Genomic DNA, 72,089 nt, shown 5'->3' with positions numbered 1-72,089 from the left:
AGTGATCTCAGCTGTGCCACCTTTTTGCTGCCACCACAGGGTCTCTGAGAGGCAATGAACTGCCCAGAAGCCCACCCAGGGCTTCTCTACCTCATTTAGTTGGGTCTTCTGCTTAGCAATGTTCTCCCTCTCCTGATGGGGAGGGTAAATAGCTAAAACTATTCATTATTTAGGGTAAATAGCTAGAACTATTCATCAGGCTTCTGTCTGGAGTTTCGAGGATTTAGGTTCAATGCTGAGGACAAGTCTCATTGCAGATATAAAGCTTGGGGCTTTAGGGCCCTCACGGCAGGCAGCTATGATGCAGATCTAAGTTACTACTCTGGTCGAGTCATTAAAGATTTTGAAATAGAAGCGATTTGTACCCCTGCCAAGCACAGCTCTCTGGTCTGGAAGTATCTCATCTATGTCTTGAACAAACGAGTAATTCTCTGCCCACGCTGCGCTTCATCTGTAGGCAGGGTCCAACTACCTGTGTAAATAGCCTGATGGGACAGAGATTTGGCAAGTCATCCTGCATATTTATGTGGCCCCCAGGCCTCGACCTGCGTACTTGTTAGTCTAATATCCCAGAAGCTGCTCCTAAGTTGAATTAACCTAGCATAAAAGGATATTACTCCAGGCTGGATCTTGGTTATTGTCTGGAAGATTCTGGTGATCTTCGATGTCTGAGGTATCTACCGTCTGTATTCATCATTTTCCTGGGCATGGGCACACTGCCAAAAGTCACACTTGATCCTTGCCCTATTGATGCTCACAGTTTGGAGGTGCAAGTGGATCTGTAGCCAGCTAATCATTCTATAAGGAAATTAGTAATAAGTTTTCTGAGCTACAAATTACTACAGCAGCCAAATAACCAACAGGATTGCAATCCAACAAAGTATCTTGGAGGAAGCAGCATTTGAGCTGAGTCTTTTAAGATGCAATTCTTTAGACATGTAGAGATTAGATGCAAGGCATTCCACTTTGAGAGAACTGTATAAGCAAGAGAAAGAAGTGATACAGTACAAAATCTGCTTAGGTCATGGAAGAACTCTAAGGTGTTTGAGGGTGAAGAGGTAGGAAGGGAGGAGATGCAACAGCTAAGGACAACATACCAAGAACCGTGCAGCCACACAATCAACTGTTATTTAGTATGTGCCCCAGTGCAAAGGAAGGTGTCTGAGTTACATGGAGGTGGGCAGTGACAGGATAGTCACAAATATCTGTGTTTTGGAAAAGTCAATCTGGAGAGCAGATTGTGTGGAGGGAAAATAGAGAGTTCCATTTGAAGATGATAGCAGGATTTCAGCGAGAGTTGAGGAGAGGCTAAAGTACTGGAAGTGGGGTTGGAGAAGAATTTGTCTTCCAAGTACAAAGAGGGAGAGGAAGGATAAAGGCAGTTCCCAGGATGCCTTCAGGAATCTTCCAGGAAGATGAGAGCACCACCCCTAAAATGGGGAATTCTGGAGGAGCAGTAGAGTGAGGAGGCTGATTTGGTCAGGTTTGGCCACGTTGAAGTGCAACATGCATATTGAGCAGCCAGGTGCATTGCAGGCAAATGATAATGTGGGCCTTTCCACACAAGAAAGGGCCCATGTGAAATCTTGAGATTCTTTAGAATCTGACCAGCTGTATTGCACCACTAGTGCAGAGCCCAAATGGGGATATGGTTGCTTTTTACCCAGTGGGCAGAATTAGTGCATTACCACAGATACAGCCACACCTAGTTCCAAAAGACTTGTCAGATGTCAAACCTCATGAGACTCTCAGCCTGATCTTAGTCTTGATTCTGGCTCTGCTAGGGTGTAACTTCAGTTAAACAGCCTGAAGAGCAAAAGAACAACAATTCTGTTTGTATTCTTGTTGGCAAAACACCCCAAACTAATAGCATGATTTTAGCAGATTTGAGAGGCCTTTGGGGGCAATTACTAGGACTCATAAAGGAAAGACCAAACACCTGTTGCTGGGATTAAATGCTTTCCTTTAGCCCTGTGTAGAGCTGTTGATGGGTTGATGGAGACCCAATAAGGGGAAGCTTTCTGTAGAAGAGCTGGGGGCCAGCACATCTGAGCCTTCTTGAAGTGGGACTGCGGGGTGGCAGGTGTGGCAAAAAAGATAAGGGAGTCCCCAACTGCTGGCATCCCAGCATCCTATACGCAGAATGGGAAGGCCCTCAGATTCTACCTCATCTGCCTCCCCATTGTTCTAGTAATGACGCTAAAGCTTGGATATGGATCAAAGATTGGTCGGAAGCCAAATATCCCATCAGGGATGAAATCAGGTTGGGCTCCAGTTTAGATTCCTGGCTTGATGTTTGTGATGATTAGTTTTGTGTGTCAACTTGACCGGGCCACAAAATGCCCAAATATTGGGTTAAACTTTTTTTTTCCTTTTTCTGGGCATGTGTGTGAGGGTGTTTCTGAAAGAGATTAACATTTAAATTAGTGCATTAAGTAAAGCAGATTGCCATCCCCAGTGAGGGTGGGCATGATCTAATCCATTTATGATCCAAATAGAGCGAGAAGGCAGAGGAAGGTTTAATTTGCTCTCTGCCTGACTGCTTGAGTGGGAACATCCATTTCTACTGCCCTCAGTGCTCCTGATTCTCAGGCCTTCAGATCCGGGCTGGAATTCACACCTTCAGCTTTCCAGCTATCAGGTTTTTCAGCCAAACCACCAGCGTTCCTGAGTCTATAGCTTGCAGACAGATTGTGGGACTTCTCAGCTTCTGTAATGGTGTAAGCCAATTCTTCATGATAAATCTCTCTCTCTCTCTCCTCATTCCTCTCTTCTATCTCTCCTCTTTCTCTTTCTCTGTCTCCTCTCTTCTCTCTCTCTGTCTCCTCTCTTCTCTCTCTCTCTCTATATATATGTGTGTGTGTCCACGCGCACGCGCGTACGCGTGCATGTGTGCACACACACGCGCGCACTTGTGCGTCTGGGTTGAATCTTCCACTATATCCATTCTGTTGGGACTGGTTCAAAAGTAACAGCCATGGGCCCACAAGCTTAATTTTGAGATGTCAGGCTTTCTCATTACTGGCCCTGGGCCTATAGAGAGTGGAGACAGGGGAAGAAGCCTATGTAGTATTTTGTTGAGAACGATTCTACAAGGAATTCGGGCTGCTGGGCCTCAGCAGATGGGACCATTTTCCCCAAGAGACTGTTCAGAGCCACCTCTTCCCCATGGGTGAGACATTACCAGCACAGGGGTTTGCATGCAGTTCAGTGTTCTACTTTATTAACCACCAGTGACAGTCAACAGAAAACCTATTTCAACCAGTTTTCTCTATGCTTTTCAGCCTCTGAAATCATCATCTACACGTTTTTTCTTTGCTCTAGTTCTTTTTGTCACAGAAACTTTCACTGTTAAAGTGCTCTTTCCCCAAAGTGGGGAGCCTGGCAGGAAGGCTTCTTTCAGTCTGCAGGGTGTAATTACAGTGAGAGGAGCAGTGCCATAGGCAGCTCTGCCTCCCATTTGCAGACAGATGGATGCTGCTTTCCCCTTTCCTTTTGGTCCCCTCTAGTTAATCCAGACCTCAGGACTTGTGTTACTTTTCAGGAATCCTCCCACAAGCACTAGCACAGAGCTAAATGCTCAGAAGAAACTGAAACATGAACCCTCCATACATGCCCAAAAAAGAAACTGGAGAGCTAGGGTAGCATTAGTGAGAAAGGGAAGGGGACACCTGTAACTTTGGCAATGCCTTGCTGAGTACCTTTAGTAAGTCCTTCTCATTCATTTTAGGAGAGCAGAGACATGTGGGGAGGTGGCCAGTGGATAGAAACCTTCGGGAGAGACTAAGGTTGGTTCAATGTCAGGGCAGTGGCTCAGATGTTCAGTGACTGGCAGCAAGCACAGTCAAAGTAACAACCCAAATAACTTTCCTCCAATATGCCTGGTCTGTACTTCTGAAACTTTCCATTGAAGGTTGGACCACAGAGATGGCATCTAAGATGGCTGGCCCAGAGTAGGCTCTGTGGAAATGATTGGTGAATTAATGATTCAAGATGGATAGGACATGGAATATGGATGATCATTTTCATTTAATTTTCTCTAGTTTGCTTTTCCAGATATTTCTACTGCATTTCATTTTCTGTATTAATTATGTTATGGAATCCTGGTTTATGAGCATTTAACAATGTCCAGGGCATAATAAGCAATCAAACTATCAGCTGATGTTATTATTAAATCAGCATTTTAAGTCTTGTTAATACCCTGCAAGTGTCTTTAGTCTCCAAATAGGTCTTCTTTGTGGAAGGAGGAGTTAAATGAAGACCGGGTGCTCCAGACTGCTAAGCCTCTGGGGTGGCCTCAGTCCTATCAGTATCCAGATCCTAGCAGCACCTTGCTTGCCCAAGAACAGCAGCCCAATCCTTAGTAGGCCTACAGAGGTAGAGGGAGAAGAAACAGGGAGCTCAGTATCCAGTGGCAGCAGGGACATAGCACAAGGGCACTGCCCTGCCAAGTGCAAAACTCATCCTGGCTGCAGGCACTCTGTGGCACCCAGCCCACAACCTGGGCAAGGATGAGAAATCATGTCTTCAGAGGGGCAGGAACTTGTCCAGGGTGCCACAGCAAGAGATGGCAGAGTCCAGGGTGCCACAGCAAGAGATGGCAGAGTAGAAGTAAAAGCCAAGACTGCAGCCTTGACCATGTCAGGTGACCTCTTCTTTCTAGCTTCACATTCTTGGGAGTCATATTTAAGACTTTTCTGGGAAAGGATAAAAATCTTTTCCCCATTCTGTCTCACTCCTAGGCAAATAAGAGAACTTGCGAAAGAGAAGAGCATCAGGAAAAAAGCATAAAGGTATCTCTTTTTACTGATAGCATCTCTCCCAGCCTGCTCAGCCACTCACGTGACTTAGCAGGGCTCAGGTTTGAGCATGTCCTGTTCACCTCTCACTGAGAAGCACAGAGCAGAGAGAGGACTTTTCACCTCAGCTGCCTGCCTCCACTCTGGCCTCCTACAGTCTAATCGCCACACAGCTGCTAAAGTGATTTTTTAGAAAGCACAAGTCAGATCATGTTACTTTTGTGTTTACAGTCCTCAGTGATCCCCATCTCATCCAGAGCAGGCACCCAAACCTTTATGGTGGTCCCAAAGACCCTCCATGCTATGGACCTTACTGTCTTGCTGGCCTCCCCTCTCCTGTCACCGTCCCTTCTGGACACACTCCTCTACCATGACCCCAGACTTCTTGCTGTCCCTCAATCTCAGGAAGAACAAGGACCTCACACTTAAAGTTCACTCCACCTGAGACATTCTCCCTGCAGAAGTCAGCATAGGACACTCCCTCACTTTCCTTGAGCTCTGTTCAAGTGGCACCTTCTTAACGAGACCTCTCTCAAATGCCAAATTGAAAGTAACTTCCTTGGGATGCAGTGAAAAGGAAACCCTTATACGCTGTTGGTGGAAGTGTAAATTAGTACAACCATTAAGGAAAACAGTATGGAGATTGCCCAAAAAATTTAAAATAGAACTGCCATATGATCAAGCAATCGACTACTGGATGTATACCTGTGAAAGGAAAATATCTTGGGCCCCCAAAATCACTAAGCTAAAGGGAAAAGTCAAGCTGGGAACTGCATAAGGCAAACATGCCTCCCATCCTGTTCAAAGTCACTCCTCTACTCACTGAGATAAATGCATATCTGACTCTCCTTTGGAGAGGTTAATCAGAAACTCAAAATAATGCAACCATTTGTTTCTTATCTACCTGTATTAGTCCATTTTTGTGCTGCTGATAAAGACAAATCCAAGACTGGGCCATTTACAAAAGAGATTTATAATGGACTTACAATTCCACATGACTGGGGAGGCCTCACAATCATGGCAGAAGACAAGGAGGAGCAAGTCACATCTTATGTGGATGGATGGCGGCAGGAAAAAAGAAAGCTTGTGCAGAGAAGCTTCCATTTTTAAAACCATCAGATCTCATCAGACCCATCCACTATCAGGAGGACAGCACTGGAAAGACCCATCCCCATGATTCAATCATCTCCCACTGGGTCCCTCCCACAACACATGGGAATTATGGGAGCTACAAGATGATGTTTGGATGGGGACACAGAAACAAACCATATCATTCCATCCCTGGCCCTTCCCAAATCTCATATGTTCACATTTCAAAACCAATCATGCCTTCACACAGTCCCCCAAAGTCTCAACTCATTTCAGCATTAACTCAAAAGTTCACAGTCCAAAGTCCTTTCTGAGATAAGGCAAGTCCCTTTCACCTATGAGCTCATAAAATCAAAAGCAATTTAGTTACTTCTTAGATACAATGGGGGTACAGGCATTAGGTAAACACAGTCATTCCAAATGGGAGAAATTGGCCAACATATAGGGGCTACAGGCCACAATGCAAGTCTGAAATCCAGCAGAGCAGTCAAATCTTAAAACTCCAAAACAATCTCCTTTGACTCCATGTCTCACATCCAGGTCACGCTGATGGAAGAGGTGGGTTCCCATGTCTTGGGCGACTCCCCCCTTGTGGCTTTTCAGGGTATAGCCTCCCTCGTTGCTGCCTTCATGAAATGGTGTTGAGTGTCTGAGGCTTTCCCAGTCTCATGCTACAAGCTGTTGGTGGATCTACCATTCTGGGGTCTGGAACAATTGCCCTCTTCTCACGGCTTCACTAGGCCGTACCCCAGTAAGGACTCTGTGTGGGTGATCCAACTCCACATTTCCCTCCTGCACTGCTCTAGCAGAGGTTCTCCATGAGGGCCCTGCCCCTGAAGTAAACTTCTGCCTAGGTATCCAGGCATTTCCGTACATCTTCTGACATCTAGGTGGAGGTTCCCAAACCCTAATTCTTGACTTCTGTGCACCGCAAGCTCAACACCACATGGAAGCTGCCAAGGCTCGGGGCTTGCACCCTCTAAAGCCATGGTCTGAGCTTTACATCGGCTCCTTTCAGACATGGCTGGGACACAGGGAACCAAGTCCCTAGGATGCACACAGCACAGGGACAGTGGGTCCGGCCCATGAAACCACTTTTTCCTTCTAGGCCTCCAAACCTGTGATGGAAGGGGCTGCTGTGAAGACCTCTGACATGCCGTGGAGACGTTTTCCCCATTGTCTTGGGGATTAACATTCAGTTCCTCATTATGTATGCAAATTTCTGCAGCCAGGTTGAATTTCTCCTCAGAAAATGGGATTTTCTTTTCTATCACATTGTCAGGCTGCAAAATTTCCAAATTTTTTATGCTCTGCTTCCCTTATAAAACTGAATGCCTTTAACAGCACCAAGTCACATCTTCAATGCTTTCCTGCTTAGAAATTTCTTCCTCCAGATACCCTAGAACATGTGTCTCAAGTTCAAAGCTCCACACATCTCCAGGGCAGGGGCAAAATGCTACCAGTCTCTTTGCTAAAACATAACAAGAGTCACCTTTGCTCCAGATCCCAACAAGTTCCTCATCTCCATCACAGACCACTTCAGCCTGGATTTTATTGTCCATATTGCTATCAGCATTTTGTGTAAAGCCATTCAATAAGTCTCTAGGAAGTTCCAAACTTTCCCACATTTTCCTGTCTTCTTCTGAGCCCTCCAAACTCTTCCAACCTCTGCCCATCACCCAGTTCCAAAGTCACTTCCACATTTTCGGGACTCATTTCAGCAGCACCCCACTCCACTAGTACCAATTTACTGTGTTAGTCCATTTTCACACTGCTGATAAAGACATACCCGAGACTGGGAAGAAAAAGATGTTTAATTGGACTTACAGTTCCACATGGCTGGAGACACCTCAGAATAATGGCAAGAGTTGAAAGGCACTTATTACATGGAGGCAGCAAGAGAAAATGAGGAAGGAGCAACAGTGGAAACCCCTGATAAACTCATCATAGCTCATCAGACTTACTCACTATTATGAGAATAGTGTGTGAAAGACCAGCCCCCATGATTCAATTACCTCCCCCTTGTCCCTCCCACAACAAGGGGGAATTCTGGGAGATAAAATTCAAGTTGACATTTGGGTGGGGTCACAGCCAAACAATATCACACCCCCTCCAGAGACTCTGATCTCCCAAAATTTGATCGAGATCTGAAGTTTATTTTGCTGTACAACTCCTTTTCTTTGGAGTTGTTCTTGCGTCAAACACAAGGAAGGCAAACTTTTCCTGCTATCATGATGATGGAAGGCAGGAAACTCCTTAATGCAGTTTGAGCTCACTTCCAACAGGGAAGATGAGGGTGTTTTTTGTTTTTGTTTTTGTTTTTGTTTTCTATTCCTGCTTCTAGGATGGTAGAGAGCAGTCTTCAGCCTGAGACCCGTCCCTAGGTAAGTAACTGAATTGGGGTTTGTCTTGGCTGAAGTTAAGATTAACAACCAGCTGGTCTTAGTTTCTCCTTACCATTAGAGTGCTCAATAATCATATAACTTGTGCAATTGTTTGTTTTGCTTAACTGTTTTTGTTGTTGTTGTTGTTGGTTTGTTTCTGTTTTTGTTGTTGTTTCAGTCTTTTTCCCACTGGGTTTCATCAACTCTATCTGGCTTGACCAAATCCGAAGGAAGTTCCAAATTATGGGGAACAAGACCTCTGAAATGGCTAAATTCCTACACACAAAAAAAGGTGGTGCTGTGGGAGGAGAAAAATGGTCAGCAAAAGGACAAATAAAAGGAGAAAGGTTTTTTTTGTTTGTTCGTTTTCTTTTGTTTGTTTGCTTGTTTTATGACTAAGGGGCTTTATTTACATAAAAAGGCCACCTTTTTGCTAGCCAGGCCAAACTGAAAGAGCAATGGCTATACTTCTGAAATTGTAGCAATTTGTCCTAGATGAAATATGGTAATGAGATTTAAAAGGATTTTTTTAAAAGAGCTCAATAGTTAAAAGTCTAATTAAAAGCTAACATCCAAGGTGTGTGTGTGTGTGTGTGTGTGTGTTTGTATTTAAAAGGCCTTCATGCTTTTGTTTTTGTTTTTATCCTAGGACCTTGTCTTTTTTTTGAGTATAAGTTTTTTCTTCTCAGTTAACTGAATTGTGTTTTCTCCATTTACTTCTGTTGTCTCTCCTTTCTCTTGCACCCTCTGCCGCACGGTGTACCTAAAATAATTTATAACAGTCTGGGGTTCCTTAAAGAAAATGGAGAAGACACCACACCCCCTTTGGGGGAGAAACCAGTTTTGCCTTAGGGAACTCCAAGAATGTAAACAGACAAGTTCGTCTTTGTTTAAAAAAAAATAAGTGCATTGTAAAAGCATCACATGGTCTAAGCTAGTAATAATTCTCCCTTTTTGGAGACCCAGGATTCAGTGTGGAATCTGCCCAAAGCCGAGAGATCCAGTTAACATATAGGTATTCCCTATCTAAATAAAGTTGGTTTCCTTATTAAATCCTATGATAGATTTCTATAATTTTATGTTTGATTTGGCATCCATCTTTAATCTCCCTCTATCACCACTAGACATTTCTATCTCTGCGCCTTAAGGTATAAATTTGCTATTTGATTTTCACCTGAGTTGTTTGCTTTAATATGCATTTTTTTTTTTTTTTGAGACGGCGTCTTGCTGTGTCACCCAGGCTAGAGTGCAGTGGTGCAATCTTGGCTCACTACAACCTCTGCCTCCCAGTTCAAGCAATTCTCCTGCCTCAAACTCTTGAGTAGCTGGAATTACAGGCACCCACCACTGCACCAAGCTAATTTTTGTATTTTTAGTAGAGACGGGGTTTCACCATCTTGGCTAGGCTGGTCTCAAACCCCTGACCTCGTGATCCACCCACCTCGGCCTCCCAAAGTACTGGTATTACAAGTGTTAGCCACCACACCCGGCCTAATATGCAAATTTAAGGCTATTTAGCTCAAAACTACCTGGGGTTCTGAAATAGGTTATCCAGAATCTGAAAGTCTAAGATAGGAAAAAAAAAGATTTTTATAAATCTGTAAGTAGTACTTCTATTGACATGCCTAATATGTCTATGTATTTACATGCTGTGTGTGCAAAGTTTCACTACTGAAAATACATAAAAGAGTTCTAATTAATGGGCTTAGGAAAATAAAAGTGCTTGAATCAAATATTTTATCAGAAAAAAAAAAAAGAAAAGACTGGTCAAATGCTTTTTCAAGTTTAAGTAGCTTAAGTAAAATCTTTAGCAAATAAGCTAGCTTTAAAATTATTGGCAAAGTAATATCAGAAATGTCTTAAGAATTGTCAGTATGTATTTTTGTTTGCATTTATTTATCAAGCAATTTCATACTTATCACTGCCAAATACTATAAGCTGACAAAATTTGGCACAGGGGTTACAAAATTATAAACCAAGCCCAAGATGGAATGATCTTTGCTTGTGTAAGCTTTGGTAAATAAGACATTAATATTGGTTCAATAAAAATAGGTACATCTTAAATTTAGTAAGATTACCATAATTTCTAATTTTGTGGTTTTAGGCCGTCTAGTCCACAGGGAGTAAGGATTTTTTGGGGAAAGAACTGTTCTTGTCTTTGCTTCAAATCTAAACTATAAACTAAGTTACTCCCAAAGTTAGGTCAGCCTATATCCAGGAATGAACAAGGACAGCTTGGAGGCTAGAAGCAAGATGGAGTCAGTTAGGTCAAATCTTTTTCACTGTCTGAGTTACAATTTTGCAATGGAGGTTCCATAACTTTAAATAATGACAATTGCAGTTTTTATAAATAAGCTAGGTAAATGATTAAAATAAAATAATTAAGTAAATGTCACTGGATAAATATTGTAGACACACGTGTCATAGTTTAGAATATAAGATAATATTAAATTAAATAATACATTTCATTATTTGGGCATTTTCCAATAAAAATGTATTTGTAGGAAAACATTCATTCTGAAAAAACGTTTTTCCTTTTAAAAATGATGAACAAGTTTTGTCTAAATCAAAGCTTATTTAAAGGTCATGTATAAAACAAGGTAACAGGAACTAGGAAATAAAAGAGATGTAAACAAAGTTATACCTTATACAAAAATTAATTCAAGATGGATTAAAGACTTGAATGTTAGACCTAAAACCATAAAAACCCTAGAAGAAAACCTAGGCAATACCATTCAAGGAATAGGCATGGACAAGGACTTCATGACTAAGACACCAAAAGCAATGGCAACAAAAGCTAAAATAGACAAATGGGATCTAATTAAACTAAAGAGCTTCTGCACAGCAAAAGAAACTACCATCAGAGTGAATAGGCAACCTACAGAATGGGAGAAAATCTTTGCAATCTACCCATCTGAAAAAGGGCTAAGATCCAGAAGGTACAAAGAACTTAAACAAATTTACAAGAAAAAAAACAACCCTATCAAAAAGTGGGCAAAGGATATGAACAGACACTTCTTAAAAGAAGACATTTATGCAGCCAACAGACACATGAAAAAAATGCTCATCATCACTGGTCATCAGAGATATGCAAATCAAAACCACAATTAGATACCATCTCACACCAGTTAGAATAGCGATCATTAAAAAGTGAGGAAACAACAGATGCTGGAGAGGATGTGGAGAAATAGGAATGCTTTTACACTGTTGGTGGGAGTGTAAATAAGTTCAACCATTTTGGAAGACAGTGTGGCAATTCCTCAAGGATCTAGAACTAAAAATACCATTTGACCCAGAGACCCCATTACTGGGTATATACCCGAAGGATTATAAATCATGCTAGTATAAAAGCACATGCACACATATGTTTATTGCAGCACTATTCACAATAGCAAAGACTTGGAACCAATCCAAATGTCCATCAATGATAGACTGGATTAAGAAAATGTGGCACATATACACCATGGAATACTATGCAGTCACAAAAAAGGATGAGTTCATGTCCTTTGCAGGAACATGGATGAAACTGGAAGCCATAATTCTCAGCAAACTATCACAAGGAAAGAAAACCAAACATCCCATGTTCCCACTCATAGGTGGGAAGTGAACAATGAGAACACTTGGACACAAGGTGGGGAACATCACACACCAGGGCTTTTCAGGGAATAGGGGTTGGGGGAGGTATAGCATTAGGATAAATACCTAATGTATATGAAGAGTTGATGGGTGCAGCAAACAAACATGGCACCTGTATACCTATGTAACAAACCTACACATTGTGCACATGTACCCTAGAACTTAAAGTATAATTTTAAAAAATAAATAAAGAGGTTTTCTTTTGGTAAGAAAGCTTAAATAGAAATAATTTCATATGAGAAAGAATCTTGTATGGTAAATTTAGTCCTATAGTGAAATGAATGGTTCTTTAAGAAAGAGGGATGCTCAGGACCAAGCAGAAAGTCCAAGCATATCATGAAAGGTCTGCATAAGCCACAATAGGATGATTTATTAAAGAAACAAACAAAAAAAACAACTTGTATATGAAGTATACAAGTAAAGGGAAATTAGAATAGCCTTTCTAGAGATTGGGTTTGATGTTAAAAAACACTTATACACTAAAGAATTAGTCAGAATAATGAGATTTTTAAGGGGTTGATTTTATTCTTAATAAATTATAAGAGATGTTAAGTTTTTTTTAATTTTAGCCCCAAGTTTAAATTTTATTGCATCTCACTAGCGTTGGTTTTCTCTCCCCTTTTAAAGTTGCAAAACACTAACACTCCCCATCAACTCATTTTCAGCTCATACAAGTTTTTTATTTTTTCTTCCTCCTCAGATTCTGATTTTGTGTGTGTGTGCGTGTGTGGCCTGATGCTACCAATGTTTTCTTAAAGGTCTACGGGAAATATTTTCTTCTAACATTATATTCTGTGCACTGCAGAATGCACATTTTCTTTTGCCTTTTGGTAACTGGCCTAACAGATTTTACATTTTATTGAAACAATTTGTATGACATCATTAAGTTTGGTTTGCTTAGGAAAAACTAATATTAAAAAAAATTTTAATTAAAGTTATTACATTCTTGTATCTTCCTGTTTGTGCTTTTAAAGTGCTTGTGACATTGAGTTACAGGGCTTGGACTCCTGGGTGTAAAAAACACCAAGAGCTGCTAAATGTTAAACACTGACAGCAATTGAAGTCTCATCTTCAGGTCTGGTAGAAGGAAAATAAGCTGCCTTCCTAAGACACAGGGCAACAAATTAAAGCTATCTTACTCTTCAAGGCCCATGGACTATCATGGAAGAGGTGGGCATGTGAGATAGTAAGGGCTGATTTTGGGAGATAAAATAAGTTCAGTTTCTCTATAAATTAAACATTAATGTCAAGGGCACACAGATGCAAGACCAACATATGGGCCCTGTGTCAGATTGACAAGGTTTTCTTGAAGCTTTAACTGACCCCTTAATGAAGGTTATAAAGGCTGGCTGGGCGCGGTGGTTCATGCCTGTAATCCCAGCACTTTGGGAGGCTGAGGCAGGCAGATCATGAGGTCAGGAGATCAAGATCATCCTGGCTAACACAGTGAAACCCCGTCTCTACTACAAATATAAAAAATTAGCTGGGTTTGGTAGTGGGCACCTGTAGTCCCAGCTACTCTGGAGGCTGAGGCAGGAGAATGGTGTGAACCGGGGAGGCAGAGGTTGCAGTGGGCTGAGATCGCACCACTGTACTCCAGGCTGGGCGACAGAGTGAGACTCCATCTTAAAGGAAAAAAAAGAAGGTTATAAAGGCTTATATCTTATGATTAAGATTAAATTTTATACATTGTTTTATACATTTATACATTGTTTATACATTGTTTATAAAATTTTGGAAAACAAATTTAATTGGCTTTGTGCTGTTTTTATTAGGGCTTATTGTTTGCTAAATTAACTCTCCTCTCACAAAAAATGAAGGGTTTTACCTTTTTAAAAAAAATCCTTGAGTTACAACTTTGATTAAATGAATGACTTATTTCACAATGACCTGTAATCCTATTTTGTAATATCAAGTGCTTTAAACTTGTTGATATTTGACAAGCTTTCCAAAATCAAATTATAAATTATGTCTTCTTCTGACCTAATTAATCCTTTAAGATATTATTCATAGGTTCCCTAAAGTCCAAATAATAACATGTTGGCTTATTTGGTATGAAAATTTTACAGGAAGCATTGTCAAATATAATATGGTGTTTGGTTTTCTTTGGGCTGTATTTGTATAAATGTGTTATTGGTATGTGTTCCAAAATTATGAGAAACTCCTATAATTCTGCTATGACTCACTGTAAATTATCAGTAATAATTATAATTGTTATGTTAAATTACTGTGTGCCACAGAGGTAACAAATTTCCTCGTTAATTGTGTCTTTGACTATGGCTTCCCTAAAACTTTTTGTCATCCAAGGACAATTGTTGTCTTGTTTCAGTCCTCTTTAGAAGATGGTTTTATAATCAGCTATAAAATTATAACAGGTGTTCTTGAATGCAGGCTTCTGATAACTTTGGAGATTGTGACATCGAACTAGAGGAAAAACTTTCAGGACTGATGGAGAGTGGAAATGTTTATGAATATCAAGCAGAATAGGAACTAACTGCATGTACTGAACTAACAGAACTCTGTTTTATCTTTTTGCTTAAAACGTTGCAGATCCTTTGTTTTGTTTTACAGAGTCAAGGAAACTTTTCTTTTAAGCTATTTACAACTTTTAACAATTGAGTAAAGTATACTCCTATGAACAAAATTTGGAGCATATTTGTTTCTATCTAATTTCTACAGAATTTGGAAACTATTTGTGAGGATTTATAACTTATGACAATATAGTTATTTGCAAAAGTGCAATAAGAATCTGTTTTCATTTGTAACAGGACACAGTTGGAGAAACTGGTTATTTTACCAATGCTTTGACTGAAATGGAGTGCTTTCCTTTAAGGAATCTAACTTGACTTATGCAGCCAATAAAATCCCCTTGGAAAAACTGGCCTCATACCTTTGTCTACACAGTCCTTGTACAGGTTTTCTGGCCTACAGCAAGTAAAGAAGGTCACTTTCTGACAGGCCCAGAAGCCCCAAGTTTATCTTGGAACCTCAAGAGAAGAGGAATTCATTAAACTCATAGGTATTTCATGGTATGAATTCATGACTGGGTATGGCTTTAAAAAGGTTTTATCTGAGATTCCTTCTGTGGAACACAGTTCAATCAAAGCCAATTTAAAAACCTATGTAAAAAATAATAATTCTTGCTGCACTGTGTACAAATAATTAGGCCAAGTATAATAAAGCAAACAAGTCCTATCAAAATTTATATTTAGTAAAAATGGGAAACTGGAGAAAGAAAAATTATGTTTCAAAAACTATAGTACACCTGTTGTTAGATTCTTGTCTTGTCTAATGTTTTTTGATTTTTATTATTTCCTACAGTTTGGACCAAACTCTAATTTTTCTTGGCTATGAGTCTTCAAAATAATGTTTTCAATTTTTTTCTTTCTTTTTTTCCCCCATTTTTCCTAATTTGGAGTAACTGGAAACTAAGCTGTGCATTCTTAAAGCCCTGTGAACTGAAGCCAGATAACTTAAACTATAGTAGAAAATAACAGCAACCCATTTACATACACAAGTCACTTTCGTACTGGCCTACTGATGTATGGACTTCAGAAGAGTATGGCCTATATTGACGTTCCAGTATTGTTCTTTGGTTTGCTGTTGTTTTTCTCACTTCTTCCACCTGTTTCCTCTTCATAGGACATAAGACTTCACAACCTTCTAAAAATGAGTGTTACTAATAACTCAGGACCTACCTGTCTTGGCTGGAGAGGAGACCCAAGGGGAAGGGTGAAAGGGTACCTGCAGGAGCTAGGATACAGAGAAGAAATTTATAGAGTGAACAAACTACTGCAGTTTGGCCCCAAAAGCATTAGTCTAGGCCCTGTTCTGCCACCAATTTGCTGTGTGATTGAGCTCAGGCCAACCTTTTTCCCTGTTATGCACTGAGAATCCCTCTCAGTTTTTACCATCCATGGTTTAAGAATTCTTGCCCAAATCAAAGCAGTAACATCTGGCAAGGTTCAAGGCAAGCAAAGAGCAGACAGCCAAGAAGAGAAATAGAGAGCTCAGAGGCATAATACTCAAACATGCTAGGGCAGGTGTAGCTGCAGATCAGGTTTGTTTCCTTTTCAACATCTGTTTTAATAATGAAAACAATAGCAATAGGTGACATTTATTGTACATTAAGAGTTAGTCTGTATTCTAAGTTCTTTACAGATATTATCTCATTTGATCTTTACAAACCCATGAGGAAGGGTGCTATTATGATTCCCATTTTAGAGATGAAAAAAAAAAGAAAACTGAGGCTCAGAAAGGTTAGTTCAAAGTCACCCTGCTAAGAGACAGTAAGGACCCTTGGAGATCTAGCTCCAGAAAACATTCATCTTAACCAGACACTTGAGGTTAGACTATGATGAAAAATTGTTAGAATAAACAGCATGAATGTGCAGTCCAAGTGTAGAATAGGTATATCAGGTGACCAAAAAGTGAAACTTTTTAATGTGCTTATAATCCCACAATCAATAACAGGAAGATGTGGAGAAGTTTGGAACTTCCTAGAGATTTGTTGAGTGGCTTTGACCAAAATGCTGACAGTGATATGGACAATAAAGTCTTGGCTGAGGTGGTCCCACATGGAGATGAGGTACTTGTTCAGAACTGGAGCCAGATGACTCTTGCTATGTTTTAGCAAGACAACATGAAACATAGCAAGGTGACCCTTGCTATGTTTTAGCAAAGAAACTGGTGACATTTTGCCCCTGCCCTAGAGATTTGTGGAACTTTGAACTTGAGAGAGATGATGTAGGGTATCTGGTAAAATAAATTTCCAAGCAGTAAAGCATTCAAGAGGAAGCAGAGCATAGAACTTTGGAAAATTTGCAGCCTGGCAATGCAATATAAAAGAAAAATCCATTTTCTGGAGAGAAATAAAAAATTTTTGCAGAAATTTCCATAAGTAACAAGGAGTCAAATGTTAATTGCCAAGGCAATAAAGAAAATGTCTCCAGGGCATGTCAGAGACCTTCCCTGCAGCTGCTCTCATGACAGGACTGTAGGCCTAGGAGGAAAAAATGGTTTCCTGGGCCGGGTCTGGGAGCCCCCTCCTGTGTGTGGCCTAGGGACCTGGTGCTCTGCATCTCAGCCACTCCAGCTGTAGCTAAAAGGGGCCAGGGCACATCTTGGGCAGTGGCTTTGGAGGGTACAAGCTCCAAGCCTTGGCAGCTTCCAAGTGGTGTTAAGCCTGTGGGCACACAGAAGTCAAGAATCAAGGTTTGGGAGCCTCTGCCTAGATTTCAGAGGATATATGGAAACACCTGGATGTCCAGGCAAAAGTTTGCCACAGGGATGGAGCCCTCATGGAGAACCTCTGCTAGGGCACTGCAGAAGGAAAATGTGGGGTTGGATCTCCCAAAAAGAGTCCCCACTGGGACACTGCCTAGTGGAGCTGTGAGAAGAGGGCCACCATCCTCCAGACCCTAGAATGGTAGATCTATGTACAGCTTGCACCGTGTACCTGGTACCTGGAAAAGCTGCAGACACTCAATGCCAGCCCATGAAAGCAGCCAGGAGGGAGGCTGCACCTTGTAAAGTCACAGAGACAGAGCTTCTGGAGTTTGTGGGAGCCCACCTCTTGCATCAGCATGACCTGGGTGTGAGACAAGGAGTTAGAGCTCATTTTGGAGCTTTAAGATTTGACTGCCCCACTGGATTTTGGACTTGTGTGGGTCCTGTAGCCCCATTGTTTTCATCAATTTCTCCCATTTGGAACGGGTTTATTTACCCAATGACTGTATCCCCATTGTATCTAGGAAGTAACTAACTTGCTTTTGATTTTATAGGCTCATAGGTGGAAGGGAATTGCCTTATCTCAGATGAGACTTTGGACTGTGGACTTTTGAGTTAATGCTGAAATGAGTTAAGACTTTGGGGGACTGTTGCAAAGGCATAATTGGTTTCAAAATGTAAGAATATGATATTTGGGAGGGGCTATGGGTGGAATTATATGGTTTGGCTGTGTCCCCACCCAAATCTCATCTTGAATTGTAGCTCCCAGAATTCCCATGTGTCATGGGAGGGACCTGGTGGGAGGTAATTGAATAATGAGGCATTGGTCCTTCCCATGCTATTCTCGTGATAGTGAATAAGTAAGTCCCATTAAATCTGATGGTTTTATAAAGAGGAGTTCCCCTAAACAAGCTCTCTCTTACCTGCCACCATGTAAGATGTGATTTTGTTCCTCATTTGCCTTTCACCATGATTGTGAGACCTCCCCAGCCACGTGGAACTGTGAGTCCATTAAACCTATTTACTTTATAAATTACCCAGTCTTCAGTTTGTCTTTATTAGCAGCATGAGAACAGGCTAATACAATCAGTAAGTAAGATTTTTGAGACGGGAAAGGATTTCTGTAGATACCTCAGACTCTCACCTCAGTCTACTTTCAGATGGGATCAACAAGGGAAAGTTCATGCACTCTATACCGGTATTTTTTTGTCTTCTGGTATTCTGAAAAGAGCATCCTGGGGTCAAAGGGTAATAGCCAATTAGACAGTAGCAAAATCCAAAACCAGAAAAAGTATCTACATCAGTTAGGGAGAAGTGAAAGGCTGCTGCTGGCTTTTGGCATAAAATAGAATGTGCCAGGCAGTGAGATCAAGATAAAAAGGAACTTGCCTGAATTTTCAAAACTCTGATGAGTGAAGATTTTCATTTAACAGAGATGAGCAGCAACCATTCGCTGTAGGTAACATTCTTCGCATCATTGTGTTTCCAAGGCAACTGTATTACCAGGCAGACCTGGGGAGTGTGTATTGCTCAGAAACTGTGCTATCAGGAGTGACTCTGGCCCTTGCATGGCCTTTGAAACCATAAAGAATATGGAATGGGTTTGTAATTTCCTGAAGGCCTTGCTTGAACCAAGGTCTGTATTCTCCAGTGCTCTGACTCAAATGGTTGGTCAGAAATAAATCTGCCTGGATAACGTTGTCCCCTTACTTAGAGCTACAACTTGCATTGGCACAATAAGTTACTATTTTGGCTCAGGCTAATCTCGAGCACTGACACTGGATAGATAAATAAAGACTAGATGAGAAGAGATCAAATGCTCCCAGATAGACCAGGATGTCATCATTCATTGTCGGACCATCTTTTTCTTCCCCTTCTCTCCTCACCCAACTTCAGGTCAAGAATTTCTGCTGTTGGATGCTAGACTGACTGCAGTGGGGATAGAGGCTGAGAAATTCTGCTTATCTCATGCTTTGGACCTGTCTCTTCCAAAACTAGTATCCCCTCCTAAGCAGGAGAGGAAGTAGGGAGACACAGCAGGACATTAGACAGAGTGAACCAAGTATGTGAAAACAAAGATTTCAGAAAAATATTCTGAAATAACAGTGTGGCAGGAGAATACAGTAGAAGCAAAGAGACAGGTGTGAAATGAAGCTGGAAAGGTAGGCATTGGAACTAGCCATTGGAGGGCTTTATGTATGGGAAGGAAATGATCTAATTTCTTTAAAAAAAAGTCTTTGCTAGATGGAGAATGGATTGCATTAGGTAGAAGAGTGGAAGCTGAGAGACCAATTAGAAGTCATTTGCAGAAGTCTAGGCAGCAGATAACAGTGGCCTGGAAAGGGGTGGTGTCAGCTGGCATGGTAAGAAGTGGGTGGATCACAGAGATGTTTAAGGGGTACAGTTGATAGGACTTGGTGATATATTAGACGTAGTAAGCAAAAGAGGGGGAATAGTCTAGAATAACTGCTATCTTTCTGGCCTGAGGAACTTGGTGGAAGACAGTGTAGCTTACTGAGATGGCCAAAACTTGGTAAGGGGTTTGCTGAATTGTTTGGTATATTGGGAATGAACTTACAACTAATCCAAATCTTTCATGTTTGTATTATCATCAACAAGAAACATGTGGTCAATGTCCATGCAAAATGACTTTCTAAAAATCCCTTTGAAACATTTCTTCTGAGTCAATTATTACTAAAAACAGCAAACCAGCCACATGTGGTGGCTCATACCCGTAATCCCAGCACTTTGGGAGGCCAAGGCAGGTGGATCATGAGGTCAGAAGATCGAGACCATCCTGGCAAACACGGTGAAACCCCATCTCTACTAAAAAATACAAAAACATTAGCTGGGCGTGGTGGTGGGTGCCTGTAGTCCCAGCTACTTGGGAGGCTGAGGCAGGAGAATGGTGTGAACCCAGGAGGCGGAGCTTGCAGTGAGTGGAGATTGAGCCACTGCACTCCAGCCTGGGCGAGAGAGTGAGACTCCATCAAAAAAAAACAAAAAAAAAAACAAACCTATTTTCTTCAAGTGAGGCACACCTTGCCTACATATTCTTCCCAAGTCCTTGTTCTGCAATTTTCTCTAACCCAAAGTTTATAACTCTTTCACCACTAAAACAACAAGACTCAGTATTTCTCATTCTGGAGATAAACTGACTTTGACTTATCAGCACAATCCTTCATCCATTCAGTCAATATTTGAAAACCTGCTTTGCGTCAGGATCTCTCCTGGGCATTAGGGATATATAAAGATGATATGGGCCATCATAACCATCCATCTAGCTATCCATCAGTCCATCCATTTCTTCCTTCAGTAACTCTTACTCCTCCATTCTATCATGTTCTATTGCCCAGACCCACCAAAGCAGAGAAGCTGTGGCTCAAAGACAGAAGTGGTTAATGAATGTGGTGAGGGAAAATTGGAGAATGGGGCAGGAGAATGGAAGATTATCAAAACAAAATTAATTGCTTAGTAAAAAGCCGTAACCTAAGGGGTTCATTCAATGCCAGTGAACTAATAACATCTTGTGTTTAGACCATTGTGACAGCCACCCCATGTGTACTCTCAGTCCTTCCAATCCGTTATCCCCACAGCAGCCAGAAGGATCTTTTAAATAGCTAAACCAACTTATCTTTCTCTCATGCTTAAAAGCTTCCAGTGATTTCCCATCACAGCACAAATAAAATCCACATACCTTTTCATGGTCTTTCCAGGTCCTTATTACCTCTATGGTTTCACCTATCACCAAAATTCCCCTGGGTCACTCTGCTGAAGCCATTAGGACTTTTTTCTACTCTAAGAAGCCAAGCTTTTCCATAGTGATGATCATGCTGTTTTTTTTTGTTTTGTTTTGTTTTTTTTCTGCTTCAAATCTGTTCCTCCTGATTTTTGCAGGTCTGTCTCTTTCTCATCACTTAGGTTTCAACACAGATGCCACTTCCCTAGGGAGACCTTCTGTGATGACATTATGCATTTGTTCATTGTCTCCTCTAACAGAAAGTCCAGCATGATATCTGTTCTTTTCACTACTGTAGTCCACATTCCTCCACAGGACCTGACCCAGAGGAGGTACTCAATACGTACTTGTCAAATGAATGAAGACATGAATGAATGGATGCCACCCATTCCCACACCTCCATAGTTCCATCTAAGAGGTAGTTGTTAGTACTACACCTCCACTTCACTGATGTAAAGCCTAAAGAAGTGAAACAACTTGCCCATAATTGGAACCTAGGCATAAAAGTAATGGCAGGCAGAAGGTCTGCTTCCCCAGTCCTTCATGTCTGAGAGAAAGGTTTTTAGTCAGGCTCCACCAAGCTCCCTTCTTTTCCCTTTCTCCAGCCAGTTCTGCCATTCCCCATGAGGCACAGAGGTTAGTAGCCAAATTTCATAGGACACTATGGAAAAATTACCCAGACCCAGTAATGAATCCAGAGGGTGTTAGCTAGCATCTTCCCTGTCATTTAGAATGAGAGGTTGGAATAAGCAGCTCATCACTTGCCTGCTCACTTCTGGTTATGTAGGATGGCTGCATTATGCCCAGAGAAATTGGACAATCATGGAAAACTTAATCAAGTGAGTTATTTAGCCTCATGCAGCCAGTGGAAGAAAGGATATTTGACCAAACACAACTAAATTCAATAAAGTTAGTTTGTAAGTAAGGTTGAAATATCTCATCTTGGTGGATAATTTTATTGTTGGGGTGAAACTGAATGGGAGTGACCAAATATTCAGTGCTGATGATGGCTGGACCATTCAGACCAGCTCAGTCTCACACCCATACCTCATACACTCATGATCCAGATGGTTAAATTCCCCAGAACAGGGCCTGATTATAAGCTTAAAAGGGCCTAAACTAGAAAAAGATTATGCCACTCTCCCATATGCAATTAAAATTAATGGTTTTGCTATTGTATAAATCATAAATTGAGCGTAATAATGTCGACACAGTTCTGGTTTTGCCCATGGTGATTGCTACCTACGTGCTTTGTCTTTTAAATGTCTTTTTTTTAAATTTTATTTTTTAAATGTCATTTTTCTGTTTGTTTCCTTTCTTCTTCCCTCCCTTCCTTCTTGCCTCCATTTCTCCCTCTGTCTCTGTATCTCTCTATCTCTGTCTCTATGTATCTGTCTCTGTCTCTCTCTCTCTCTCTTTCCCCTTGCTGTCCTTACCCAGCTAAACTAGAGAAGCCTAACAGGTTTCAGTCCCCTCATGGTACTGATGGAACTTGGCTGTGCTATGACGGCAGTCAGTGGGAGACAGAGCCTGTATAAATCCTGTATAAATTTGTTAAAGACCCAATTATATACAGTCTTTAAAGAAAAGTAGACAATTTATTTTCATTACATAAAGCACATGGATTCTCACAGCAAATTAGACACAAAGTAGTAGCCTAGAGCCCTGATGCTGACTCTGATGCACAAATGAGCCCCGTTAGTAATTAGCACATTAATTTGGTTCCAATGATGGCTGTCAAAAGACTTTGCCCTTTTGCAGGCTCTGTCAACGCTTTCCTCCCAGGGGAGGCCTCGCCCAGTCTAGGAGGCAGGAGCATTTGTGCAGGTTTCATAGGAAGTTACTGTTATTCTGAGATATTTGTCTGCCCAGTCTACCTGCCTGACCTTTTGTTTAGCTAGTAAGTGTAAACAGGCAACGAAGTTTGCTGACCAATTTCTTAGCTGGGTAAACAAGGTCTTTGTGACCCTTTCTCTCACTTAAAGCTTAGCTGGTGAGCCTCATCTACAGCCACTCTTCACCACTGGTCACCTGGGACTCTGGTGACATTAGTCTTATTGCTATTGCTCAAACATGCTTCACATTTCTAGGCCTTTGTACAAGCTTCTCCCTTTGCTGGAAAAGTCTCTGCATCTCTTTGCCTGGTGCCCTCCAACTCAGATTTCAAAACCCATCTCAATGTCACTTCCTCTGTGAATTCTTCTGAAAAATCTCAGGAGATTAATTTATTCCCTGTGTTCCCCCAATCCCCTGTCTATCTTTCTTTTTCTCTTTTTCTTTTTGAGGTGGAGTCTTACTCTGTTGCCCAGGCTGGAGTGCAGTGGCATGATATCTGCTCACCACAATCTCCTTCTCCAGTGTTCAAGCTATTCTCCTGCCTCAGCCTCCTGAGTAGCTGGGATTACAGGCATGCGCCACCATGCCCAGCTAATTTTTGTATTTTTAGTAGAGACAAGGTTTCACCATGTTGGCCAGGCTCGTCTTGAACGTGATCCACCCACCTCGGCTTCCCAAAGTGCTGGGATTACAGGCGTGAGTGCAATATCATCACCTGTTCTGTTCTGGGCAGGAACTGTGTCTCATTCCTTATGCATTCTTTTTATCTTCTTTTTATCCCCCCACACCCGACCCCAGTGCCTAGCACAGTGATTGGTGCATGGGAGATTTTCTGTAAATGCCCACTGACAAGGTGAGTGAGGGAATACTCTCTTGGGGAAAGTCCTGGTTGAGAGCCTTGCTTCTCAAAGTGTAGCCCCCAGACCATCAGCATCAGGATACTTTGCAACATCTCAGATCCCAACCCAGACCTACTGAGTCAAAATCTGCATTGAAGATCCCCAGGTGTTTCTTATGATGATTAAAATGTGAGAAGCACTGTGAGATTTGATAGAAGGAGAATAATAACTAAAAGAAAACAGTGTGTTCATGATCTTCTGTCTATTACAAGAACGAGCCTAAAGGTCAGAACAGGTTCAAATGCTCACAAACGAATGGGATACTCAGACTGTTGAGAGCAGCCTAGGAGAGCAGCTGGATGACTGATTCTGCATGGTCTCTGGATCATATCTGCCCCATCAGGACCAAGCAGAGGGTGCCATGGCTGTGAGGTTTCACAGTCAGTATAAAGCCAAGTGCCCTCAGAGCTGGCTCTTTGGCTGAAGTCGGCCAGTCAGTGACCTAATCCAGCTTGTTACGTCATCAAGCCAGTCGGTCCTAGCACTTTGCATCCGACTTGTTTGATCCAGCTCTGATCCAAGTCATAAAGAACACAAATCATTTCCAGTAAATCCTCAGGTTTCTGTTAATTTGGCCAATTTCTTTTCTTATTATATTCATATATTTTTAGAGAATAAAAGCAATTTTACCTTAATTAATGCCCTTATACATATGAAAAGCCACAGCCATTTCTAAGAAATTGAAAAAGTCACTATACTCCAAATCACATGCATTTCTCAGTTGGTCCAGTAGACAAAAAAGTCTTCTTTCTAATTAGTCATTTGTGGTGCCTTTTCCATTTGAAAATATTATGTCCATTTAGTTCTCCTGGGTCCAAAGTATTAACACCCCTTCTCCATCTCAAAAAGAATTGGGATTTTCCAAGTCCACTCATCCACTCTCTGCTGCCAAATTTTCCTGAGGCAGGCCTCCAGGAAGCTGTCAGCCAATGTCGATGAGCAGACAGATACGGATGCGGAGCATTATCCAAAAGCTCAGATGCTGAAACCCCAGCTAAGTTACCCCCAACAGACCTCAGATCACATCCCCTGACAATGTGCCCCTATCCTTTCAACTCACTCCCACTGAAGTCACTTCTCTTTGACCTCAGACAGGTCTTCAGTCACTGGGTGCATCCCTTTAATCCCAGTGCAGCAGGCTCCTTCAAGCCTCTCTTTCTTTCATCCCAAGCCAGTCTCCTATATGTGATGGATCAGTGGAACAACTCTGTCCCCAGAACTCTTGATCCTTGTGCATTTATCTCTTTCTCCTGCATCGACTCAACAAAATCATATCCCTGGATGAACTAATAATCCACAATCCTATTCTTTGCTTTTAGACCCAGCTCTGAGGCTAGTGGGGTCAAATCACACAACCATGATTAGCCTCATTATAAATCAGGGTTTGTCCTCAACTGAGCAATCATTGCTGCAAGGGAATATTTTTCCATGGCCATGGTGACCTTCTCCTCCAGTTTTCATTCAACAAATAAGGCTGGACAGTTAGGTTGTAAATGAGTGGCAAGCTCAAAAAGTCTTGTATAACTGCAAAGAAACTGGCCAGCAAGACTTCTTGAATGTTTACATTCACCAGTCACTAAAATAAACACTTTCTGCTTTCCTCGAGCCTCCTAAAAATTGGCATCTTTCTTGCCTATAGAAAACAACTTTGCTCTTACTTCCTTGAAAACATGGAGGCCATAAGAAATTAAATCTCTTAACTCCCTGACTCTGCCCTCTTATCGATTTATGAGTCTTCTCTTCTCTGACCACTTCACCTCCAGCCTCAGAGGTGTCTCTCCTTCTGTTAAAGGTAAGCATCTCTCCCACACTCATACTCCCAAGTCCTTAATATGTCCCCTTCTGTCTCCTCATTGCTTTTTCCGTTTCTCTCCTGCTCCTTCATGCTCCTTTTCTCTAAGGTCTTCTCCAAACTTGAAAACACATTCAAATTGTTGCAATATAAAAGAAAAAAATTCTCATAACTATTTTTAAAAACTCATAAATCTATGGTCTGTAGTTTTTCTTTTTAAATCCAGCTTTATTGATGTATAATTAGCGTACAGAAAAACTGCATGTAATTAATGCAAACAATTTGGTGAGTTTGGATACGCATATACACTTGTGTTATCTCCCAACCACCATATCTTCCCCCACTCCCTCCACCACTGTCAAACTCTTGGAAAGAGATATATATGCTTATTGTTTCCACCCCTTACCAACCTCCCACTTGCTTATCAGTCTACTCTACTGCTCTAGACTCTGCTCACTACTCCACAGAAAACCACTGACGTCAAGGTCAGCAATGACATCCAGATTGCTAAATCCATTGTTAAGTCTCAGTCCTCTTTTTACTTGACCCCTTAGTAACACTGCAGACTGTTGGTCCTGCCTTTCTTGAAACGCTCTACTCCATTGACTTATGATGTCTCTCCTCATTCTCTTTGGGGTTGCCACTTCTTTAACTATCTGTCAAATGTTACACAACCCAGGGTTCCTTTCTTAAGGCTATTAACCTTTTCCCTAGACAGTCTTCTCCACTATCAAGGTTCCAACCACCACCTCCAAGCTCAAGACACCCCTCCCCACAAAAACTTTTACTTGCAGCTCATAACTCTCCTGACTTCCTAATGCATACAACAAACTATCCACCCAACGTCTCTAACTGCACATCCCACAGGCATTTCAAAAGCAGCAAAGCCAAACTGAACTCACCACCTTATCCTTACCCTACCCCATGCAATTTAACTCCTTCCCTGTGTTTCCTATTTCAATGAATGATTGCATCATCCTCACAGTCACTGATGTAGTGATTTTGGGAGTTATCCAGCTAATCTCCACATCCTGCTGATTTTTGTTTGATTTACACTTCTGAAGTCGATTCCTAGCTTTTCATCCCCATTGCCATTATCTTAGTCCAGGTTCTCATTATTTTTTCTCTTAACTATTGCAACTACACCACAAGAAGCAGCCTACCAAGGTATGGGTTATTGATTGTAACATACTGATTTTAGTATCAATGGCACTTTGGAGTCTGTAGGTAACTTAAAAGTAGAAAATACAACTCTGACTCACAGATTTGTTGGCCATGTTATTGATTTCACTTTCTCTGGATGAATGTCATGGGAGCTTGGGCAATGTCTCCAACCTGTCTCCAAAAGAAAAATTCTGTAAATAATCCATATAAGAAAGAGAAAACTTCCTTTCCCTATCGTAACATTTTATAACCCTTTCCAGGTTTAGACTCATGACAACACTGTAATAACTCACATTACATTTCTAGGAGAGAGGGGAAAAATCAACTGCTGCCAGAGTGAACTTTATATTTACATTGCATATGTGATTCTTGGGAGGTCCCCTCAATCTTCTTGTGAATTCTCAACATTTTCTGACATTTTTTAGAAAAGCACTGAAGGTACAGAACTTTACTGTATACCTTTGCACATATGGTGTCTCTAGGTCACCCTTTCATCTCTGGCATCACTACTAATTCATAGTTATTAATTGATTGACATACAAAGGTCCTGCATAATCTGGCCCATGATTACTTCCCCATTTGCATCTCTTACCATTTTCCTAGCTTTACTCCTTTCCAGTTATATTGACCTATTTCCTGTCCTTTGAATAAGCTGCTTTCAACCTCAAGGCCTTTACACTTATTGTCTCATTTTCTTAAATTACTTTCATCCAAGAACTTTGTATGGTTTCTTCCTTCACGTTATTCAAGTATGAGCTCAACTTTTAACCCTGGAGAAAGTCCTTTCCTAACCATCTTATACAAATTAGCATCCCCCTACCCAAACACTATCCCATTACTGTGTTTTATTTCCTGCAAGCCATCATCATTATCTAATATTTTTGTTTATTTATTTGTTGGCTTATTTATCATCTGTCTCCCCACACTACATTTTCAATTTCATGGTGGCAGAAGCTGTATCAATCCTCTTCACCACTGTAATACCAGAGTTCAGTAGGTTATTCATAAGTGGTTGCTGGATGGATTAGTAAACGTCCACATGACATAGACCTGATACATTAATCAAGGGAGAGGCAAAGGCAAAAGAATTCTCGGTCATCACAAGTTCAGTAAGTATTACAGTGCAGGAGTCTGAGGAAACAATGGCAAAAATAATACAAAGCAGATAAAATGTAACTCCAGATCCTCTTCTCCCCAACTGCATACACACTTAAACCATGAACCCAGGAAAATGTTATCTAATTCTGAGAGAAGCCTCCCTTAGAACACTCACTTCTAAAATGTTGTTGAGGATGTTGTTCACTAAGTCTATCCTGTCCTCTTTATGAAGATCCCTGGAAGCAATTTATTTCTCATATATTATGTGAAATAGTTTGCTTCTATGAGCCAGTGATTGTTTTTTGTCTTTTGAACCCTGAGGATCATGTAAAGGAGAGTTTTTCTCCTAGAACTGGCTGCTAAAAAATTCCAAGCTAAGCCAAAAGTTCAGGATCCCATAGCATGCATGGTTTGTACAAACTTAGCCCTGGTTCCATCTATTTTTTCTAATTTTTGTTTTCCTTGACCCCTGACACCCTGATCTTTAAAAAATCCAATTGTATCAAAGCTCTTTAAACATTTTTACAAATTCAATTTTTAAGCCAGGAGAACTAGGTAAAGAAAATATTCTCCTGAGCTTATTTGACAGGTGTACTTTGGTCATCTGTTGTTGTAACAGGAATGTCTTGTAAATGTAGCAAGTGGATGAAGCAGGAACTTCCAATTGGTTGGTCTGTATCAGTCATGGGTCTTGAAATCTTTATTACTCACCAAGGCTATTTTTGAGAGCTCACCTTCCCTTCTTTGAGGAGGGAATCTGAAACTGAGCCTCTAGCTAAGGGAAATCCCTCACTTGTTGTCCTGGCCCCTATCTGGTAACCAAACACTGGCAACGGTCTCCTCTCCCACCCATCCTACCATTAGACTGCAAACAAAGGTAAGGACTACATCTTCTAGGCAAGATGCAGTAATATCCCTTACGATAACTTTTCATAAAACTCTTCAAGAGCTGAGTTTTATGAAAAGTGGTCATAAGGGATATTACTCTGTCTGTGGTGTTAGGAGCAAATTAGAGAGAAATAGGACTAGAATCAGGATGATTTAGTAAAAAACTGTTACAATAAGCTAGGCTAGAAGTAATAAGGGCTATATCAGTCAGGATTCAACAGGGAAAGAGAAGCCCTTCCAATTTTTTTTTTTTTAGAGGATAAATGTAATGCAGGGAACTAGTTACATAGGAGATGGAATTACTGATGAGCCGTATTGCATAAGATAAGTCAACCCAGAGATAAGCAACAGCAGGAAATCACTACCTGCCCTTGGCTGAAGAGACAAAGAATGGAGCCAGGGTTTCCAGAATCCTGGGACAGGGCCACCTGGTAGAAACTGGAATCACGGAGTGTCTGTTGGTGGGAGATGGAGTCACAGGGGAGACGGATGCAGTTTAAGGCAGAGAGAGGAACAAAATATATACCCTCCTGGTTTCCCCCTTCCTCTCACCCTCCAATTGCCCTCCAGGAAGCACAAGAGGTTAGAAAATGCAGCCTGAAAAACAGAGTGGAGCAGAGGAAGGGTGACGAATAGCTCCGAGGGCAAATGGACCAGCACAAAGGCCTGTATCAAGATGGTGACAGTGGAGATGGCGATGAGAAGATGAAGTTAGAAGTTATTTAGAAGTGAAATAGGTGGAGTGGTGAGCATTTATTTCCAATTCTTATGACTGCTGGATTAATCACGGTACTCTTGTGTTGGAGTGTAGGAGATGAGGCTGGTTTGGGTCTTGTTGAGGCTGAGATGCCTGTTAGGCCTCCAGGTAGAGGGACCTGGGAAACAACCATATACTCAGCTCAGAAGCTCAGGAGAGATACCACACTGGAGAGAGAGAATGGATAATATTAGCCAGGGAGTGTATGGTGACAGAGAGGAAAAGCTGGGAGGGTTTAGGACACAGTCCTGAGGAGCACCCACACTTAATGGTTGGACAGAGAAAACTGAGGGGGATCAGCCAGTAATGAGAAGAGAGTCAGAAGAAAGTGATCTGTCAGAAAATAGAGACAAGGGTATTTCATGAAGGAAGGTTCTAGGTCTTCTATCTCAGTGACTTTGGACAAACCCAGTGCTCTCTTCTCCTACATTCCCTTTCTCCCTACCACCAGCCTCTGCTTGTCCCTACCCTGGCAGTGCCAGGCTTTACAAAGCCTTCAGTTTAAGAGCTTGTAAGCCTTGCTGCCACTATGGCAGCATGCGGTATAATGTTGGGGGCCACCAAAATGGTTCTGAAGCAGTCATAGCCTTCTGAGATCCCATCTGAAGGGCTAAGTGAAGTATCCGTGTGCTAAGAGCTAGTCTTACACAGAATCACATCCTGTGAGGCCAGAGTATAAGAAGACAGATATGTGAGGCCTCAGAAAGAGCTAGAGAGGGGCAGGTTTCTCCCCGTAGGTGCATCTCAGACAATGCTAAAGAAAGATGAGTCTGAGAGAGGAGAATGGAAGTGCTACAAAGAAAGTCCCAGAGGCATGGATGACAGGGAGAAATAGGGCCCGAACTGGAGCTGGAGCAAGGGATTCAAGCCAGGGCAAGCTGAAGGCCAGGAAGTAGGAGGAGATGGTTAGGACTGAGAATGGGATACAAGGATCTGAAGGTAAGAGACCAACTGGCCTGCCCTTCTTACATTACAGCCTGGTGTGCTGAGCATTTCCAGATGCGTTATTCTGCTAGAGCCATATGCCAACCTTAAGCTCCTAGTATCCTAGCTAAAGCAGCCCCCCACCCCCAGCACTTCCCACCACTTTTCCTAGTGAATCTTTGTAGCACTCAGCAAGCATGGAATAATCTACTTTGGTCATTTATTTATGTATTCTAACCCTCCACCCTCAATAGACTATGAGCTCCTTGAGAATTTATGTAACTGTTCCCTAGTGCCTGGAACAATCTAGCACAAAATCTGTGTGCACTAAAGATATGTTGACTGACTAAAGTCTAGAAAGGAGTTGCAAAGTAGTCCACACTATATAGCTGGGAAACCAAGGCCCAGAAAGATGAGGTGGCTATGGAAAGGCTGCATAGGCAGCAAGGGGCCAAGCTGGAACTGGAAGCACTCCAGGTATTCTGATTCTCATTTTGTCCCATCACCATGATGCCACAATTACTTCCTCACTCCTAGCAGGATACTTCAGGCCACCCAGAGAGGGAGGCTCATGTGCAGTGGCAGGAGCCCAGGCTTTGAAATCCAAGTTATGGTTCCAATCCTGGCTTTACTCCTTAGTGTCTGTGTGACTTGCAGCAAGTTACTTCACTTTTCTGAGCCTCTATTCCTGAGCGTAGAAACCTGGACCTCTCAAAACTTTGGGGAAGACTCATGGAGTCCACAGAAACATACTGAGAAGAGGGCGCAGCCTCCCAGCTTGTGGCTTTTGGTGGTAAGGAAAGATGAGTCTGAGAGAGGAGGATGGAAGTGCTATGAATAAATCCACAGAGGCATAGAAGGCAAGGAAAACAAGGCCTGTGCTGGAGCAAGAGTGAGAGATTCAAGCCAAGTCAGTGAGAGACCAGAGGCAGGAGAAGCGATGGGTGGGGCTCTCCATCAGGAAGACAAAGGTTGATCCTGGGACTTCTCAGGGTATTCCCCCTCCAGTCATCTTGGGGTCTGTGAGACCACAAGGTCCTCTGCCTGGCCACTGAACTGTAGTAACCAGTAGCACTGACCCTGCATGGGTGGAGAGAGGCTGGCAGGACAATCCACATGGCCTATGCAGAGAGAGGGAGGAGCAATGAGGGAATAGTGACACACTCTCAGAAGCACACATAGGCAGGTGAAACCACAGGGAACAACCATGTTTTCCCTGGATGATCCCAAGCCTACCAGGCAATAGCAGCTCAGCTCTGCCATTTATGAATTTGCTTGTGATCTTGGACAAGACCCTGTTGTCTCTGGTCTTCAGTTTCCTCCATAGAATGAGGACCTCAAAGGTTCTTGCTTGTTCTGCCGGCTATTCTACTTGACAGTAACAGATATTCCTTGCTCTGTACAGTGCTCTTTGTAAAGAACACGGGATATTCACAGCTGCTCAGGAGCAGGGCTCTGGCTGGCCCAGCTGAGCCACTATGCCAGTTGTGAAAAAGGTTCCACAGGGCAGCGGAAACGTCAAAAGCCACTTACCCTGGGCAAGACACTTTACCAACTAGAACTCCAGGATTCTGATTTCCAAAAATGGAAATAAGAGCCTCCTTTTGCCTTTCTTCCAATACTATATATTAAAGAGCTTGGGAACCATAAGATGTTAGCTTCAATGTCTTAGTCCCTCCTTGGGGACTCAGTTTTTTAACAGAAAAATGGGAGTAGAGCAAGCCGTTAGACTGTCATCTGTAAGTGCCTCACCATATTGTGTTCCTAATCCCCATGGTGCCCGGAGAGGATCACTGTGGCTCAGCTACAATGTGGCAGAGCATGAGACTCTTGCATCTGGCAGTGGCTCTAGGGGCTGCTGGAAAAGAGAGTGACAGAGAAACTAGTGGAAAAATATCTTCCTTCACCAGGCTTACCAAGAGTTTTGTCTGCAACACCGAAGTCCTCAGAGTGTGACTACAAGATGTCAAACAGCCTGTCACTTGTGGTTCCCATGTGGCATTTGGGTGAAGAAATATAAGGTTACTACCTTTGCTCTTGATGTGCCTTCCTCAAGAAACCTTTAGGACCAAAGTCCAGATGTCTGGTGTATAAAGCAGACTAGATGTTCTGCCTTAGTCAGGAAGCAGTACTTGGGTCATGCTAAGGAAGCAGCTGGGAGTTGGGCAAGGTTGAAATTCCTGGATCATAACTGCAGAAGGAATGAGTCACTCATCTGAACCAGGGAGGCCAGGAAGGCAGAGCCAGACTTAGAGGCAGGCAGTGCACAAGAAAGGGAGGGGCATCCTGTGACCAGGCCAGCAAGCTGGCCTTCTATGACACTACTGATCTGGTTTTCTTCCTGGATACTGTCTGTGTGTGAGAGTAACTGCCCCTCTCTGTGCCTACCTGCCTCTGTTGTAAGGGAAAGCGTTCATGGTTGGCAGATGCTCACTTCAGCTCACCGCGGGTCACTTTTACTGAAGGGATGGTTTGGTTTGGCAGCAAAATAATAGGAACAAACTTTTTGGGATGATGAATATATTTTGCACCTTCACTGTGGTTGTGGTTTCTTGGGATTATATTTTTCAAAACTCTGAATTTATTCTCAGTATTTCAGAGAAAAAGTAAGCAGAAAACCGGGACGGATATACATGACCTGAACAGCACCATTAACTACTCTGACCTAATTAAAAAAACAAAAAACAAAAAACAAAAAACAACGCATCCAACAATAGTAGAATAAGCATTCCTCTTGAGTGTGCATGAAATATTTACCAAGATATATGGTATTTTGGGCCATCAAACAAACCTTACAAATTGAAAAGAATAGAAATAATATAAAGCATCTTCTTAGATCACAATGTAATTAAGCTAAAAATCAAACACCAAGATGTCTGAAAAATGCCCAAATATTGGAAATTTTAAAATATGCTCCTAAATACCCTATGAGCCAAAGAGGGAGTCTTAAGAGAATTTTAAAAATATATTAGGTCGAATGAAAATAAAACTATATGTACAGAAATTTGTGGGATTCAGCTAAAGTATTTCCTTGAGGGAAATTTATAGCATATTTTAAATGTTTATATTAGAAAATAATATCTAAAATCAATAACCAAAATTTCCACCCTAGGAAACCAAAGAAAGAAGAGCAAGTAGAATTTAAAGAAATTGAAATGGACCCCACCCCCCTCCCTCCCCAAACTCCCACCTCTTCCCTCCTTCCTCCCTCCCCACCATCAGAGAGCACACAGACCCACACATCATTTTACAACAGGTTTATTTTATTTTGATCACCAAGGGGCACACCCTGTGGGGTGTAAAATATACTCTAGACCCTGTTGGCTATTTATCTGGGGTTAGACCTCTGGAGACCTCTCAGCTTGCCCTGAAATTACTGACTGCTCAGGGAGACACTGAAGAAGGTGGAGGTCTCCTCACTGTTTTGGTCCTGCTGTGGCTCATTTTGATGGAGTTCCTCATTCAGCTGGTCACAATGGCAGGATACTGTTGGCCCACTCCCTTCCTCAGGTTTTCCTGAAGCGGTGGTCTTTTTGGGAGAGACGTTTTTCCTGGAACTCCCTTGAAGGGTTCCTTTTCCCTTCCTAGTTGTCTTGGGAATCTGGAACAACAGGGAGATCTCAGAAGGGCACTGGTTTGGGGAAAGAGGATGGAGGAGGGGTGGGAACAGGGGCTTCATGAGAAAGGCATGGGCTGAGGTGAGGGTTGTGCTAGGTGAGGACAGGGCAGGAGTCTTGGGAGACAAGAGTCAGGGTCAAGAAAGGGAGGAGCCCAGGTGGTTCATTTATCTTGATAGGGCTTCTAGATCTAGGTTGAGAGGGGGCTTTCCTCTTCCTCGTCACTTTGGTGATGGCAGGTAATTGTTCTAAAACTGGGCTGGAGGCTTGTCATTTCCTGGTCATCTTCGCCAGCATCTCTCAATTGTCTATTCCAGGCTGCCTGGTCTCCCCATACATACCCCTCCCAGGACAATGACGAACGAGACTCCTGAGCTTTGATTAGTTCAGCAAGCTACTACTTAGCCAATGGTTGCCCTGTCGGGCAGAAGGTCTTAGATATCACAAACCACCTTCAGGACATTGTCGTGGGAGGGAGCGGGGAGGAGAGAGAGGAGGAGAGGAGGAAGGATGAGGAGGGGAGGGAAGGATGAGGAGGAAGCCAGAGTGGTCTGGTTGAAGAAAAGAGGGGCATTCCTTTAGAACTGCTAAAGAGCTTTCCCAAACAGATAGTGCTGCTCCTTTCCTCCCATGTTCAACTGGGGTGGGTGACATGGCACGGAGAGAATTATTCCTCCAAGCTTTTCCCCCAGGTCACTCCATTTCAATGCTGCTTTCTGTTTTCTCCTGCCATTCACCATTATCTAGTTAAAAAAAATTATTATTATTATTATTATTTTAATTTGCCAGAAATCTCTCTAAGATAATCTGGCTGTATTTAAGTCTATGTGCAGATTTCAATCACCCTACTTTCCTCCTAAAAATTTATCTTATACATCTTGAAGACCACTCACTTGGCTACTACCAGGGAACTTTTCCATCACACCTCCTTTTCCCAGTGTCCACAGGGGTTTCCCAGTCTCCCGGGGTTTCAGTTTTTCCCAGTCTGAAATCACTGCTTTCAGGCTGTCAAACTTCAGTGAATACACTTCCTCCACTGGACATCTTATGAATCTTGTTTCAACTGTGGGGTCATGCTCATCTCAGCAGGTGTAGTATCCAGGCTTGGATTTTAACAGTGTAGGGTGAATGAGGCAGATTTTCACCTGTCAGAAATCATGCAGGATGTTTGCATTGTAGAAAAATACAACCTAAAACTGATGAGTTCATGGAACAGGGTAGTGTTGAGTAGAATAGATCAACACTGTGCCTGTGGTTCTGTCCAGTGTAATAAGTGTTTTTCAAAAAAGGCCTTCAGATTGGAAAAAGACAAGTAAAACTGTCTTTATTTACAGAAAATAAGAGCATATGCAGACAATTCTATCAATCTTAAAAATGCTTCTATAACTAATAAGAGTTTAGCAATGGCACTGGATATAGATCATTATACCTGTATTTTTATACTAGCAATGAGCAAGTGGCAATTGAGACAAAACAATGTAATTTAAAATAAATATTAAATGGATAAATATGACAGAAGATGTATAAGATCTGTCCAGTGAAAACTATAAAACATTACAGAGATAAATTTAATGAGAAACTAAGTAAATAGTGATATAAACTTTATTCATTAGTCAAAAGACTGAATATTAAGAAGTCACTTTCCCCCAAGGTTTTTGAAAGATTCAGTGCAATCCAAATCCAAATTCCAGAAATGTTTAAATAGAAATTGGGAGGCTGACTCTAACATTCATATAGAAGTGTAAAGGCCCTAGAATAGCTAAAGAAAGCTTTAAAAAATAGAACGAAATTGGAGGGATTACCCTGCTTCATTTCAAGGCTTGTAAACTAACAACGATCAGTATAGTGTGGAACTGTCATAATTACAGCAATACATCAACAGAAAAGAATAAACTCCAGGAATGAATCCACATGTATATGCATCTATAGATAACTAATTATTGATAAAGATGCAAATGAAGATTAGAGGAGAGAAATTATAGTGTATTCAACAATTGGGTCAGGAACAATTGGATATCCACATGCAAAACTAAATTTCAATCCATTATCTATCTATCTATCTATCTATCTATCTATCTATCTATCATCATGCAAAAAGGGAGAGAGAGAAAGACAAGGATAGATATTTTAAGGAACTGTCTCAGGTGATTCTGAGGTCTGATACACCCAAAATCTGGCCTGTCGGCCAGCAGGCTAGAAACTGACATAGCGTTTTTACGTTCCAATCTTGTGGTAAAATTCCTTCTCCAGGAAACCTTGGTCTTTTAAGACCTTCAACTGATTGTATGAGGCACACCCACATTATGGAGGTAAACTACTTTACTTAAAATCAACTGATTTTAAACGCTGATCACATCTAAAAAATACCTTCACAGAAGCATCTAGACTAGTGTTTGACCACACAACTAAATACTATAGTCTAGACAAGTTGACCCATAATACTAACCATTGCACATGCCTTGCCCCATATAAAAGTGTAACTCAAAGTGAATCACAGCCCTAAATGTCAAAAATACTTTTTTTCTAGAAGAAAACAGAAGAAAAATTTGTTCCCTGGGGTTATGTCTTAGTTAGCTTTGACTTCCATAACAAAATGCCATGGATTGTGTAGCTGAAACAACAGAAATTTATTTATTTTTCACAGTTTTGGAGACTAAAAGTCCCAGATAAAGGACTGGAGGTGGTCTTGTAGATGGCCCTTTCTCATTACATCCATTCTTGGCATTTCTTCTGTGTATGTGCATGGAGAGAGGGAGGGAGGAAGGGTGAGAGAGAAAGAGAGAGAGAGACAGTTCTCATGCAAGCACAACAGTGCTTTCTTGTGTCCCTTCTTATAAGCACACTAATTCTATGGGATCAAGGCCCCACCCTTACGACCTCTTTTAACATTAATTACTTCCTTAGAGGCCCCACCTCCAAATACAGACATACTGGGGCCGAAAGCTTCAAAATATGAATTTGACAGAGGACACAAGCATTAGCAAAGAATAGACACATAGATTAATAAAACAGGATAGGGCTTAGAAATAGAACTGCACACATATAGTCAGGTGATTTACAACAAAGGCAATAATGGTAAAAGTATAGTTTTCCCAACAAATGGTGCCTGAACAATTGGACATCTATAGACACATAACAATAACTTAGACATATCCTTACATATTTCAAAAAAATTAACTCAAAACACATCATAGACCTAATGCAAAATGCAAAATCCATACAACTTGTATAAGAAAACATAAGAGTAAATCTATATAATTTTCAGTTTGGTGGTGAGTTTTTAAATTTATCACCAAAAGCATCATCAATGAAAGAAAAATTTGCCAAGTTGGACTTTATTAAAATAAAAATCATATGCTGTTCAAAAGATGGTGTTAAGAGAATAAAAACAGAAGCTACAGACTAGGAGAAAACATCTGTAGTATACATATGTGGTAAAGAACTTGTCTCTACAATATACACAAATTCTGAAAACTCGACGATAGAAATAAATGAAAACAAAGATCTGAACAGACACTACACCAAAGAAGATATACAGATGGCAAATAAGCGTAATAAAAGTGCTGAACATCCTTTGTCATTAGAGAATTGTGTACTAAAATGAGATACCACTACACACCTAATTAGAATGTCTACAATAATAATAAAAAAAAGACCAATTGCTAGTGAAGATATGGAACAAAAGAAACTCTCATTCATTGATGGTGGAAATGCAAAATGGTACAGGCACTTTGGAAGACAGTTTGGCATCTTCTTACAAAACTGAACATAGTCTTATGATAAGATTCAGCAATCCTACTCCTAGGTATTTACCCAACTAATTTGGAAACTTATGTCTACATAAGAAATTGTATATTAATGTATACAATAGCTTATTTAATAATCACCAGAAACAGGGGCATCCAAGATGTATTTCATTTGGTGAATGGATAAAAAAACACATAGATTAAAAAAACAGAATAGCGCCCCAAAATAGACCTGCACACATATAATCAGGTGATTTATGACAAAGGCAATAAAGGTGAAAGTATACTTGTTCCAACAAATGGTACATGAACAACTGGGTATCTAAACAAAAATAATAATAAATAACCTAGACAAATCCTTAGGTATTTCACAAAATTAGCTCAAAATACATCATAGAGCTAATGCAAAATGCAAAAACTATACAACTTCTATAAGAAATCATAAGATAAAACTTACATATCTTTGTTAAAGAGCTTTTAAATTAAACACCAAAAGCAAAAGTAGCAATGAGCACACCTAGCACCCAGAAGTAGATTTCTAGAACCACTTCCCATTGAAAGGAACCAGATATTTGGAGAAATTGTTTATTTACGACTGGGGCAGGGCATAAACCTGATGAGCCTGGGGCATTTTGTAGCCCTAGAAATTAAGGGCTAAAGAATATGAAAAAGGACATCACAGTGTTGCAAATCTAGACCATGGAAAACTGGAAAGAACACAAGATCTGTTTCTTTCCAACAACAACGAAGCAATGGCAAGAAAACAGATCATGTGGAGGGGACGTACAGGTGATAAAAGATTTAATTACAAAAAATCACTATGTAATACTATTTTTGGGTACTCATTCAAAGAAACAAATTTTTATAAAGTATAAGTCTTCCAGATAAGTGCATAAAACAACTCAACATTTCATAATCATTTAATTTTTTAGAAATGAGAATTGTATTGGGTTTTTGTTTGTAGTGATTGTGACCCAGAGGTCACTACAATCACGGGTGCTCCAGCCACCCAGGGAACACCTCGCCTGGTACCCGCAGCATTCTCTGCAAGTGGTACAGCTGGCTACAATGTCCTCATATTTTAAAAATGAATATTGAATTATTTAGAAATGAAATGGTATGCTGTCTTTGATTTGCTCCACATTATTCCAGCAACTGAGATGCAGGTAGGTGAGTGTCTAACTGGAACCAGATTTGCTGTGTATTTAAAGTTGTTGATCCTGAGTGTCAGGTATGCTGGGTTCATTATGTTAGTCTCTCTATTACTCTATATGTGTGAGGCTTTCCTGATAAAAACACACACACACACACACACACACACACACACACACACACACACAAAGTAAAAACGTTTTTTATCGTAAATATCATGCCATTAAAAATGAAATCCTAAGTGAAACTATTTTGTAGAAATAAAATAAATAAATGACCAAATTGATCCAAAAAGAAAACTTGAATTAAATGACACAAACTGAAACTACAATATTGAAAGCTCAAGCCACCCTCAAACGTTCCAGGTTAGTCAGTTTTGGAGGCTGATTCCACCAAATGATCGAGGAAAACTAACCATCATCTTATCTCAACTCTTCCAAAGCACGCAAAATATAGACAATTCTTCAATTCATTCTCCCAGATTAACCTTCCTGGATTCAAAAATCAGATGAGGACCACCCCCCACTCCCGATGGAAAAAACACATAAACAAGCTCTCTTACATAGCAGCAAATATGTAATTTATGTAAATTAGTAGAATATTAAATGAACAAACAAGCTCTGCCCAAGGAAAGAAAACATGATTTAACATTAGAAAAAAAAAGTTTCATTGTAATTTTTTACATACAAAATAGAGGAGAAAAAATTTGATCACATACATCAATGGGTACAAGGAAAGCTTTTGGAAGAAACTCAATATAAGTTCATGGTAAAAATATTTAGTTAACCTATATTGAAAGAGAACATCCATTTCCAAAAATCAACAGCAACCAAATGTGAAAAGTTCAAAGAATTATCATTAAAGGCAGGAACAAGAAGTAGATGTAGGCTATTATCTCTACGTTTTAAATCATCACTGAGACACAAAGTCAGAGCTATAAGTATCATAATAAATAAGGGGCGTGAATATAGGAAAAATACATAATGTTTAGTGATAATACTCTTATCATTCTTGAGAATTAAAAGAAAAAGGCATGTGGAATATCCAAGTGAATGGGTTTTCAGAACGAGGTGTACAACAGATTACTATAGCAAAATCAAACTCTCTGCCACACAATAGGAATAACTATTAGAATTAATTAATTTCCATTAATTAGAACAATTAATAGAAAATATGCCATTTGCAATAGCAACAAAATCCAAGAATTACCAAAAAAGAAGCCTAAGAAAAATGTGTAAGGTCTTTCTAGAGGAAACTATCAAAGTATACTGATAGATTTAGGTAAAAGGAGTTTGAAATAAGTAGAGGACCATAACATATTCATTGATCAGGCGCAGAACATCGTAAAAATGTCAATTCTGCTTAAATTACTTACAATTTATTGTCTTACCTGTAGCTGCCAAAATTACAGTCAAATTTAGGCTGCTGTTCTCTGCTTCCCTAATCAACTCTGGAAAATTATATTAGAGAAAAAGAAAGAAAGAAAAAACAACAATATCAGCACTAAAATCTAAGCAACAAAACACAGAAAGTCCTGGGTGAGACTGAGGACTGTACTTTGAACTGGTACTTGTGTTTGGGGTGGTGTCGATTGGAGAGGGGTGGGCTGCAGGGATGTTGGAGAAGTCTTTAGCCTGCTTAGACGTCAGATGACAGAAAGAATAGGATGAACATTTTAAAATTTCCACTTCACTGCATTGCGCAATCTGAGGCAGCACCTCAAAACACGATTCCAGTAGCCCTAGGGTAATAGCAGGACAGCAGGAAAATTGGCTTGGTTAAGGCAGTATGGTTCCAGAGATCTGCTAATTACAACCCGAAACCAACTTAGTGGGTGAGGATTGGCATTATTATTATTATTATTATTATTATTATTTTTGAGACTCTCGCCTGGGCTGGAGTGCAATGACTCGATCTTGGCTCACTGCAACCTCCGCCTACCGGGTTCAAGCGATTCTCCTGCCTCAGCCTCCAGAGCTCTGGGATTACAGGCGCCCACCACCACGTCTGGCTAATTTTTTAATTTTTTTGTTTTTGTATTTTTGGTGAAGACGCGGTTTCACCCTGTTGGCCAGGCTGGTTTCGAAAAGAATTCTTTTAACAGAACATAAACAATAGAATAGAAGTTGAATAGGGTATCAGAGTGAATCATGCAAACTAAGGGTAGGTATTCTTTCATAGAAATAAATATATATGTTGCCACCTACATATATCCTCGGAAGATATGTAAAATATATTTCTTTGAGGAAAAAAGGTTTGCAAAGCCCAGCTCTGGCTGAGGAGGAGCCCCTGTAGGAAGGTGTGCATCTTCTCCCAGAGGTCACTACAATAACGGGTGCTGCAGCCACCCAGGGAACACCTCGCCTGGTACCCGCAGCCATTTTCTGCAAGGGGTACAGCTGGGCAAATGCTCAGAGGTGAGAAAAACAGAGCATCTCCAACCCATCACTTCAACAAAGAGCCAGGACCCAGGAGGAGGACCCTCCTGAGTGAAGACTGAGGGTCCACCCCTGCACAAAGAGGAGCCACAGAATCCAGCTTAGTCCCTCCTGTCAGCCCTGGAAGATCCCAGCGGCCTTGTCGCCCAAGGGCACCTCTCCTCCCACTGTGACCTCAGGGGACTCGAAATCAGAACCTTGGTCTGAGGGGAGCAGACACCATCCGCAGAGAACAGGGGTCCTGGCTATGCAAGGAATCAAATTCAGAATTCTGAGGGAGGACTGAGGGGCATGCCTACATCAACCCCTACCTCCAGGACCTCTCGCCTCCTCCCCCACCCCAACTCCCACCCTGGTGGAATCAGGTTCTGCCCCTACTGTCAACCCAGGTGGCCCCGATGTGACATCACTGACTTGCGCATTGGGAATCAGAGAGACGCGAGGTTGTCAGTCTGACCAGCAGCTTGAGGTTCACGGAGGGAAGCAGGCGCAGGATCTCTGAGGAGGCAAAGTGAGGGCAGGCTGTGCCAGGCATCAAAGTCAGGACCCTAAGAGAGAGCTGAGGGTCCCCCACGCCCATTCCTATCCCCCACCTCATTCCCATCCACACTCCTAACCCAATCCACACCCCCATTCCCTACCAGCACCCCTATACCCCAAACCCCGATTCAACCCCCCCATGCCCATCCCCTACCCCCACACCCGCACCGCCACCCCCTAACACCCATATCCCCATCTGGGCAGAATCCCCGGTTCTGCCCCTGCTTTTAACTCAGGAAAGCCCCAGGTGCCCGAATGTTATGCCACTGACTTGCACACTGGGGGTTAGAGAGAAACAAGCTTCTCGGTCTGACCTGCAGCTTCGGATTGGCAGAGGGAAGCCCGCCCAGGCTCTATGAGGAGGCAAGATGAGATGTTGCGGGAGGACTCAGGAGGCTCCCCACCCCACATAGACAACCTCCCAAAATCCAGCTGCCAGCCCTGGGACACTCCTGGGAGGAATTATCAGTCTGGGCGGTGCCACCACTCCACTGCCACTTAAGCCTCAGGGGGCTCCAGAGTCAGAGCTTAGGGTGATCAGCGAAAGACTGATGGGGACAGGCTCTGCCAGACATCAACCTCAGAACCCTATGAGAAGGCTGGGCATACCCCAGCCTTTTCCCATCCCCCAACCCCATTCCCATCTGCCACCCCATCCCATTCCCAAACTCATCCACACCCCCATCCCCCACCAGCACCTCTATCCTCCCCAACCCCTACCACCCTCATACCGCCATCTCCTACACAAAAATTCCCGACCCATCCACTAACGTCACCCCTCCCTCCCCCATCCACGTTGAATCGGGTTCCGCTTCTGCTTTCAACCCAAGAAAGCCCCAGGTGCCCGGATGTGAGGCCACTGACTTGCGCATTGGGGGTCAGAGAGAAGCGAGCTTCTCTGTGTGACCGGCAGCTTGGGATTGGCAGAGGGAAGCGGGACAGGCCCTGTGAGGAGTCAAGGTGAGACGCTGAGGGAGGACTCAGGAGTCCCCACCCCAGATAGATGACCCCAAATAATCCCGGACCACTCCTGCTGCCATCCCTGGGTTACCCGTGGGTGGACTTCTGAGTCTGGGGCACCCAGCACCCCACTGCCTCTGAAGTCGCTGGGGACTCTGGAATCAGAGCTTGGGGTGATCACTGCAAGACTGGTGAGGGCAGGCTCTGCCGGGCATCAACCTCAGGACCATAAGAGAGGGCTGAGCTTACCCCACCCATATTTCCATCCCCCACCTCCATTCCCATCCCCCACCCCGTTTCCATTCCCATTCACAACCCTTTCACCCCCCCACCCCCACCAGCAATCCTATCCTCACCAATCCCCCACCACCCTCATACAGCCATCTCCCACACAAAAATACCCGACCCCTCCACCAGCCTCACCCCTCCCACCCCCATCCACTCTGAATCGGGCTCCGCTTCCGCTTCCAACCCAAGGAACCCCACGTGCCTGGATGTGATGCCACTAACTTGCGCATAGGGGGTTAGAGAGAAGCGAGCTTCTCTGTCTGACTGGCACCTTGGGCTTGGCGTAGGGAAGCGGACCAGGCCCTGTGAGGGGTGAAGGTGAGACGCTGAGGGAGGACTCAGGAGTCCCCACCCCAGATAGGTGACCCCAAATAATCCCACACCACTCCTGCTGCCAGCCCAGGGCCACCCGTGGCCAGACTTCTGAGTCTGGGGCGCCTACCAACCAACTGCCTCTGAAGTCGCAGGGGATCTGGAGTCAGAGTATGTAGTGATCAGTGCAAGACTGGTGAGGGCAGGCTCTGCCGGGCATCAATCTCAGGACCATAAGGGAGGAGTGAGCGTACCCCACTCCTATTCCCATCCCCCACCCGCATTCCCATCCCCCAGCCCGTTTCCATTCCCATTCGCACTCCCAAATCCATCCACACTCCCATCCCCCACCAGCACACGGATATTCCCCAACCCCCCACCACCTTCATACCGCCATCTCCCACACAAAAATTCCCGCCCCCTCCACCAACGTCACCCCTCCCTCCCCCATCCACATTGAATCGGGTTCCGCTTCCGCTTTCAACCCAAGAAAGCCCCAGGTGCCCGGATGTGAGGCCACTGACTTGCGCACTGTGGGTTAGAGAGAAGTGAGCTTCTCTGTGTGACCAGCAGCTTGGGATTGGCGGAGGGAAACGGGACAGGCCCTGGGAGGAGTCAAGGTGAGACGCTGAGGGAGGACTCGGGAGGCCCCTACTCCAGGTAGACGACCCCAAATAATCCCAGACGACCCCTGCTGCCAGCCCTGGGCCACCGGTGGGCGGACTTCTGAGTCTGGGGCACCCAGCACCCCACTGCCTCTGAAGTCGCAGGGGACTCTGGAATCAGAGCTTGGGGTGATCAGTGCAGGACTGGTGAGGGCAGACTCTGCCGGGCATCAACCTCAGGACCATAAGGGAGGGGCGGGCGTACCCCACTCCTGTTCCCATCCCCCAGCCCGTTTCCATTCTCATTCGCACTCCCAAACCGATCCACACTCCCATCCCCCACCAGCACCCGGATATTCCCCAACCCCCCACCACCTTCATACCGCCATCTCCCACACAAAAATTCCCGCCCCCTCCACCAACGTCACCCCTCCCTCCCCCATCCACGTTAAATAGGGTTCCGCTTCCGCTTTCAACCCAAGAAAGCCCCAGGTGCCCGGATGTGAAGCCACTGACTTGCGCACTGTGGGTTAGAGAGAAGCGAGCTTCTCGGTGTGACCGGCAGCTTGGGATTGGCGGAGGGAAACGGGACAGGCCCTGGGAGGAGTCAAGGTGAGACGCTGAGGGAGGACTCAGGAGGCCCCTACTCCAGGTAGACGACCCCAAATAATCCCGGACGACCCCTGCTGCCAGGCCTGGGCCACCCGTGGGCGGACTTCTGAGTCTGGGGCACCAACCACCCCACTGCCTCTGAAGTCGCAGGGGACTCTGGAATCAGAGCTTGGGGTGATCAGTGCAGGACTGGTGAGGGCAGGCTCTGCCGGGCATCAACCTCAGGACCATAAGGGAGGGGTGGGCGTACCCCACTCCTGTTCCCATCCCCCAGCCCGTTTCCATTCCCATTCGCACTCCCAAACCGACCACTCCCATCCCCCACCAGCACCCGGATATTCCCCAACCCCCCACCACCTTCATACCGCCATCTCACACACAAAAATTCCCGCCCCCTCCACCAACGTCACCCCTCCCTCCCCCATCCACGTTAAATAGGGTTCCGCTTCCGCTTTCAACCCAAGAAAGCCCCAGGTGCCCGGATGTGAAGCCACTGACTTGCGCACTGGGGGTTAGAGAGAAGCGAGCTTCTCTGTGTGACCAGCAGCTTGGGATTGGCGGAGGGAAACGGGACAGGCCCTGGGAGGAGTCAAGGTGAGACGCTGAGGGAGGACTCAGGAGGCCCCTACTCCAGGTAGACGACCCCAAATAATCCCGGACGACCCCTGCTGCCAGGCCTGGGCCACCCGTGGGCGGACTTCTGAATCTGGGGCACCCACCACCCCACTGCCTCTGAAGTTGCAGGGGACTCTGGAATCAGCTTGGGGTGATCAGTGTAAGACTGGTGAGGGCAGACTCTGCCGGGCATCAACCTCAGGACCATAAGGGAGGGGTGGGCGTACCCGACTCCTGTTCCCATCCCCCAGCCCGTTTCCATTCCCATTCGCACTCCCAAACCGACCCACACTCCCATCCCCCACCAGCACCCGGATATTCCCCAACCCCCCACCACCTTCATACTGCCATCTCCCACACAAAAATTCCCGCCCCCTCCACCAACGTCACCCCTCCCTCCCCCATCCACGTTAAATAGGGTTCCGCTTCCGCTTTCAACCCAAGAAAGCCCCAGGTGCCCGGATGTGAAGCCACTGATTTGCGCACTGCGGGTTAGAGAGAAGCGAGCTTCTCTGTGTGACCGGCAACTTGGGATTGGCGAGGGAAACGGGACAGGCCCTGGGAGGAGTCAAGGTGAGACGCTGAGGGAGGACTCAGGAGGCCCCTACTCCAGGTAGACGACCCCAAATAATCCCGGACGACCCCTGCTGCCAGGCCTGGGCCACCCGTGGGCGGACTTCTGAGTCTGGGGCACCAACCACCCCACTGCCTCTGAAGTCGCAGGGGACTCTGGAATCAGAGCTTGGGGTGATCAGTGCAGGACTGGTGAGGGCAGGCTCTGCCGGGCATCAACCTCAGGACCATAAGGGAGGGGTGGGCGTACCCCACTCCTGTTCCCATCCCCCAGCCCGTTTCCATTCCCATTCGCACTCCCAAACCGACCACTCCCATCCCCCACCAGCACCCGGATATTCCCCAACCCCCCACCACCTTCATACCGCCATCTCACACACAAAAATTCCCGCCCCCTCCACCAACGTCACCCCTCCCTCCCCCATCCACGTTAAATAGGGTTCCGCTTCCGCTTTCAACCCAAGAAAGCCCCAGGTGCCCGGATGTGAAGCCACTGACTTGCGCACTGGGGGTTAGAGAGAAGCGAGCTTCTCTGTGTGACCAGCAGCTTGGGATTGGCGGAGGGAAACGGGACAGGCCCTGGGAGGAGTCAAGGTGAGACGCTGAGGGAGGACTCAGGAGGCCCCTACTCCAGGTAGACGACCCCAAATAATCCCGGACGACCCCTGCTGCCAGGCCTGGGCCACCCGTGGGCGGACTTCTGAATCTGGGGCACCCACCACCCCACTGCCTCTGAAGTTGCAGGGGACTCTGGAATCAGCTTGGGGTGATCAGTGTAAGACTGGTGAGGGCAGACTCTGCCGGGCATCAACCTCAGGACCATAAGGGAGGGGTGGGCGTACCCGACTCCTGTTCCCATCCCCCAGCCCGTTTCCATTCCCATTCGCACTCCCAAACCGACCCACACTCCCATCCCCCACCAGCACCCGGATATTCCCCAACCCCCCACCACCTTCATACTGCCATCTCCCACACAAAAATTCCCGCCCCCTCCACCAACGTCACCCCTCCCTCCCCCATCCACGTTAAATAGGGTTCCGCTTCCGCTTTCAACCCAAGAAAGCCCCAGGTGCCCGGATGTGAAGCCACTGATTTGCGCACTGCGGGTTAGAGAGAAGCGAGCTTCTCTGTGTGACCGGCAACTTGGGATTGGCGAGGGAAACGGGACAGGCCCTGGGAGGAGTCAAGGTGAGACGCTGAGGGAGGACTCAGGAGGCCCCTACTCCAGGTAGACGACCCCAAATAATCCCGGACGACCCCTGCTGCCAGGCCTGGGCCACCCGTGGGCGGACTTCTGAGTCTGGGGCACCAACCACCCCACTGCCTCTGAAGTCGCAGGGGACTCTGGAATCAGAGCTTGGGGTGATCAGTGCAGGACTGGTGAGGGCAGGCTCTGCCGGGCATCAATCTCAGGACCATAAGGGAGGGGTGGGCGTACCCCACTCCTGTTCCCATCCCCCAGCCCGTTTCCATTCCCATTCGCACTCCCAAACCGACCACTCCCATCCCCCACCAGCACCCGGATATTCCCCAACCCCCCACCACCTTCATACCGCCATCTCACAGACAAAAATTCCCGCCCCCTCCACCAACGTCACCCCTCCCTCCCCCATCCACGTTAAATAGGGTTCCGCTTCCGCTTTCAACCCAAGAAAGCCCCAGGTGCCCGGATGTGAAGCCACTGACTTGCGCACTGGGGGTTAGAGAGAAGCGAGCTTCTCTGTGTGACCAGCAGCTTGGGATTGGCGGAGGGAAACGGGACAGGCCCTGGGAGGAGTCAAGGTGAGACGCTGAGGGAGGACTCAGGAGGCCTCTACTCCAGGTAGACGACCCCAAATAATCGCAGACGACCCCTGCTGCCAGGCCTGGGCCACCCGTGGGCGGACTTCTGAATCTGGGGCACCCACCACCCCACTGCCTCTGAAGTTGCAGGGGACTCTGGAATCAGCTTGGGGTGATCAGTGTAAGACTGGTGAGGGCAGGCTCTGCCGGGCATCAACCTCAGGACCATAAGGGAGGGGTGGGCGTACCCCACTCCTGTTCCCATCCCCCAGCCCGTTTCCATTCCCATTCGCACTCCCAAACCGACCCACACTCCCATCCCCCACCAGCACCCGGATATTCCCCAACCCCCCACCACCTTCATACCGCCATCTCCCACACAAAAATTCCCGCCCCCTCCACCAACGTCACCCCTCCCTCCCCCATCCACGTTAAATAGGGTTCCGCTTCCCCTTTCAACCCAAGAAAGCCCCAGGTGCCCGGATGTGAAGCCACTGATTTGCGCACTGCGGGTTAGAGAGAAGCGAGCTTCTCTGTGTGACCGGCAACTTGGGATTGGCGAGGGAAACGGGACAGGCCCTGGGAGGAGTCAAGGTGAGACGCTGAGGGAGGACTCAGGAGGCCCCTACTCCAGGTAGACGACCCCAAATAATCCCGGACGACCCCTGCTGCCAGGCCTGGGCCACCCGTGGGCGGACTTCTGAGTCTGGGGCACCAACCACCCCACTGCCTCTGAAGTCGCAGGGGACTCTGGAATCAGAGCTTGGGGTGATCAGTGCAGGACTGGTGAGGGCAGGCTCTGCCGGGCATCAATCTCAGGACCATAAGGGAGGGGTGAGCGTACCCCACTCCTGTTCCCATCCCCCAGCCCGTTTCCATTCCCATTCGCACTCCCAAACCGACCCACATTCCCATCCCCCACCAGCACCCGGCTATTCCTCAACCCCCCACCACCTTCATACCGCCATCTCACACACAAAAATTCCCGCCCCCTCCACCAACGTCACCCCTCCCTCCCCCATCCACGTTAAATAGGGTTCCGCTTCCGCTTTCAACCCAAGAAAGCCCCAGGTGCCCGGATGTGAAGCCACTGACTTGCGCACTGGGGGTTAGAGAGAAGCGAGCTTCTCTGTGTGACCAGCAGCTTGGGATTGGCGGAGGGAAACGGGACAGGCCCTGGGAGGAGTCAAGGTGAGACGCTGAGGGAGGACTCAGGAGGCCCCTACTCCAGGTAGACGACCCCAAATAATCCCGGACGACCCCTGCTGCCAGGCCTGGGCCACCCGTGGGCGGACTTCTGAATCTGGGGCACCCACCACCCCACTGCCTCTGAAGTTTCAGGGAACTCTGGAATCAGCTTGGGGTGATCAGTGCAAGACTGGTGAGGGCAGGCTCTGCCGGGCATCAACCTCAGGACCATAAGGGAGGGGTGGGCGTATCCCACTCCTGTTCCCATCCCCCACCCGCATTCCCATCCCCCAGCCCGTTTCCATTCCCATTTGCACTCCCAAACCCATCCACACTCCCATCCTCCACCAGTGCCGGTATATTCCCCAGCCCCCCACCACCTTCATACCGGATCTCCCACACAAAGGTTCCTGTTCCCTCCACCAACGTCACCTCTCCCTCCCCCATCCACGTTGAATTGGGTTCCGCTTCCGCTTTCAACCCAAGAAAGCCCCAGGTGCCCGGAGGTGAGGCCACTGACTTGCTCACTGCGTGTTAGGGAGAAGCAAGCTTCTCTGTGTAACTGGCAGCTTGGGATTGGCGGAGGGAAACGGGACAGGCCCTGGGAGGAGTCAAGGTGAGATGCTGAGGGAGGACTCAGGAGTCCCCACCCCAGATAGACGACCCCAAATCCCGGATCACTCCTGCTGCAAGCCCTGGGCCACCGGTGGGCGGACTTCTGAGTCTGGGGCGCCCACCACCCCACTGCCTCTGAAGTCGCAGGGGCCTCTGGAATCAGAGCTTGGGGTGATCAGTGCAAGACTGGTGAGAGCCGGCTCTGCCCGGCATCAACCTCAGGACCATAAGAGAGGGCTGAACTTACCCTACACCTGTTCCCATCCCCCACCTCCTTTCCCATCCCCCACCCCGTTTCCATTCCCATTCACAACCCTTTCACTCTCCCACCCCCACCAGCAATCCTATCCTCCCCAACCCCCTACCACCCTCATACCACCGTCTCCCACACAAAAATACCCGCTCCCTCCACCAACGTCACCCCTCCCACTCCCATCCACGCTTCCACTTTCAACCCAAGGAAGTCCCAGGTGCCCGGATGTGAGGCCACTGACTTGTGCATTGGGGGTTAGAGAGAAGCTTCTTTGACCGGTACCTTGGGGCTGGTGGAGGGAAGCGGGCCAGGCCCTGTGAGGAGTCAAGGTGAGATGCTGAGGGAGGACTCAGGAGGCCCCCACCCCAGATTGGCGACCCCAAATAATCCTGGACCAGTCCTGCTGCCAGCCCTGGATCACCCGTGGGTGGACTTCTGAGTCTGAGGCACCCACCACCCCACTGCCTCTGAAGTAGCTGGGGACTCTGGAGTCACAGCTTGGGGTGATCAGTGCAAGACTGGTTAGGGCAGGCTCTGCCGGGCATCAACCTCAGGACCGTAAGAGAGGGCTGAGCTTACCCTACCCCTATTCCTGTCCCCCACCCCCTTCCCATCCCTCACCCCGTTCCCGTTCCCATTCCCATTCGCACTCCCAAACCCATCCACACTCGCATCCCTCTGCAGCACCCCATCCATTCTCCCCAATCCACCACCATCCTCATACCGCCGTCTCCCACACCAAAAAGCCTGCCCCCTCCACCATCCTCATCCCTCCCACTGCCATCCACGCTGAATCGGGTTCTGCTTCCGCTTTCAACCCCAGGACACCCCAGGTGCCTGGATGTGAGCCCAATGACTTGCGCGTTGGGGGTTAGAGAGAAGCGAGCTTCTCTGTTTGACCGGGAGCTTGGGATTGGCGGAGGGAAGCGGGCCAGGCCCTTTGAGGAGTGAAGGTGAGATGCTGAGGGAGGACTTAGGAGGCCCCCACCCCAGATAAACGACCCCAAATAATCCCGCACCATTCCTGCTGCCAGCCCTGGGCCACCCGTGGGCAGACTTCTGAGTCTGGGTCACCCGCCACTCCACTGCCTCTGAAGTCACAGGGGACTCTCAAGTCAGAGCTTGGGGGGATCAGTGCAAGACTGGTGAGGGCAGGCTCTGCCAGGCGTCAACCTCAGGACTGTAAGAGAGGGCTGAGGGTCCCCCACCCCGTTCCCATTTTCATCCACACTCCCAACCCCATCTACACCCCCATCCCCCACCAGTACCCCTATCCTCCCCAAACTCCCACTGCCCTGATATCCCCACCCCAAAACCTCTACCCCCATCCAGGCTGAATCACTGCCTTCATATCCCCACCCCAAAACCTCTACTCCCATCCAGGCTGAATCGGGTTCCAGTTCCACTTTCAACCCAGGGAAGCCCCAGGTGCCCGGATATGATGCCAGTGACTTGCGCATTGGGGGTTAGAGAGAAGCTAGCTTGTTGGTCTGACAGGCAGCTTGGGCTTGACAGAGGGAAGCTGACCCAGGCTCTCTGAGGTGGCAACGTGAGAAGCTGAGAGAGGACTCGGGAGACCCTCCCCACTGCAGATCGATGACCCCAAATAATCTAGCACCACTCCTGCTTTCAGCCCTGGGTCACTCGTGGGCGGACATCTGAGTCTGGGGCCCACCACCCCACTGCCGCTTAAGCCGCAGGGGATTGTTCAGTCAGAGCTTGGTGTAATCAGTGCAAGACTGGTGGGGACAGGCTTTGCTAACCTTCAACGTCAGGATCCTAGGAGAGGGTGGAGTGTCCCCCACCCCATTCCTATCCCCTACCCTGTTCCCATTCCCATCCGCACTCCCAACCCCATCTGTACCCCCATCCCCCACCTGTGCCCCTATGCTCCCCAACACCCCCCACCAGCCTCATGCCCCCCCTCCCACCTTCATCCCCATCCGTGCAGAATCTGGTTACACCCCTGCTTTCAATCCAGGCAAGCCCTGGGTGGCCGGATGTGATGCCACTGACTTGTGCATTGGGGATTAGAGGGAAGTGAGGTTCTGGTTCTGAAGAGCGGCTTGAGATTGTCAGACGGAAGGGGGCCCAGGCTTTGTGAGCAGGCAGTCAGACTCTGAGGGAGGATTCAGGACGCCCTTATCCCTGATAGAAGGTCCCAGCCCTGGACCACTCCGCAGAGGCTGACTTCTCAGGCTGGGCCGCTCCTCCAGCTTCCCACCCCACCATCCCCACAGGAGACTCTGGAGTCAGAGCGTGGTGTGACCATGGAAGGGATGCTTAGGAGAGGGCACCATCTGGGCTCTGCCAGGCATCAAGGTCAGGAATCTCAGGGAGGGCTGAGGGCCTCCAAGAGTCCACTGCAATCCCCACTCTCATGACCCAACCCCCACTTCACTGCCATTCCCACTCCTATCCACCACCCCTATACCTCAACCCAGATCTCCATCCACTCTGCCTTTCCACCCACACCCCTCCCACCGGAACCCCCACCCCGACCCCCACCCTGGCAGAATACAGTTCAGCCCCTGCTGTCAATCCAGGAAAGTCCCTGGTACCCGAATGTGACGCCACTGACTTGCTCATTGGGAGTTAGAGAGAAGTGAGGTTCTCCTTAGGGGGAGCTTGACATCAGCAGAGAGAAGTGAGCCCAGGCTCTGAGGAGGCAAGGTGAGAGGCTGAGGGAGGTCTCAGTAGGGGCCCCCCCCAGATAGAGGGCCCCAATTAATCCAGCACCACTCCTACTGCCAGCCCTGGACCACCCAGGAGGCCGACTTCTCAGGCTGGGCTGCTCCCCACCACTGCCCCTGTCGCAACCCGTTTGTTTAAGCCACAGGGGACTCTGGAGTCAGAGGTTGGTGTGATCAGGGCAGGGCTGGTTAGGAGAGGGCATGGCCCAGGATCTGTCAGGAATCAAAGTCAGAAACCTGAGAGGGAACTGAGGTCCCCCAAGATCCCACTCTAACCCCCATTCCCACAAATCCGCTACCACTCCGCTGCCCCATTTCCCATTCCTTGCCCTCCAACCTCACCAGGCAGAATCCAGTTCCCCTTCTGCTATCAATCCAGGGAAACCCCAGACTTGGTGCTGGGACGTTTTGGGGGTCAGAGAGAATCGAGGGCATGGTCCTGAGGGGATAATTGAGATTGACTGAGGGGAGCAGGCCCAAGCTCTGTGACGAGGCAAGGTGAGACTCTGATGAAGGACTGAGGAGGCCCCCACTCCAGCTAGAGGACCCCAAACAATGGAGCTCAGCCCCTGCTGCCAGCCCTGGACCACCCGGGGGAAGACTCAGGTTAGGCCATCCCAGCTCCCACTGCCAATAAAGCCACAGGGGACTCCAGTCAGAGCTTGGTGTGCCCAAGGCGGGGCCCAGGCTCTGCCTGGCATCAGGATCAGGACCCTGAGAGTGAACTGAGGGACCTACATTCCCATCCCTTCCACATTCCAGCATCCCCCCACCATCCAGATCCTCAACCCCATCCCCAATTCCGTTTTGCAGAATCCATTTTTTCCCCTGCAGTCAACCGACGGAAGACCTGGGAATGATCAGGCACTCGGATCTTGACATCCACATCCAGGGCTGAAGGAGGGAAGGGACTTGGTATCATGAGCAGAGTCTCAGGGTAGCAGAGGGAGGACCCTGGCCCTCCTGGGAGACGAGGAAGGACTCAGGAGACCCAGCATCCCAAGGCAGGGAGCCCACCCCACCCTGTCTGAGAATGAGGTGCCTCCTCTTTTAGCCTCGGGAATCCAAGGGATGGTGACTCAGGTCAGCAGACGGGTGGGTTCCAGCCCTTCCAGGATCAAGGAAAGGAAGACGAGGGAGGACTCAGGGGGCCTTGCATTCCAGATCAGTGGAGACCTGGGCCCTGGGAGGTCCTGAGCAAGGTAGCCACATGTAGCTCATGCTTCCTGCACCGTCGAGGTCACAGAGAGGAGAGGGCTATGGTCTGAGGATACCTGTGGCTCAGAAAGATGGGACCCCGCAGAGTCTGGCTGTCCCCTGTTAGCTCCGGGGGACCAGAGCAGGGATGGCCTTATGTGCCAATCTTACTTGTACCATAGGCAGGAAGTTGGAGAACCTTCAGGAAGATGAGGTCTTGGAGTAAAGGGGCAATATCTGCTCATCTCAGGGGGTTGGGGGTTGAGGAAGGGCAGGCCCCGTCGGGAGCAAACATAAGTGACCCACAGGAGGCTATCAGAACCCTCACCCCAGGACCAAAGGGGTCAGCTGTGGACTCCCCGCACAGGGGTGACAGGATGTGGCTCTTCATTTCTGATTGCAGATCTCAGTGAGGTTAGGACCTTGTTCTCAGAGGGTTACTCAGGTCAACACAGAGACCCCCATCTGGTCGACAGACACAGTGGTCCCAGGATCTGCCAAGAGTCCTGGTGAGGAATGTGAGGGAAGATTGAGGGTACCACAGGGCCACAACGCAGACGATGACTCCACAGAAATCAGCCTTGCTGCTGTTGTCACCCCAGAGAGCATTGGCTTGGCTGTCTGCTGAGGTCCCTCTCTTGTCCTGGGATCACTGATGTCACGGAGGGGGAGGCCTTGGTCTGAGGGGGGCTGCACCCAGGTCAGTAGAGGGAGGGTCGCAGGCTCTGCCAGGAGTTGAGGTGAGGACCAAGCAGGCTCCTCACCCAGGACACATGGGTTCCAATGAATTTCGACATCTCTTGCTGTCGTTCTTCAGAGGACCTAGGCACATGTGGCCAGATGTGGGGCCCCTCATGTCCTGTTTCCTCTCAGGCATGTGAGCGCTTGATCTGAATTTCTCAGGCCAGCAAAAGGGTGGGATCCAGGCCCTGCCTGGAGAAATGTGAGGGCCCTGAGTGACCACAGAGTGGACCATCCACTCTATGAGAGTGGGGACCTCACAGAGGCCAGCCTGCCCTCTTGATAGCACTGAGGGACTGGGGCTGTGCTTATAGTCGGCACCCTAAGGGCCCATGGATTCATCTCCTAGGAGCTCCAGGAACAAGGCAATGAGGTCTCGGTCTGAGACTTGTGTCCTCAAGTCACAGAGCAGAGGGTGCACAGGCTGTGCCAGCAGCGAATGTTTGCCCTGAATGCACACCAAGGGCCCCACTTGGCATAGGACACGTGGAACTCCAGAGAGTCTGGCCTCACCTCCTGTTAGTCCTGCAGAATCGACCTCTGCTGGCCGGCTATACCCTGAGGTGCTCTCTCACTTCCTCCTTTAGGTTCTCAGGGGATAGGCCAACCCGGAGGACAGGATTCCCTGGAGATCACAGAGGAGCACCAAGGAGAAGATCTGTAAGTAAGCCTTTGTTAGAGCCTCCAAGATTCGATTATCAGCTGAGGCCTCTTACATGCTCCCTCTCTCCCCAGGCCTGTGGGTCCCCATTGCCCAGCTTTTGCCTGTACTCCCACCTGCTGCCCTGACCAGAGTCGTCATGTCTCTTGAGCAGAAGAGTCAGCACTGCAAGCCTGAGGAAGGTGTTGAGGCCCAAGAAGAGGCCCTGGGCCTGGTGGGTGCGCAGGCTCCTGCTACTGAGGAGCAGGAGGCTGCTGCCTCCTCCTCCTCTCCTCTGGTCCCTGGCACCCTGGAGGAAGTGCCTGCTGCTGGGTCAACAGGTCCTCCCCAGAGTCCTCAGGGAGCCTCCGCCTTACCCACTACCGTCAACTTCACTTGCTGGAGGCAACCCAATGAGGGTTCCAGCAGCCAAGAAGAGGAGGGGCTAAGCACCTCTCCTGACCCAGAGTCCTTGTTCCGAGAAGCACTCAGTAAGAAGGTGGATGAGTTGGTTCATTTTCTTCTCCTCAAGTATCGAGCCAAGGAGCTGGTCACAAAGGCAGAAATGCTGGAGAGAGTCATCAAAAATTACAAGCACTGCTTTCCTGTGATCTTCGGCAAAGCCGCCGAGTCCCTGAAGATGATCTTTGGCATTGACGTGAAGGAAGTGGACCCCACCAGCAACACCTACACCCTTGTCACCTGCCTGGGCCTCTCCTACGATGGCCTGCTGGGTGGTAATATCTTTCCCAAGACAGGCCTCTTGATAATCGTCCTGGGCACTATCGCAATGGAGGGCGACTCCACATCTGAGGAGGAAATCTGGGAGGAGCTGAGTGTGATGGATGTGTATGATGGGAGGGAGCACATTGTCTATGGGGAGCCCAGGAAACTGCTCACCCAAGAGTGGGTGCAGGAGAACTACCTGGAGTACCGGAAGGTACCCGGCAGTGATCCTGCACGCTACGAGTTCCTGTGGGGTCCAAGGGCCCTGGCTGAAACCAGCTATGTGAAGGTCCTGGAGCATGTGGTCAGGGTCAATGCAAGAGTTCGCATTTCCTACCCATCCCTGCGTGAAGCAGCTTTGAGAGAGGAGGAAGAGGGAGTCTGAGCATGAGTTGCAGCCAGGGCCCGGGGCGGGGGTAGGGGGGGGGGTGGCGGCTGGGCTGGGCCAGTCATCTGATGGCCCTGTGCAGCAGCTTCCCCTGCCTTGTGTAGCATGAGGCCCATTCTTCACTGTTTGAAGAGAGTAGTCAGCATTCTTAGTAGTGGGTTTCTGTTTTATTGGGTGACTTGGAGATTTATCTCTGTTTCCTTTTATAATTGTTCAAATGTTCCTTTTAATGGATGGTTGAATGAACTTCAGCATCCAAGTTTATGAGTCGTAGTCACATATATTGCTGTTTATATAGTTTAGGTGTAAAAGTCTTGTTTTTTATTCAGGTTGGGAAATCCATTCTATTTTGTGAATTGGGACATAATAACAGCAGTGGAGTAAGTATTTAGAAATGTGAATTCACCGTAAGATATGTGAGATAAAGAAATTAAAAAATACTTAATTCCTGCCTTATAAATACTCAGTCTACTCTGTAAAATTTAAAAAATATATATGCATACTTGGATTTCCTTGGCTTCTTCGTGAATGTAAGAAAAATTAAATCTGAATAAATAATTCTCTGTGTTCACTGGCTCATTTCTTCTCTATGCACTGAGCATCTGCTCTGTGGAAGACCCAGGGTTAGTAGTGGAGATACTAGGGTAAGCCAGACACACACCTACCTGTAGGGTATTAGAGTCTAGGAGCTGCAGTCATACAATTAAGGTGGCAAGATGTCCTCTAAGATGTAGAGGAAAAGTAAGAGAGGAGTGTGGGTATGGGGCTCCAGGTGAGAGTGGTCGAGTGTAAATTCCCTGTGTGGGGCCTTTTGGGCTTTGGGAAACTGCATTTTCTTCTGAGGGATCTGATTGTAATGAAGCTTGTTGGGTCAAGGGCCAGATCCTCAGAGGAAGACGGAAAAGCCCAGATTGGAAAAGTGCTCTGAGCAGTTCCTTTTTGACAGTGGATGAACAGAGAAGCCTCTACCTGGGGCGGGAATGGAAGGTGTCTTGTGAACACAGTGCATGAGCTAGGTGATGGGCACCCATTATTTGCAAGGGTTTCCTGTGAGATAAACTTGTGTCTCCCCAAAAGGGAGACCCAGAAGCCACTGGCCAGGTGCTTTTCTACCTGGCTGGGAGAACCAGAACTGACTATTAAAAAGGCATTCTAATTAGGTTATCTCAAGTGCAATGTGACCAATTGTAAGCAGGGGCTAGATTTTGGGTGGTAACAATGAAAATAGTGGTATAGATGGAAAAGCAGCTGGGAGCGAAGGAAGGAGTTGGTCTTTGACTCAAATTCTAGGAGCTTTGAGCTGCATCTGGCTGGGGAAATCTCCCACACACCCAAATTTTGAGGCATATTCTCTAAGTGATAATTCTTACTGAATTTTATGGATGAAACTTCCTTATTTGGCTAATGATTCCATGCCCTATTGAATTGGATATTCTCTGATCAGTCTTGAAGAACAATGACAACAAAATCCCAGAATGCTAGGGTCTGGGGTCAAACAATATCAGAAATAACAGCTATCTGCCATTCCTTAAACTTCTAATTTAATTCCAGGCCCTGAGCCAGGTGCTTCACTTACATTGCACACACTCCAATAGTCCTACTAGACAGGGCTTATCACATCTGCTTAGAAGAATTCAAGGCTCACAGGGCTTGTGAATTGGGACATAATAACAGAGTATTTCCTGGGTATCCCGAGGATCATGTGGCTAGTAAGGAACAGGGCTGGAACCAGACCCCTGCTCTGAATTTCTTTAGAGCCCATGCTGTCCCCATTCCCCCCAGCCTGAGGTTGACCTCCCGACTGGTACTTCATTTCTCTTCTCAGCACTGCACCATGTCTCTCAGGTGACAAAAATAAGGACCTTGAGGCCAACATTACTAAAAGCAGGCTTGGCAATGAGAATCAAACACCATTTATGGGGCTGGTTCGTGCTGGGTTCCTTGAGAGTTGAGTCTGCCCAGGTGTGGGCATTTCTGTCCAGTCCCAGCACTTTCTGAAACTACAGCGCATTTCCTCTGGTCACTTCCATGTGTCCTGTCTGACTCTGGAAACTTACCTGCTGACCACCTTGCCACTGGTCCCCACAGAACAGCCCCAAATCACCTGCTCACCTTTTGACAGGGGGCATTCCTTCTCCCTGTAGAAGTCCTCTGGCTGTCCCATCTCTCACCCAGGAAGCCATGTGATATAAGCAACCTTTTTGATATAAAGTTTACATAGGGACAGTGACTTTTAGACAACTGGGTGTCACTCTGGTTACCTTCAACACAGTCTTCAAGTGTTTTCCAAATGGGTTGAGTAGAGTCTGATTTGCCATATTATCCATCAGTTTTTGGCATGTCACCCTGAAGTTAAAGGGAGTTTGGAACCACCTTGATACTTGAAATTGGACTTTAACAGGGTGTTTTATTTGAAATTCAGCTCTGAACACATACACAGATGAATGCTTTAAAACCAAAGCCTCCCTCATGAGTATTAGGTGGGGAAAAACTTTGAAAATCCCAGTGGAACAAACATGTACATACTGAGGCTGAATTCCTATATCCCTATAGTCTCCCAGGAGGTGAAAAATGATTCCTTGGAATACATGTCAGCTCTCATGAAAAAGGAATAATTAAGCAGCCTTCTACTGCCTCTTGTGTGCTTACCTGCCCCATGGAAAAATACTGGCTTTCAGTGTGCCTAGAGGCACTGACAGGTGTTCAGGTATGTGGAGGGTAGCAGAGTCTCACAGGTTAAGATTTTAACCAGGAATCAAATGGAAGAAAATATTCTCGGCCTACTTAGAGGGAGCTAAATGAGAAGAACTTATGAACACAAAGAAGGAAATAACAGACACTGAAGTCTACTTGAGGCAGGGAGGGTGGCAGGAGGGAGAGGATCAGAAAAGATACCTATTGGATACTGGGCTTAATACCTGGATGATGAAATAATATATACAACAAACTCCTGTGACTCTTGTTTATGTATGTGACAAACCTTCACATGTACCCCCAAACCTAAAATAAAAGTTAAAAAAAATAAAGGGTATTGCAAAGGGAAGCCTTCCTGCTGAGACTTTCAAGATTCTTGGACAGTGGTGATCCTACATTTGAAAGCATCAGTCACATATTAGGCACTTGAACAAGTCGGAGAACTTCAAGGCAAATTTGACCTTCTCAGAAACTCCTAGAAATGAGATGGATTGTGTAACACCAAATTAAAATATTAATAGTTGCCTTTTACTGAGCACTTACTATGTAACAGTTTATGGGGGAGACTATAGTACTCACCCACACCTTGTCTTCCTCTCTTTCTTTGACACATAGGCACAGTTCACTTGCAGTTAGGAAGAGTAGTGTGACAACCTGTTACCACTGAAACAAGAGCAGAAGCATTGTTTGTCACATCCAGGCATGTGACAACCAATGTGCAGTTCCATGCTTTCTCCCTCCTTTCAATGGCAAACGTGGCAGCTTCAGCTTGAGATGATGGAATCACAAGGTGAAAGTAACATGGATCCCCAAGTCATGTGGGAGTGGAGAGTCTCTGCCAAACCAAGTCAGAACTTAGGTGTGCATAAAATAAACTTCTGTTGTGTCAAGCCATTGAAATTTCACGGTTTGTTGCATCAGCTAGCAGTTACTTTAACTGACACAGCTGCTACTTCTGTGTTAGATGTAAATATTTTTTATTTAAAGGGTGGTAGTTAGTATATTCTTATTGCAAAAATTATAGGAATGTAGATAATTTACAATTTTAAACTTCGCAAAGCTCTTCCACGGTTTAGCCCCCTCCTCAGAGGTCCCACAATTAACCATCTGGTGTGTATTATTTTAAAGCTGGCTCTAGGCTCTTCACTGACACATAAGCTATAACAATATATTATTTTTATTTAATATAAGAGAATAATGATGTACATATTGACCTGCCATTTGTGTTTGTCCCTTCATAAAATGGATATGGGATCTTTCCACAACAGTACATAATCTATCTCTCTTTTGAAACTACTTTCTATAATTCTAAAGTAGGCATGCACCATAATTAATTAAACTCTTTCTTCCTAATAAACACATACATTATTTACCATTTGCTGTATGATATACTAAATAAAATAAATATCTTTGAATATGAATTATTGGGCAAACATGAATGTTTTCTTGTAAGAAATGTATTAACATGGGTATTGGGTTAAAATGAAAAGGTTGTTAATAGTTTAACATTTTATAAATATTTTAAAATTTCATTACAAAAAATACTGTACCAATTCACATTCTAATAAAAATCACAGATTATTTAACATTCTGAAATATGGACAGGACATTTCTACTTTGCTTTGAGAAGGATTTGGTCAGACTCAACAGGAGCCAGGGACGTGGAGCAGAGAGGACACCCTCAGGCTGTGAGGGTCATTGGGAGGATCCAGGGGAGAGCAATTACCAGAGTATATGAGAGAGACCACATGTGAAACCAGGTCCACAGAGCCCCAGGCAGGCTGGTACTCAGCGCTCTGAATCCAGAGTTCAGCCCAGTGGGGTCAGGAACCTGAGGAAGAAAAGTGGGAAGGGAAGAGGGGGAACAGGACAACAAACAGGAACAGATTTGGGAAATCGGGCACCATCATCACCAATTGGACTGGACCCTGTGATCTGAATGCACAGGCCTATTGGCTGAACACATCGGCCGCGTGCAGGACACCATACCCTCCCTCAGAATTTCCTTCCTTTCTGTCAGGAAGCGCATGGCTGACTTCCTGCACCTTTCTGGGCAAGCTGCCTCTCTTGACAATTCCAGTGGTCCTGTGCAACGTCTCCAGCATTCCAGGGCTGGGAGCTGTCTTCATGCCTGCTGGGGGCTGGTTTTTTATCCCCTGGCGACCCTTCGCCAAAGCTGGGCTATGTGAATGGGTTGGTGAGTGATGACAGAAAGCCAAGATGGACCAGGAATGCACTTGAAGGTGGCAGTGTGGCTGCACGGAGGGAAAATTGGAGGAAGAGTGCCCAAGGACTAATCAGCTCAGACTCTGCACATGAAGAACTGTGTGTTGACGTGCAGTAAAAGTGATCCAGGTGGTGAACGTGTCTCAGATGGCTTCCTGTGTCTTCTGAGCTCTTGGACCACAAGGGGCAGGTGTCCTGAAGCTGTGACCGCTTGCCTATTTTGCCTCCAGACACTGTGTGGAGGGCTGGCCCAAGGTGTGGACATGGGCAGGTTGGATGGAAACCCAGTAGAGATGGCACAATTCCTTGTTAAACTGACAGGGATGTACAGGGTCCAATGTATGAAACATCACGCACTGTCCTGTTGGGAGCATCCTCATCTCCATGATGGTGTTTGGGCCTGGAGAGGAGGCATCCAGAGTGACACTCTCAGTGGTAGTTTCCATGGAAATTTTGAACTCAAGTGATCATAGGTGAGGGAAGTGTAGGTTTCTTGATGGAAGGAGGAGGCCTAGGTGGGGGCAGGCTCTGAAATTTATATCAGTGATTTCATTGATGCCTTGCCTGGTAATTTCATTCGTTCATTCATTTGTTCATCCAGCAAACATTTATTGAACACATGCTGAGGACACACCAAGTCAACAATACAAAAGAAAGTAGCAAGCCCCTTAATTCATTCTGTGAGTGGTGTGGAGAAGATGGTGAGACGGAAAGACATGTGAGCATTTTAGGAAGTGAGGGACTGTGAACTGATGGAGAGAATTGCCATTGATCTGACTTCTGAGGTTGTGCCTAGGTGATGCTGTTCCTTTAGTTCAGAGTAAGGTGAAGGGGAAGAGTTGGTGGTGATTTGGTGAGGAAGAGTGTGGAGATGAGGTCCGTGTGCACTATGTAGTCAGGGAGGTGCTGTAGCCTGTCCAGGTGGTGCTGTTGAGTAGGCAGTAGGGAAAGGGGTCTTTCTATCTGGTTGGGGCCAAGACTGGATATTAGGCTGGCTGCATCATGAGAAGTAATTTGAGGATGTAGGCTTAGGTAAAACCAAGTGATTATTGTGTAGATACTGGCTTACATGCTACATGATGCCATTCCATTTCTTTCAAACACATTTATTTGGTAACCAAAGTTACACAAAGTTTAATAAAGGAAGGAAGCGTACAGGAGGCTTGAAAGGGAGAGAGAATACTTCCAGAAATCCAAATAGAGAATGTTTCCTATATATGTGTGTATACATTTGTGTATACACATATTTGTGTATATATACATATATACAAAGATAATATATGTATATCTTCATGTATACGTGTGTATATGTACAAATATATGTATATATTTATATACACACATATAAACATGTATATAAATGTATATTTGTTGTATATATAAACATAAACATGTGTATATAAACATGCATATTTGTACATATATAAACGTATATATTTGTACATATATAAACATGTATATTTGTATAAAACATGTATATTTGCATAAAAATACATATGTGTATGTGTATTTGTGTGCATATGTAGTTGCATATACACATGTGTATATACACATATGCAACCATATATGTGTATATACACATGTGTATATGTGTATATGCATTCGTGTGGATGTATAGTTGTATATATATTTCAGCTGTCTCATGTTGCATGTAGATTTATATATCATCCTTTTTTTTTTTTTTTTTTGAGACGCAGTTTCTCTTGCCCAGGCTCAATGGCATGATCTCAGCGCACTGCAACTTCCTCCTCCCGGGTTCAAGAGATTCTCATACCTCAGCCTCCTGAGTAGCTGGGATTACAGCTACTGTAATTAGCTGGGTATGTGCCACCATGCCCAGCTAATTTTTGTATTTTTAGTAGAGATGGGGTTTTGCCATGTTGGCCAGACTGGTTTCAAACTCCCAACCTCAGGTGATCTACCCACCTTGGCCTCCCAAAATGCCTGGATTATAGGCATGAGCCACTGTGCCTGGCCAGATTTATGTATCATCCATTTTCAATGTCATATATGCTATATCATGTTACTTTTAGTGCTCCTGGCATCTGTTGTCCAAGATTAAGTGTATAATTACTAATACCCAGACACTTATCTCCTCTAACGTAGTGTGCTGTTTTTGGCCACTGGCAGGTTTACCATAACTAAATAAAGGTTATCATGACAAACAGAACAAGGGGCAAGAAGCAATCTGGGGTCAAAGTACCTGGGGGTCAGTACTTCACGATGTATTTTGTATCTAGTTGGTGGAAAGTGGTTGTCAAAATTTTAGATGTGGAAACTCTTATTCCAACAGAAGCCTTCCACAGAACTCCAGTCCATGAACATGTGGAAGACAGAGCAGTGTGGATGAAGTGAGGACTCATCCCATAGTCCTGTCTACTCAGCACCATTTTTTCCCTCAGAGCATTGGGCCCTGGCACCCCTGAGCACTACTGGGGCAGTTCTGTGCAAAAGGCCTTTCCCAGACATAGATTTTCTCATGCCCTTACACAGGCATCTACCTGTATGGATGCCATTCTATCTACCACACAGAATCGCAACTTTGTTGCCTGGCATTGCCAAAAACTTGTGACCTCCCGAACTCTCCATTCTCTGTATATGCTACAATTCAATTTCTGGTTTCCCAGGCTCCTCATTGTGTCCCCCACCCCATCCCCTGACCTAAACCCACATAGACACACACTGTCCTGCTCACTCATGTATTTTTTATTATCAGCATGGGACTCACTCCCCTCCCTCCAACCCACCATTCCCCTTTGGAATTTACATCGACTCCTCCTTCCTGTTGACCTCAATCTCTATCTTCACCTTCATTCCTAGCCCTGCTTCAAACTCTCTGGGAAGGGGGCTCCTAATACTGCACCAAATAACATGATGGGCATTTTCATTTTTTTGGGGGGGGGGACGGTGTCTTGCTCTGTCGCCCAGGCTGGAGTGCAGTGGGGTGATCTTGGCTCACTGCAAGCTCCGCCTCCCAGGTTCACGCCACTCTCCTGCCTCAACCTCTTGAGCAGCTGGGACTACAGGTGCCCGCCACCACGCCCGGCTAATTTGTGTGTGTGTGTGTGTGTGTGTGTGTGTGTGTTTAGTAGAGACAGGGTTTCACCGTGTTAGCCAGGATGGTCTCGATCTCCTGACCTCGTGATCTGCCCGCCTTGGCCTCCCAAAGTGCTGGGATTACAGGCGTGAGCCACTGCACCTGGCCTGGCATTTTTACTTTGTTTTGAAAGTATTCTCAGATCACATTCAACCATCGTAAACAAGAGCAAAGAGCTTGGTACATTTTACTTATGTATGTTGCCTTTGCTCCCCCAACACAGCATGTAATCACCTTTACTGATACTCAGATTGCCTAATTTCAACTAAAGTCTATTAAAGATGTATAGCTTAATTCCCTTTAAGAATACAAGGTGAAGTGATTCCTATGAGTTCCTTATTCAACAGAGAAGAGTAATTTGGGTGTGGAGTTCACAGATTCCCTCCAGTGACACTGTGTTCACACTTTAAATGATGAGTGGTATTTAAATGCCTGACATATGTAGGCCCACCTGGTTACCGTGCTAGGGCCTTGGGTACAAAAAGGAAGCGAGCTGGCCATTGGAACTCAGAATACTCAAACACATGAAAACCAACAATTTACTTCCATTTCTCCCTTCTTAGCTTTTCATCTATTGTTGAGACACATTTTCTTCCTACATGTGTTATTTGCTTCACAATACAGTACTTTTTTTTTTTTTTTTTGCTTTGAACAGTCATTTTAAACCATTTGCGTAATAGAGAAATTATATTTATCCATGAAGTTGCAAATTTTGATGCTCTTCATTCCTTTGTGTTAGTCCAGATTTCTATCGGTATCATTTTCTGCCTACCTGGAGGACTTTCTTTAACATTTCCTGTACTGCGCTTCTGTTGGTGATTGATTCTGAAAAGTACTTTATTTCACCTTTGATTTGAAACGTATTTTCACTGGGCTGCCAGTGAATGTCAGACATTGTGAATTTTAGATTCACTATTTTTCTTTCAGTGCTTTAAGGATATTGTTCTGCTCTTCTCTAGTTTTCATTGCTTTTGACAAGAAATATGCTGTTGTCTTTATCTTCATCCATATGTAGGTAAAATACCTTTTTTGCTTCTTTCTACTTTTAAGATTTTCCCTTTATCACTGGTTTTAAGCAATTTTATTATGAAGTTCTGTACAGTTTTCTTCATATTTCCTGTTCTTGGGATTCTTTTATTTTGTTGGATCTGAAGATTTATGGTTTTCATCAAATTTAGATAATTTTCATTATTTCTTCAAACGATTTTTATCCTCCATATTTCCTCTCCTTTGGGAGGTCTCCCAATGCATCCATATTAGGCCATTTGAAGTTGCCTCATAGCTCACTGATGGTCTACACATTATTTCCTGTGTTTTTCTTTCCGTTTATATTCTAGAGAGTTTCTATCACTATATCTTCAACTTCACTAATCTTTTCTTCTTTCATGACTCGTCTCCTATTAATCCACACTGTTGTATTTTTTCGACTCAGACATTATAGTGTTCATATATCAAAGATCATTTCTTTTTAAAAATATTGTCTATGTCTCTATTTTACCTGTTTAATTTTTCCTCTAATTTCTTGAACACACATAATTCAGTTTTAATAAGTGTTTTTGTTGTCCTTATCTACTATGTTATCTGTCTCATTTGTATGTTAGTATTATCAATGGACTTTTCTTGATATCATTCATCTTACTGTCCTTTTTTTGGATGCCTGGTAATTCTGATTGGATGCTAGACATAGTGAACTTTACCTTGATGTGTGCTGGGTATTTTTGTATGTCTGTAAATAAATATTATTGAGATTTGTTCTGGGCCATAGTTAAGTTTCTTAGAAATAGTATGGGTCTTTTGGTTCATGCTTTAATTCTATTATGCAAGATCAGAGCAGTGTTTTGTCTATGGTTGGTATTTCTTCATTACTAAGACAAAGCCATTCTGAGTGTTCTAACCAATGCTCTATCAATTGTGAGATGTTGTACTTTACCTGTTGGGAATGGGAATTATGTCAAGCTTTCTGTGAGTTCAGGAGATATCCCTGTGTACCTTTCTCTTTTCCAATATTTTTCACTGAAACCTCCAACCACTTTGGCCTTTCTGGACTGCCTGCTCCAGATCCTCAGCTCAAGGATACAATCAGGCTCCTGCTCTGTGCACTGCCATTTGCAGTCTCTCTTCAGGCAATACTCTCGGTACAATTGTAGGACTTTCCTTCTTTGTTTTTCATCTGTCAGAAATAACTGTCCTTTGTTGCCTAAACCCAATAAATTGAAAAGTGTTGTTTCATATATTTTCTCTGGGTTCTAGTTTGTTGTAGGCATATGTGTAATTTTGGTCCTTATTACTTAATCTTGGCCAGAAGCAGATGCTCTGTGCTCCAAATTTAAAACCTATCTATGTATGACAGAAATGTCAACATTTCAAACTTACTTAAATTACAAAGCAGGATTGGAAGACTATGGGACACTCATATGTGTTCTTATAGACTTCGGTGGAACTGGGAGGATATATAGCAAAATAGTAACAATGTTCTTTTCTTGCTAGGGGAAATGTGATTGATTGATTTATTTTCTTATTTATACTTTCAATATTTTCCAACACATCTGAAACACATGAATTACCTTGATAACTATAAATTATTATAAATATTTGAAAATGTGATTTAGACTACCAAAAGTAAACATATTCTTTAGTTGGCTTGTTTTCAATATTGATTAACCTCTTGCTTGATTCTTTTATTCAGCCTCTGATGTGCTTACCATTTTTGTAACCAGAAAGAAACAAATACTTTGAAATAAAATTAGTAGGCTATGTGTTGTCACCCAGTTTCTTTCATACTTTCAAATACAATGCTAAAGAGATAAGAATCTACCTTATTTTAAAAGTCTTCCCTCTAGAAAAATTATTAACTTATATTTTAAAGGAAAATTATATTTATATTTAAACCATATTCTACATGGCACAATTTAATCCAATATTTATATAAAAGACTGTGTATAGGCAATCTTGGCAGAAGGAATTATTATGATTATATTCATTATTATGAATGTTATTCATGTCTCTTCCTGAAGCTCATAATAAACAAATTATGTTTTTAAAAAAGTGCTTCAGTCATTATTGTCACCAATTCCAAGCAATGTTTGAAAATGCACTTTTCTTTAAACATTTCTTTATTTTAATAAGAATCATGCAAGATTTTCATAATAATGATCAACAATTTTCTTCACAGATGATTATACATCATGGCTTCTTCAGTTAATACATGATTGTCTTTCACAAAGTCAATACCATGTAAAATTTACTGTAATTTATCATTTTATTAATATTTCTTCTGTACTGGAAGTGTTATGTGCTCATCTCACGTATTTATTTTCTGTAGTCACAGTTTCTCCATTTTAATGTTTTCATGCCCACACTGTCCTAACCAAGCCATTAGTGGTCTCTCACACTGATATGATTCTGTATTGTTTTTGGGCCTCAGAATTTTCTCACCACCATATTGTTTGTTCCTTTTTTTCCCTTTTAGAAGAAATACACACCCTTTTTCTTCCTGTGAGTACTTCCTTTACCTTTTGTTCCATAGCTTTTTTCCTAAAACTCGTAAATCTCTGAAATTTACCAAATTGTTTTGATCCAAATGTATGTCTATAGATTTTCAGATATAAAACATACTCACATAATTTATCTCTTTGCAATGGGATAATCTCATAGTATTTTCATTTTTTCTTCTTTTAAAATATGGGTTCACGTTCTCAAAAAAAAAATGAAATGAGTAAACACTAGTATCTTTGCCAATACCTTTTCTTACCAACACCATTTTATATTCAGCCAGTATTTTTCCCCTTGCAATATAAAAATGGTTTCTTATTTTTCCATGTTCTCACTTTGTGTTCTTTATATGCTTTTGCTGTATATTTAAATGATTTGTGGGCTACTCCACACTTTTAAACAATTAAACATTGCTACTAGATCATAAGAGATTTATTAATTTTATGGTTATGTGTTCTGTCATTTTTGCCCTTTCTTAAAACTCTTGTATCATATATCCCTCACTCTATATGTAGAGTTTCCTAGACTTTTAGCTGTGCTCTTTAGCCATGGCTTCTCAGCAATCCTGTTTGAAATATTTATCATTCTGACATTGGGTATTTCACCTTCTCTGGTCTTTTCAAAGAGCCAGAATTTGGTTACATTGATATTAGTCATTGTTTCTCCAATTTTAATTTTATTAATATCTGCTCTTATCTATATTATCCCCATCTCTCTCCTTGCCTTAGATATGTTTTACTTTTCTTTATATCGTTTCTTAAGGGAGAAAGCTTAGATTATTGCTTAGAACCCTTTCTTTCTCTCTAATATGAACATGTAGTGACATAAAGTTCCCTTTAAGCATGGATTTGGCTGAATCTCACAAATTCTCATGTTTTAATTTTAATTTAATTTGAAAATATTTTCTAATTTCCCTGAATTGTTTCTTCTGAAACATGGGTTATAAAAATGTGTTATATAATTTGCAAATATTTGGGGACTTTACAGATATTTCTTTTGTTATATTCTTTAGTTTTATTTCATTTATAATTAAAGAACATACTGTCCTAGCCTCTTTTGTGCTACTATAACAGAGTACCACAGACTGGGTACTTTATAATGAACAGAAATTATTGGATCACAGTTCTGGAGGCTGGAAAGTCCAAGATTGAGGAGCCCAACATCTGGTGAAGGCCTTCCTGCCACGGCAGAAGGACGAAAAGAAAGGGTGAGAGAGAGCAAGGGATTAAACTCACAGCCTCAAGATCTTTCATAATCTGCATTAATCCATTCATGAGAGTGAAGACCTCATGACCTAAACACCCCCATTAGGTCCCATATCCCAACATTTTTACATTGGGGATTAAGTTTCCAGCAAATGCTTTTGGGGGACACATTCAAAATATAGAACATACTTTGCATGATTTAAATTCTTTAAAATTTTTAAGAGGTGTTTTATGGTCTTCTTGGTGAATATTCCATGTGTACTTGAGTGTAATTTATATTTCAATGTTGTGTGTGGTGGTTTGTATGTGCAAATTAGATTAAGTTGGTTAATAGTGTCATTAGAGTTCTTTTGCATTTACAAATGTTCTGTTTACTTTATTATTTACTTGATGATGAGTATAAAAATCCCCAAATATAACTGCAGATTTGGCTATCATTTTAGTCCTGCCAGTTTTTGTTTCATGTATCTGGAGGCTCTGCTTTTAGGTTCACACCTTTAGCATTGCTATGTTTTTGGTGAATTGAATCTTTTATCATTATGTAATGTCCCTGTTTATTCAAACTAATTTTCCTTCTTATGAAAGCAAGTATTTCTGATGTTAATATTGTTAACTACAGTTTTCTCATTTTCTTATTTTATTTTTTTAAATTGTCAAATGATAAAACTCTTTTTTCCCTTTTGATGTACAGTTTTAGGCCTTAACACATGTATAGATTTGTGTAACCACAACCACAAGGAGAATATAGAACTGTCTCATTGCCCTCTGCAAAAAAATTTCATGTGCTATTCATTTATGAAAGAAAAAAAAGATAAATTAGACTTTCTCAAAATGAAAAACTCCTTTCCCTTCACAAATAACCTTTACAACCACTCATCTGTTCTCCATCACTATAGTTTTGCCTTTTGGACAAAGTCATATAAATGGAAGAATAAAGAATGTAACTTGCTGAGACTGGTGTTTTTCACTCAGGACATTGTATTTGAGGTTTATCCAGGTTGTTGTATATATCAGCAGTTCATTCCTTCTTATTATTCAATAGTAATCCATTGTATGGATGCAACACGGATTATCCATCACTGTGGAAGGACATTTGCGTTGTTTCCACATTTTGGCAAGTATGAATGCAGCTTATATAAAAATTGATGTGTAGGATTTTGTGTGAACATACGTTTTTATTTCTCCTAGGTGTGGCATTTCTGAGTCATACAGTAAGTGTATGTTTATAAGTAATTACCCAATTGTGTTCCACATTGGCTGTACCATTTTACATTCCCACTAATAATGTATAAGAGTCAAAATTGTTCATTATTGCTATCATTTTGTAATGCTATTTTTAACTAAAAAATTTGTTTGAATTTTATTCTCTCTCAAATGTATGCATTTAATTTTGCATTTCCCTATTGCTAATGATGTAGAACAATTTCATCCACATGTCTGCTTTGGGTGAAGTATGTACCGTTATCTTTTGGCAATTAAAATATTGTGTTGTTTATCATATTGGAGTTTTGAGAGCTGTTCATGTAATTTGCAGGCAAGATTCCCCCCCCCCCCTCCCCCGAGACGGAGTCTTGCTCTGTCGCCCAGGCTGGAGTGCAGTGGCCATCTCGGCTTACTGCAAGCTCCGCCTCCCAGGTTCACGCCATTCTTCTGCCTCAGCCTCCCAACTATCTGGGACTGTAGGCGCCGCCACCACGCCCAGCTCCTTTTTTTTTTTCTTTTTTTTCTTTTTTTTTTTTTTTTGTATTTTTAATAGAGATGGGGCTTCACTGTGTTAGCAAGGATGGTCTTGATCTCCTGACCTTGTGATCCTCCCGCTTCGGCCTCCCAAAGTGCTGGGATTACAGGCGTGAACCATCATGCCCGGTCGCATGTAAGACCATTATTAGACATACGATGTGCAAATTTTTTTCGAGTTTGTAACTTGACTTTTTATTCTTTCTCAAAGCAAAAGTTTTTCATTTCGAGGAAGTTTAATTTATCTTTTTTTCTTTTATGAATCATGCTTTTGGTGTAATGTTTAAGACCTTTTTGCCTAACTCTAGGTCGTGAAGACTTGACTCCATGTTTTCTTTTAAAACTTTTATAGTTTCTCATTTAACATTTAGATAAGTCATTTTGAGTTAATTTTTGTATAAAGTGTGAGTTTTAGGTAGAGGTTCAATTTTTAACAAATGGATGTCTAATCGTTCCAATAGCACTTACTGAAAAGCCAATATTTCTCCATTGAATAGCCTTAGTCTTTTGTAAAAATTGCTGGGCTGTATTTATGTGAGTCTGGTTCTGAACTCTATTTGGTTTTATTAATCTATGTCTCTATCTTTTAGCCAAAACCACACCATCTTGGTAACTACAGCTTTGCACACTATTGGCAGAAATGTAAATTGGTATAGCATTATTAAAAAAGGTATGGGAGTTCCATTAAAAAAATTAAACATAGAACAAACATATGATCTGACAATCCTGCATCTGGGTATAGATCCAAAGGAAATAAAATCACTATCTCAAAGAGATATCTGCACTTCTATGTTCATTTCAGCATTATCGTGGCTACTGTGGTAGCCAAGATATGGAAAAAACCTAGGTATCAATCAGCAAATGGATAAAGAAAATGTAATACATACATGTACATACATGCAATGGAATATTACTCATGTTCATTATTGAAGTATATTTTTTCTGGGTATAGAATTCTAAATCAGCAGCCATATTTTTTCTGTGCTTTGAACACACCATACTACTGTATTGTGTCTTCTATAGTTTCTGTTGAGAATTGAGCTGTCGATCTAATTATTTCTTTTTTGAAGGATGGTAGGCTGAGTAATAGCCTCCCCAAAAGATATCCACCTCCTAATCCCTGTAACCTTGAATATTACCTTATGTGACAATTTGCTTTATAGGTCTGTATGAGAGAGTGGCGGAAAGAGATTTGACACAGACAAAAGAGAAAAAAGCAATGTGATCACGGAGGCGGAGATTGGAGTGATACAGCTACATACCAAGGAATGCTGGTTGCCAGGTGGAATAGGCAAAGAACAGCCTCTGGAGAGAGCACAACCCTGATAGATTTTGGCTTAGTGATACTGATTTCAGACTTCTAACCTCCAGAACTGTGTGAGAATAAATTTCTTTTAAATTACCAAAGTTGTGGTAGCTTGTTAAAGTAGGCATAGGAAAACTAATACCTGATGATAATCTATGGGATATTTGTAGATAATTTGAATAGGCATTTATTAAATTGCTGCCCCTCCTTATGACCATTTATAGAGACTTTAAAAGGTTGTTTTTAAATAGTTTTTACTAGTTTCACTAGGCAGTGGGTCTACAGAGTTCCTCACACTCTCATGCAGGGAGAAGTTTTCTCCTCTTCAGTTTTTAATTAGCAAAACTCTGCAGAGTCCTAAGGTCAGAACCCTTTTGCCAGACTTACCCAAAACTTACATGCATGAATACTCTTTGT

General features: G+C 44.3%; 1 protein-coding gene and 1 long non-coding RNA gene across 4 annotated transcripts; one reads left to right on the top strand and one right to left on the bottom strand.

Moving 5' to 3' along the window:
* Positions 1 to 33,476: 33,476 nt before the first annotated feature.
* On the bottom strand, positions 33,477 to 40,199 carry LOC119620901 (uncharacterized). The gene is made up of 2 exons (XR_005237439.1): positions 40,140 to 40,199; positions 33,477 to 33,835 (listed from the first exon to the last, which is right to left on the bottom strand). It is a non-coding gene; the product is annotated as an uncharacterized lncRNA (long non-coding RNA).
* Positions 40,200 to 41,638: 1,439 nt separating this feature from the next.
* On the top strand, positions 41,639 to 56,484 carry MAGEA4 (MAGE family member A4). Of its 3 annotated transcripts, none has more exons than XM_037988883.2 (3): positions 41,639 to 41,698; positions 54,749 to 54,821; positions 54,897 to 56,484. In XM_037988883.2, exon 3 carries the CDS (start codon positions 54,962 to 54,964, stop codon positions 55,910 to 55,912), a length of 951 nt encoding a protein of 316 aa, XP_037844811.2. In that variant the 5' UTR covers positions 41,639 to 41,698; positions 54,749 to 54,821; positions 54,897 to 54,961; the 3' UTR covers positions 55,913 to 56,484. The 3 variants fall into 3 exon arrangements, with proteins under 3 accessions (XP_037844811.2, XP_072869233.1, XP_037844810.2); XM_073013132.1 differs by lacking the exon at positions 41,639 to 41,698 and adding an exon at positions 43,824 to 43,907; XM_037988882.2 differs by lacking the exon at positions 41,639 to 41,698 and adding an exon at positions 45,015 to 45,098 and having other exon boundaries at positions 54,511 to 54,821.
* The last annotated feature ends 15,605 nt before the right edge of the window (positions 56,485 to 72,089 follow it).

Source organism: Chlorocebus sabaeus, chromosome X (genome assembly GCF_047675955.1).
Source record: "Chlorocebus sabaeus isolate Y175 chromosome X, mChlSab1.0.hap1, whole genome shotgun sequence".
NCBI classification, from domain to species: Eukaryota; Metazoa; Chordata; class Mammalia; order Primates; family Cercopithecidae; genus Chlorocebus; species Chlorocebus sabaeus.
Note: the sequence above shows the minus strand (reverse complement) of the source record. Positions and strands in the feature narration are given on the sequence as shown.

Excerpts from the sequence above, each read along its gene's own strand:
- MAGEA4 (XM_037988883.2), top strand. The coding sequence starts at position 54,962 with ATGTCTCTTGAGCAGAAGAGTCAGCACTGCAAGCCTGAGGAAGGTGTT.